The sequence below is a fragment of the Colius striatus genome, chromosome 6, assembly GCF_028858725.1.
Source record: "Colius striatus isolate bColStr4 chromosome 6, bColStr4.1.hap1, whole genome shotgun sequence".
NCBI classification, from domain to species: domain Eukaryota; kingdom Metazoa; phylum Chordata; class Aves; order Coliiformes; family Coliidae; genus Colius; species Colius striatus.
The window spans coordinates 903,223-972,477 of NC_084764.1; the positions used below are offsets into that span (position 1 = coordinate 903,223).

General features: G+C 52.3%; 2 protein-coding genes across 3 annotated transcripts in view; one reads left to right on the forward strand and one right to left on the reverse strand.

The window, feature by feature from the left end:
• The first annotated feature begins 2,275 nt into the window (after positions 1–2,275).
• Positions 2,276–58,051, forward strand: GALNT16 (polypeptide N-acetylgalactosaminyltransferase 16). Of its 2 annotated transcripts, XM_061998263.1 has the most exons (16): positions 2,276–2,538; positions 30,618–30,793; positions 31,699–31,797; positions 36,378–36,445; positions 36,981–37,046; positions 38,044–38,165; positions 39,849–39,936; positions 40,540–40,624; positions 41,503–41,606; positions 44,660–44,786; positions 45,483–45,575; positions 46,481–46,564; positions 47,278–47,419; positions 48,806–48,922; positions 54,578–54,717; positions 56,928–58,051. In XM_061998263.1, the coding sequence occupies exons 1-15, from the start codon at positions 2,353–2,355 to the stop codon at positions 54,713–54,715; spliced, it is 1,695 nt and encodes a 564-aa protein (XP_061854247.1). In that variant the 5' UTR covers positions 2,276–2,352; the 3' UTR covers positions 54,716–54,717; positions 56,928–58,051. The 2 variants fall into 2 exon arrangements, with proteins under 2 accessions (XP_061854247.1, XP_061854246.1); XM_061998262.1 differs by having other exon boundaries at positions 54,578–58,051.
• A 10,754-nt stretch (positions 58,052–68,805) lies between these two features.
• Positions 68,806–69,255, reverse strand: part of ERH (ERH mRNA splicing and mitosis factor) — a 7,553-nt gene continuing 7,103 nt past the window's right edge. The window contains exon 4 of the mRNA XM_061998000.1: positions 68,806–69,255. This exon is cut by the window's right edge and continues 63 nt beyond it. Coding sequence (XP_061853984.1) covers positions 69,216–69,255 — 40 coding nt within the window. The 3' untranslated portion in view covers positions 68,806–69,215.

The following is a 69,255-nucleotide window of genomic DNA, read 5'->3' on the forward strand; positions in this document are numbered from 1 at the left end:
GGTAAGACCCCTAATTCTGTTGTGAGGTTTGTATAAGCTTGGTTTGTTTAGTTTCTCTTAGGGCATTTATTGAGTTAGCTGATGCTTTTGCAGAGATCAGCAGTGAAGTATTATGACTTGATATTCACTGTATGTCTACATTGCAGGTTGTGTTGAGCAGAGATCTCGGTGCCAGACTGCCTCTGGTACTCTTGTTATCTCTGGTGGGGGTGGCAGGAGTATCTGCATGCAACCTCACAGCTCACAGTACAGCTATACTTGAGCAATTGATACAGGCAGGCAGCCCTGTTGAAATGCAGTTAGAAGCGGATTGTCTTTTAAAAGAAAGATGCGACTCTGGAGCAAAGCTCTGCAGCTAGAGGAGAAAGCATTGCACAACATGGGCCTTGGCTACCAATAGCTTGGATCTGACACTTAGTCATCCTGGGCTGTTCCCCTGGACATGGATTGCAGCTCAAGCCCAGCGGGGCCAGATTACTCTGCTGCCTTGCTCACGTGGCAGTGCCCTGCACCCACTTAGCGTAGGAGTTGATGGCTGCTCCAGGCAAGGGGAGGCCACGCGTGAGACACTGAGCGGTAGTGCTTGGAAACACGGGGCTCCTCCAGCCCTTGTCCTGCGCGGGGTGTAAAGTGTGAGGTGTTTCTGTCAAGAAGGTGGTATGTGCTCTGGAAAGGGGTGAGTGCTCAAAAGGACGTTATCCCTGTAAAATCTGAAGAGTTGGGGACCGGAATGGTTGGCTTTTCTGTAGTGACTGTTACGGGGCGGTGAGCAAAGACCATCCCAGGGAACTGAGAAAAGTCTGGTATGATCTGCACAGTGGTGAAAGAGAAGACAGCTGGGACTGGCTCTGCTGTCACAGGAGCATGAACAGGTCTTTCTTCTGCGTCTTTCCCGTTTCTGAATCCTGGACACAGCTCCTCCATGTCTCTCAACCCAGGCAGATGCTGGATCCAAACCCACACAGGGTTTTTTGTGTAGGGTTATGAAAGAGCCTGAACACAGTGTGAGCCCAGTATCCTGCTGAGGCAGGTGTGAACTGGGCAGCTTGCACTAATTACGTTTCTGTTGATCCCTTTGGAGGACTTTGGTTTTGCCTTGACTGTCTGCTGGCCATGAGCAGCTGGCCTGGGGAGCTGTGGGTGGTTGACCCCTCCTTGGGAAAGGTGCCCAGGAGGATGGCAGCTGCTTTGTAACCTTTCTGCATCAGGAATGGGGCATGCTTTGCAGACAGGTTGGTCTGGCCCCCGTGCTGAGCCCTGCAAGGTGGTGGTCCTAGCAATAGCTTTCTGCCCTGAGCGTTAGCACAGCCCAAGTCTGACAGATGAATTCCACACTGTGCTGTGCTCGGGAAGCAAGCGCTGTGCACGTAAACGTGACAGGGCAATTCAGCAGGGCAGGTTGTAATTACATGGAGAGGGATTTGGCCGGGAGGAGAGCCGGCAACAAGTCACCCAGGAGCCGCACTGCCACTTTCTGTACTGTAATTCAAATCCTCTAATCCCCTTGTCAGGTGCCTGGGAGGCACACACGTTCTCAAGCGCCTGCCTTCACCGGTAACTCCTCTCTTTACCTCCTCCCGCTGTCTCAAGCCCGCAGCAGCTGCCCCACAGCTCGGTTGCAGCAGCTGGACGGGCTGTTGCCTGAGCTGCCCCCGGGCTGGACTCGCTGAGCTTCACAGCGCGGCAGCTCCGGCAATGCCCTGTAACGTGGAACTGTATCATCGTGCCGTGCTTCCCTCCTGCGGGGCTCCGAGGGCCTTGTGGCTGCCGTACTCGCCCGGGCAGCCCTTGTGCCAGCTCTTGTGCCAGCCTGTGACTGCTGGGTGGCAGCAGCGAGAGCGGGGGCTTGGGCAGCTCCACAAAGCTGTTTCTGTGCACCCGCACGGCTTCAGTGCGAGACGCTTCCCGCGCTGTGTCCACCCGCCTCCGTGCTCCCAGGTCCCGGGTGCCAAGGGCTTACTCGGTGCCCACCTGCCCTGCCTGGCGCTGCCTGGCGCTGGGGCCAGCCAGGGCAGGGGCCGTGTCGCCCGCGTCCCTGCAGCTGCCCGCAGGGGCTGAGCCCCCGCATCCCCTCCCCGCTCCGGCTGGAGCTCCGGCCGCAGAGAAGCCGGCCAGGCCGGGAGGAGGAGGAGGAGGAGGAGGAGCGGAGCCCTCCACCCCCTGCGGCGGAGCGGGGAGGAGGGGGCCGGCGAGGCGTTAGGACCCGGCAGCGGCGGCTGGGCGGTGCGGGGCCGGAGCGGTGCGGGGGGAGCCGCCGCCTCCTCCTCCTCCTCCTCCTCCTCTCCCTCCTTCCTCCCGCAGCCGCCCCTGCCCGGCGCGGCGGCGCTCCCAGGCTCCCCCGGGCTTCTCGGCATGAGGAGGATCAGGGCCAATGCCATCGCCATCCTGACCGTCGCCTGGATCCTGGGCACTTTCTACTACTTATGGCAGGACACGAAGCCGCGGGCGGCGGCGGGCGGGCGGCCCGCGGGCAGCGGCGGCGTGCGGCGGGCGGGCGGCGGGACGGAGCCGCGGGAGGAACGGACCGGCCCCGGCAGCGTGAGTGACCCGCGAGCCCCGCGCCGCCGCGGGGACGGCTGCTGGCGCCGGGGCTCGGTTCGCCGTCCCTTCGCCTCGCCGGGCGTTGCTTTCAGCGGTCGCGCCCGTCACCATGGCGGCCGGTACAGGGTGGGCAAAGCTCGGGGGAGCGAGGAACGCCGCGGGCAAAGTGTGTGCGAGTTGTCTGCGCCGGCTCGCCCGGGCTCGGCTGCTCCGGCGGAGAGAGCTGCCCTTGGGCCAGGGAAGGGGGGTGATGCCGCTGGAAGGTGTTTGGTTCGCGTTCCGGGGCGCGTGTGTGCGCAGACATGTGTATGTACAGATGCGTGCACACACGCAGAGGTGCGAGCGCCAGGGCCAGAAAGCCGTTCCCGCGGCCGCTGAGTGGGGTCTGGGCGGCGCGCCACGGACACGCGAGCGGACCAGCCTCTGCCTCGGCTCCCTCCCGGATACGAACCTGGGCGCAGCCCACGAGTTTTGTCTGTTGTAAGGCAGAGACAGCACTCTGCGAGTCAGGCTCAGGCTGGGGCTAGGGCAGGGGGGGAGAGAGGGGAGCCCTCGGGGAGTAGCAGTGCCCTGATGTGCTGCTTCGAATCTGCTTTGACAGCCCCACGCTCGGCCCTCCCGGTGTATCTGTGAGCTCCCAAGGGCTAGACGACCGACCTCCTGACTTAGGGATGGTGACCCTTCTGCTGTGTCCAAGGAGGACGTCTGTCCCCCTTCAGCCTGTAAAATTGCATCATTAAAAAAACCCAGCCCCTGGAGCAAGAGTGGTCCAGCAATAGCATCCCCGGGAGTGATCCAGCTGAAGCAGATCAGGAGCTGCACTGTGTGTCACTGTTTGGCTGCAAATCCGTTTGTCAGGTGGTTACACACACGTGGAAGTGAACAAGAGCAGCAGCCTGGTCAGAGTTGGAGTCAGTCAGAGCAGGGGCCGGGCGCCGGGGCTCTGCCCTTCCCGCCGGGGCTGCCGCTGGTGTCACGGGCTCTGACTGCCTCAGTGGAAAGGAGGGAGGCAGGCGTGGGTGGTTGGGAAGCCTTGTGAATGTGTGGAAAATGCTGTCAGAGCAGCCCCAGCCTTTGGGCATAAAGGTGGAAACCCATCAGCCGAGCCACCGGTCGCATCTGCCAAAACCCAGAAGTCAAAACTGAGGCTGTCCTGCAGAGCGAGGATGGTGTTTGCTGCTCGTTAGGGCTGGGGGCTGCCAGCCGCTCAGGCTGCTCTGCTCAGCCCCTCTAGGGAGCAGGACTGTGGAAGTGCATGCAGTGCCTCCCGGGTGAGGGGCTGTTACTGCCCTACCGTGCTGGGAAACACTCTCAGGCTGGCCGGGGCTGCGCTGGACAAACGGCGGCTTTGGAGTGCTGCTGCCTGGTGGATTCCGCCTTAGTGGCAGGGGAAGCTGCCCCCGAGCCCCTGGTTTCTTGCCCTTGCTCGAACACGGTGCTCTAGTACTTTTATTTCTCCGTTCCCGGGCTTCTGCCTTCAATTTTTTAGACTGCATTTACTTTGCTCCCTCTCAGAGGGCTTGTGAGGTTACATGAATCCATATCAGCCAAGCACCTTACATTCCTCGGCAGGAGGCTGCTGTGGCGGTGCCCAGGGTTGTTGCGTTGCTGGGGAGGCAGCACACGCTCATGGCTAACCACAACACCTCTCCTTACGCGCTACAGCACCACGCAGCTGCCGCTCCTAATGCGGTCCTGCCCGCATCCCGGCTCTGCCCCGGGCCTGGAGTCCCTCAGCAGGGGAAAATAATCATCCTGTGCCTCTCCTGTGAGTGGAGTGCCAGATGTGCCAGCCCCTCCTGGCCGAGCCCAGGTCCCTCTGGCAGGAGGTGTCTGGGATGAAGGAGGGCTCTCTCCTGAGGCACCTGATGGTGGGGCATGCTGGAGACAGCACGTCCTGACCTGCCACGATCCCCTGGCATAGAGAAGGGAGATGAGAGGAGCATCTGGTGTTTGGGCTTCCCCTCGTGCATGCAGAGTGCTTTTCCTAAGGGCTTGGTGGTAAAATGCAGTAGGTGTGCTGCTGTAACCGCCTCGGTGTGGCTTGGCTGCAATGGGAGGCAGACAAGGAGCTGTCTCTGCTGCGGCCTCTGCCTGTGCTGCTGGGGCAGGAGCAGGGAAGCGGGTGCCGAGGGGGCAGAGCAGCAGGACCCTGCCCTGGGGACATCCCCCGCTCCCCCTGCAGGACCTGGCGTCCGCCTGGGCACAGAGCCCTTGGTCTCCTGTGCTGAGTTCAGCCTGTGGCCTGTTGCCCAGGGGCCATAGCTGTGCGCACCACCCTCGGCACGCATCCTTCTCTGGCTCCTGGGTGCGTGACGTGGGGCTGTGCCCACTGCCCTGACCCAGCCAGGGCGGGAAAGGCGCCGCCGCAGCCGCCCCGCTGGGGAGATGGTCAGTGTGGAGAAGCGGCAGCACAGAGCCCTCGGCCCCGAGTTCGTTCCCTGCCAAGTTAGATGGCTTGAGTTGATATATAACAGCATTGTGTAAGAGGAGGCGTGCCTGCCCTGCGCCTGCCTCTGCTGTCCCTTGGCCCTCTGCACAGCCACTCACACAGCTGCCCGTTCCCATCCAGCTTCTGGTGTGCTCTGCTCTACACGAGTGATGCTGTTGAGTTAGGTCTGGGCTCATTTGCAAACAGGGGCGACTCATGTGACTTATGGGGCGCTGGAAGATGTTTTGTCAGTTTTCTGAAGTTGGCTGCTTTTCTGTCTGTGGAAAAGGAAGGAATGTTGTCTTTTGGGCGAGTGCAGGAGTTCTGCTCTAGCATCTGTGCTGTGGCATTTCAAACCCCGGGCAAATGCAGGTGAACTGCATGGGGTTCAGAACATGAAGTGTTTCCTGGGCTTGTGGCTTTCCTCTTTATTCTCTCCCAATGCAAAGAGTAAAAAACCACCTTGGGTCAAAGCTGTAGTCGATTTCAAGTCTCAGCTTGAAACTGGTTTGTTATTTGTTAAGTATGTTTATTAGCACAACTGTAAACTTAAAGTCTGGGTGTCTGACTCCTGGCAGCAGGAGGGGAAACCCTTGAATATTAAAGTCGTTGCAGGGGGCCTGCCAGAGATCAACACCCCCAAAATAGCTTGTGCATTAATAGGGGTCCTCGAGATCCCTGCTCTGTATCCAGAAATCGTGATGTGCCAGCTCTCTGCAGTAGCCTCTCCCCAACAGGTCCTGTAGGTGCTTGAGACTGAAGTGCAGCACCTGGTAATGGGCTGGGCTGACTGGGTGACATGCTGAGCCCCTGCACGCTTCCCCTTCCACCCGCCACGGAGTGTGGAAACACCATTGGGTGCCACTCCTGGGAACGCATTGGGGTTCTCTCTGGAGCACAGCATAGTTTCATATCAGTCAGGAGGAGCCCTGGGACCTCTGGCAGCTGGTGTGTGTGTGAGGTGTTTCTGCCCTGGGCTCTCCTGTGCCCCTCCCAGGCAGGAGGTTGCCTCCTGCTCCTTGGAGATTTCCTGGAGGCAGAAGCTGTGCAATGTGTGTTGTGGAAAGGCTTTGGCATCGTTTCCACACCACATACGGGTGGCTGATCGTTCACTCGATGCTGCTCGTGTGCTTCAGCGTGGCACCAGTGGGCAGAGCCCAGGGCTCTGTTCTCCTGCCTCTAAAGATTGCGGTGTGGGAAGCTCACCCACTGGCCCTGTGTCCCACTGAGGAAAGCCAGGCCATTGCTGTCACACGAGTAAAGCTTGTTAGTCATGCTCGTAGCATGCTTTGAAAGAGGCTGTTGGCTGACTGTGAGTTCAGGATGTCAGTCAAAAGCTGGATGTGAGCCTGCCCCTGGGCTTCTCCAGCTTGATGGTAGGAAAACAGCAGCATACCCAAAAGATGGAGACGCAAGTTAGTTAAGCTCTCTCAATTGCATTAGGCTTGTGCCCAGATGCTCTTTGGAGCATGTGTGTTGTCTCTTCCCTTGGTCCTGCCAACTCTTGTCACCTGTGTAGCTCCTCTGTGACCCCACTAGAGCCTGTTTGGCAGCTGAGACCCCTTGTAATGGCCTGGGCTCAGCTCTGCCTGGCTGCTCCCAACTTCTGTGCTCAGCCATGCAAGATGAGCACCGGCGAGAAGAGATCAAGGTGTCCTTTCCCCTGTAGCAAAAGGTTCCTAAATGCTCTGCAAACTTCCTGAGTGATTTTACTCACATTTTTACACATGAGGAAAAACTTCTTTCCCTGCTGAGGGGAGGGAGCCCTGGCCCAGGCTGCCCAGGGGTGTGGAGGCTCCTTCTCGGGAGGTTTCCAAACCCACCCAGACACGTTCCCGTGTTCCTGGGGTTTTGTTGCAGCTGTTCCTGCTGTGGCCAGACCCCTGCAACACTGATTATTGCTGATCTCTGTGGGATCTCTGTTGTGGCAGATGTGACAGGTCCCTGGGAAAGGATGACTTAGGAACTGTTTCTGCAGGAGAAGGATTCAGTGACAATTTGACAGCTTAATATTTTATTTACAGTGTTTGTGTTTTAAAAGCGTGGGAATGGATGCCATTTGCTTCAGTGGCAGAAAGCATTTGCTATTTAATCTGTCCCAGTGGCCCGTGTGGTGCCTTAAAAAGGGGAAGAAAATGGAAAAGAAACTGCTCACAATAGTAGCATTAATAAAATCCAGTTGGCTGCTCTGGCCTTAATTGTTGGTCCAAGTGACAGGTCGCTGGGGCTCGGGGAGAGTGTGGGCAGCCTGGGATGGAATGTAGAGGTGTGTGTGGGGGGATATGAAAGTGCAGTGCTGCTGGAGATGACTTTTTTTCCCAGAGCCTCCCTGTTAAATAAATGGGTGAAGCAGCTGCAAGTTGTAGCGAGCTGAAGCGTTCTTTCAGCACGCAGCTGCTTCCCTGCTTAGGTTTCTCTTTGCGTATACAAAACTGGCCTAAGATTCAAAAGCTACACATTGAGCACTGAGCAGTGTTTGCTCCAAACAGAAGCCTCTGAGAGACTTCTCAGGCCACTGCTTCCCGTGGTGAAACTTGGCCCAGGCGCTTCATCCCGAGGCAGGCAGGTTGGGAGCCACTTGAAAGGCAAGGGAGGGAGATCTGGTTTTGCTTCAGGGGCACTGGACTGGCACTGCCCGTGTTGGAGTGCTGAGGTACCACTTAATTCTTGGTGTTAGGAGAAGGTGCAGCGCAGCACAAAGGCAGTGAAGTAGGCGAGTGTGCTGTGGTGGGGTTGCAGGCTCTCTGGGGCTCGCCGCGGCAGTTTCCCCAAAGCCTAAAGAGGAGATTTGATCTGCTTCAGAGGGCTTTGGGGAAACTTAGCTTGCAAGTTTTGTGAAGAGCCTGAGATGAGATAACCTGAGCAAAACATTTGGTTGAGTTGACCCTGTGAGCCAAGATGTTCATGGCAGAAATGCAGCAGGTGGGGGACGACCTGCTGGAAGAGGCAGATGTTGGAGGTGCAGCACGGGCTGCTCTGTGCGCTGAGCAACAGGGTTTATGAGGAAAGGCTGCTTTGCACTGCGGTTTCAGAAGCCTGTATTCTTGCAGCTAATGATACAGGACAGGAGGTGGACTGTCCTCATCGGATTCTCAGGTCCCAGTTGTGCTTGTGGGGACAGCGAGGTACACAGGAGTACATCTGAAAACAAAGTGAGAACCAAAAGATGAAGCAATACAAGGGCTGACTTCGCAGTTCAGGCTCCAAGGCTGCTGTGGCCAGGCTGGGGTGTGCTCTACCTTCTGGCTCTGTCAGAGCACGGCCACTGACGGCATTTGGCTACAGCTGCACAAAATCATCTGCTTTAACCTCTTTGTTTTCATTCCTCCACGTTCCAAATGTTTTCATCTTGTAAGCTGAAGCGTGGTCCCTGTGAGGAGACTTTGTTTTATAGCAGGGAGAGAAAAAGCAGCAGTGCTGAAACCTGCAGCAGCTATTCTGGGGGCCTCGGAAGGACAAAAGGAGTAGTTTTCTTGCCCTTTAATTTTGGATAAGCTGAATCCTGAAACAGCCAGATCTTGGCTGGAAAAGTGCTCCTGCCCAATGAAGGTGTCTTCAGAGGTTCTCTGAAAAACAACAGGGTTGGAAACCACTGACGGTGTTTGGTGCCAGAGAGGGCCATGCTCACTGATGCCATGCTGTGCTGCTGTGCCTTTTGGTATCTCTGCTGAAAGGACAAAAAAAAAGAAACAATAGGAGGCATGTTCATTATTCACATCTCTAACCTCTGGTTATTAACTCAGATTAAAGTGCTAGTGAAGCCAGAACAGCTTGGGGGTTAGCTGTGTACCAACATCAATTCAGAGAGCTTGGTACTGGATTTCAGCTACTACCTAGGGACGATTAAAACTCCGTTTGTGTGTGTGGCAGCGGCTGTTGTAACTGGCCGTGTCTCGTTCTTGTTAGGGCTTCACACCGTGCCGTGGTAGTTTATTTGAACCACCTCCCCACCCCCTGTAATTCCTGTGGGCACTGATGAGTTGGCCACCAAAATTCGCTTTTACATTTGGCAGAATAAGTTCGTCTCATGACTCGGGAGGGTGTTGGGAAACTCTCCCCCCAGTTACCCCAAGTGGCAGCTCAGGTTTTGCTGTGTGTGTCTTTCTGTGTGCTCCTGGGAGAGAAAAACCAGCGCTTGAGGATAAGCCTCTGGGAGCAGGAGCGGGGAGACGGGTTAGGAAAAGTATCTGAGTGATTCTGTGTGTGCAAATGTTAATCATTAAACCTGTTATCACTTAGCAGCATGACTTCTCACTGTGATAAGCTGCCTCTCCAGCTGAACAGAAATAAAGCTCAGGGTCTCTGCTGAGCTTTGGCCGCTCGACTTGAGCCTTTGTGGCCTCAGTCCCGTACTGAGCGGTGACTGAACGCTCCGGAGTGGGCCGTGGTGCTGACCTGCCTGGCAGAGGGGCTTCCTGGGGCTCCTGCTCGGTCTCAACTCTGCCTTTGGACGGTTAAGTTCTCGATCTGATTAGAGTGAGGTTCCCCATTTAATGTTGCTTTTAACGCCAAGTGACGTCTATAGCCAGCACCTGGATTCTGGTTCTGTGCTCAGACCTGTGCCATTTGCTCTTCTGGGGGAAAAAATGCACTGTAGGCACTTTAATCGTTCTCTCTGCAGGGAAAAAAGTGTTTTCATCTGGGAGTATGCTCCTGGCATTTGCAGTATGTAGCCTTTTGTGTCTGCTGCTGAGTTCATTAAGCAGATAAGGGAACAGCAACACGAGTGCCTGCGTGCAGGAGCACGCTCGGCACGTGGCGTGGGTCGTACCAGGCAACGCCACCCGACTGGCCACATGGCTTTTCAGCCACAAGCTAGTGACAGTCAAATGCAGCCCAAGCAGCAGTGTCTGCTGTTGCAGGAGCAGGATTTTACAGGGACAAGCTCGTCTGGTTGTGCTCGTTTCCCCACAAACAGGAGCCTGAAGGTAGGGCATCGTGTGCAGCTGCTGCGTGCCCCAGCTCTGCCTTGGGGAGGGGTACTGCGCTGGTGCAGCCTCTGGCAGGCCAGGCAACATCAGCTAGGTGATGAAGAGTTACAAGTAGATAACAAGACCGTTACCCCCGTGGATTCTGTGGGTGATATGGGGTAGTATTTGTCCCTGGTAACTCTGTAATGCAGGCAGGGGAAACTCAGTGGCCTGAGGCGTGAGGACCTGGGGTGTAGCCCTGATGTGGGCTGGGTAACCTGCTCTGCCAGGCACGCTCGGGGCCATCTCCTGACCAGAGAGGTGAGGAGCAGTGTTTCTGGGCCAGCAGCAATAGGCCACCTCAAGAAAGCTCCTAACAGCTGACAGAAACGGAGCCCGTCCTGTTTGACACCAACTTGTTCTTGCTTCTGGCAAGGAGGAAGGCGTGTGTGCTGTGGTGATGCTGACCTACAGGATCTCGTCACTGTGCACTCCTCAAAATATGGCAGTTTGGTGCTTCTTTTAAAAATAATGTCCTAGCTTTTAATGAAACGGATTTGGTGCATTTCTGAGAGGGGGAATGGGACTGGCAGTGTGCCCCTTGGTTTGCTGGACTAGCTCATGGGAACTTGGAGCAGCTTCCGTGGTGCTCCCCGTGGATGAGAGGTGAACGAAGAAGACCTTTGCCTTTAACATGTGCTCCTGGCCTAGGGCAGGTGGGAAAGTATGGGAATGTATTGACAAGGTTTGAAATGTGGGCTCTTATTACTACCTCATCACTTCAGCCATTTGAGTTGATGAGGGGAGAAGCAGCGTTGGTTTTGGTTTGTGTTTTCTCCTTGCACAGATGGTGTTGGTTGCATCAGTCACAGACAGTGGAGGTGCTGAAATAACTGTACCATCCAGGCAGCCTCGCTGCAGACGCCGACTGCCTCCCCAAGTAAGGACCCACAGCGTCTCCTGGAGCCTCTTGCTCCTTGGGAGAGGTGCAGAAACCTTCCTTCCCTCTGTGCCCTTGAACAGGCTGACAGTACAACATGCAGGATGCACGGTGCTGTGGTTTTAGTCTGTAATGAGCCAGAGTGAATGCTCAAGGTCCGAAACAAGGCAAAAAGCTTTCTCTCAGGATGCTGGGGTTACAGAGTAGGATTCAGTGGTGCTGGCTGGCTGGAGCTGGCTGCTCCATGCTGCAGAAGGAGCTCAGCCTCAACCCCTTCTTCGAAGGTACATGATTTGACTCAGCTGATTTAACAGCCTGCCTCCCATTCAGGCACCCAGAGGCTCTTGGTGGCATTCTTCCTGTTGTATTAAATGACCTGGCTCTGTGTTGTGGCCAAATGGCATCACTGCAGAGGGCAACAGAGAGAGGATGCTGTCCCTCGAATGTTTCCCTTGCTGTGTGGGAAAGGGGCTGCTCCCACCTGATGCAGCTGCTAGGCAGCCAGATTTCTCTCTGCTGGTCGATGAACAGAAGCTGCTGTTCTGTGCACCAGGGACTAGGGTACTGGCTGCTGTAGAGTTATGACTTAATTTCTGGTGTCAGATTAGTTAGGACTTAACCGTTGCACCAAGCCAAGGATCTGTCTTCTGAAGGTGTACAGGCTGAAAGTGAACCTATATCTCTACATTAAACAGATTTGTAGCAGCATCTGTTCTGCCCAGTGGTTTTTAAAGGAGAAACAGTCCAGGGACAGTAAGATTGAGACACTTCAGTTGGTACTTTTGGTAATAAACATCTCTGGCATTAGCATGTCTGACACACTTGACTCTGCAGAAATGTGGTAAGTGCTTAAGCAGCTTCTTTTACAGATCAAGAGTCTGAGGGAGGCTCAGAAAGGTTAAAGTCTTGATTTACACCAGTTGCTCAGGCTCCATCGACTTTCTCGTTGAATATCTTTCCCACTGGGCACTTGACTGACATCCCCTTCCCTAGAGCTTCAGTGATGTGCCAACTCTTTTGCAGGGAGGGGAAGTGCCCTGAGGAAAAGGGAGGTGAATATACCCACAGAGGCACAGTGCCAGCATGCTTTTTCCCCCAGAGACGGTGCTTCTCCTCTTGGGGGTCTTTGGGAAGCAGCACTGAGGATGCCCAGGTCTCTGCTTGCACGTGTCGCATCTCGCAGTGCTGCAAGGTGAAATAATTACCAGTGCTGCTGGTAATGAGTGGCTGGAATGAGGCAAACAGTAATGAGTTATCCAGGGATGGTTCATTGGCTCCTGCCTAGCAGAAATAAGTGTCACTGTGAGATGTCCTTGCTTAGCTGTGCAACTGAGCTCTACCCTTGAACTGAGTTGCTGGTTTAGGCAAAATTGCTTGGGTGAGACACTTGCCATTTGTACAGGGTTCTTAATTAGAAGAATTCATCATAAACACAGGCATCTTCCTCTCATTAATATGGCAGGGGATAGAGATTCATCACATCAGCAGAGATGTGTCTGTTGGTGTTCACTGTATGAAATGTGACAGTCCTTGCTGTCTGCAGACCAAGATGAGGTTCCATGTGATATTGCTGTGCTGCTGCTGTTGTAGATATGCAGTGAGCTGCTGGCTTTTGAGTTGAGGTAGCTCTGCAAGGCTTGCTGTTTGCTGATCAGGAGATGCCTAACACTTGCATAGTCCAAAATTCCCAGCTCTGCAGTGATAAAGGGGGAAATCATGTCCTGTTTGAATTTTTAATAGCGTCTCTCTTTGAACATACCTGTGCTGTCCTCTCCCATGCAGCACCAGCAGAGGAAGGGACAGGGTGCAAGGAGACCATTTACTATGATCATTTCAAAATTAACAGCTTAGTTGGAGGCATAGGTAGATTTTGCATCCTCTGTCCTCTCTCAGCTGGCTCAGGGCTGCCTGCAGAAGAGGAAATCCCTTGGCTGTGCAGAGCTCAAGAAGCCGAGATTAAAATTGCTTATCGACTTCTTTGGTGTGAAACCAAGCTTCCAGCACAGAGGATTAATTGCTTGCATTCAGGTTTCCAAGGGGTCTGTGGCTTTCACGGACAGTAATGCAAGAACATGTTGCCGTCTGAGAAGCAAGTCAGCATTCTGTGGCGTGCAGCAGGGCTCTCCTCTGAGGCCAGCAGCAACAATGAGGCCGCTGGAGAGTTGGTTTGGGTGGGTTTTTTATAGCAAATAATCCCCCTCTGCCTCCTCAGGGCCATTTTCTTTTAGCTGGGTGGTGTCGTTTCTTCCTGTGCAGATGGGTAAGGCAGCTGTGGCAGCGTGAGCAGATTGCTGGGGAGAGCTGCAGGGGAGGCGAGGGGACGCAGGCTGGCGGACGGGACGCGTGCTGAGCCCGCTGCTAGCGTGGCAGGGGTTCTGCTGTCACCCAGGAGCCTTGGGGAGCAACACCAGGGGTAGGGAGCGAAGCCCACGTAGGTGGCTCGCAGGAGGGACGGACAAGCTGTGTTTTGAGGAGATCAGTGTTGTATCAGCTGGGCACACGAATACTGTGCTGGGGCAAATCCCACTCCGGCTCTCACAGTCCGGGCACGGTGGGATCTTCAGCTGCCTCTGCCCCCTAAGCACAAAAGCCCTGTGATGTTACTGGAGAGGAGACAAGTGTTTGTCCATGTTTAAGACCTGCTCTTCAGTGAGGGCTTTGCTGCAGATGCTCTCTGCACACTGCTCGCGCCTCTCTGCCGGGATTAAAGTGTTAAACCTTCTCTATCCCTTTCTCTTCGGCGCTCTCATGGCATGGGCTGGGATGAAAGTGCCTCCTCTGCCAAAGATGATCTAATGGAAGGTCTTGCCTGGAAGATTTATTTATTTGAGTATGAGGTTTTTCAAGTTTAAGTGGACATGAAGTTGGAATTTAAAGAAGTATCTCAGAAGGAGGGTGTTTGGAACAAGCATTTCTGCCTGTCCTTGTGCTCGAGCGTGCTGTGCCTGTTACTGTCGGAAGGAGAACACATGGTTGTGGGGTTGTTAAGATGCTTGAAGAGTCTCTGACCTGTGAGCTGTGGTGCCTTCTCTGCCCAGAAAAAAGCCCCTCAGAGTCACTCTGTGCAGTTTAAGTTCTGTCCAGCTGGCAGTTGGGGTTCCAGACGTGAGTGATTTTACGATGTCACGTGTCTGACCAAAGAGTTACAGACCCTTAGAAAATGTACGAATTCAGGTAAAATAGACAAGAATTTACTGTCAATCCCTAGCTTACTGGATTGCTCCCTGGAAAATCTCATGTACAGCACCAGAGATTGATTGATTAGACTCCTGTCTGAAAAAGGTTATTCTTTAAGGTGTGGTTAATGTGAAATTGCCTTACTTGTCCAAAACAGCATTTGAAGTGGCTGTTGCTGGGCAGGGAATACTGTTACCTGCTTTTCATTATAGGACAGTGTTGTCCTTTAAAATCCCCAACCAAAGCCCCCCAAAAAGGTGAGTCCAAGTCATTTGTATCCTTGGGGTGAACGGCAGCAGTTCATTACACATTCTGGGGTTGAGATTTGCAAGACGTTTCAGATGAGGGACTTGGACCCAGGAGCAGGTATTTTATGAAGCTCTTTCCTGACTGCAGTTCTTCCTCTGAGGTGAGATGGGAAAGAGGTATTAATCACTTCTCAAGGGCTATGTGAGACACTGAGGACGGGTGTTCTCTGAATGCTTTTTCTACTTGCTGCTTCCCTCCAAAATCAGTCATTTGGAAGCTGGTTGTGGCATATCTCTGTGTTGTAACAGGATGGGTCTGTCAGAGGCAGATCTGATGGGTGGGCGAGTCCTTGTGTGAGCTCTCCTGTTACCACCTCAAAGATGGTTGTTTGCCGGGGTGGCTGCTGCACCCCCAGCCCCGCATCAGCACCGAGTGGCAGCACTGGATGCCCTTTGGACTGTCACCCCTCAGTTCAGCTCCAAGAGCTGCTGGAGCAGCCTCACTGGAAATATCCTTGCAGCCTCAGCCGCTGTAAACGCTGTCTCCATAACCCACAGAGTGAGTGGTAACCTGGAGATAGCCTCTCACAGCCTCTGCCTCGGTGCATCTAAGTGACATGGAATGAGGAGGGCTTGCAGGGAGCCAGGCAGGATGGATAAAGAAGTTGAGAAGTACCTTGCAACATGGCAGGACAGGGCTCACTTTGTTTCCTTGCACTTTTTTCTGCTGTAGACTGCAGCAAACAGCAGCTATTTAAACATCCCTGTACACTTGCTTCCCTCAGTTGCAGACAAGGAAAGGAAGGGACAGCAGTTTTTTAGGAAGCCTGAGGTGCAGTTTCTGAGCTGGGTTGTCTGGGAGACGTGTGTGTGCTGTTTGCGTGGGTGTGTGTGGACGGCCTTGAGGTTCCTGGTGCAGCCCAGCTAGGAGTGGATGCTGTCATGATGTTTCAGTTGTCACAACTTCTGGAGACTGCCTTTGTTTGTGGGTTGTTTTTTTCTTTCAGTACAAAGGAATTTCATGGTCTTTGTCTTTATTTTCCTGCTTTGTTTAAAGTAGTCCTTCAGATTGAGTGTTTCTCCCCCTGCTCGGAGTGGTACAAAGGAAATGAAGGCAAGCCACTTGATCTCCTGAGCAAAACCATTGGAGGTCAGAGGGATGCCTCTCTGCATACCAAGGGAACTGATGGACCTGCCTAATAAGAGACCAGTTTGGCTGGTGTACTTGTGTCCCCACCAAGCAGGGGTCCATCATGGACACCTTTAGCATAAAAGCCCCAGAGCCATCCAGCAGAAAGGGCTGGTGGCCAGCAGCTCCAGGACCCAGCTGCATGTTTGCTGCTCGAGTTTCTCTTGGCTGGGGCATCCTTAAGCAGCTGTTTGGGCATCCAAGAGCTGGGGGCAAGCCAGATTACCATCCTCTCCTGTGTGAGGGTGGGCTTACCCAGGACAGGCAAGCAGTAATTTGCAGCAAGTGGAGGTGATCTCTGAGCCTTTCGTTGGAGGTGACCTCTGAGCCTGTCATTGGGGGTGATCTCTGAGCCTGTCATTGGGGGTGATCACTGAGCCTGTCATTGGGGGTGATCTCTGAGCCTGTCATTGGGGGTGATCACTGAGCCTGTCATTGGGGGTGATCTCTGAGTCTGTCATTGGGGGTGATCACTGAGCCTGTCATTGGGGGTGATCACTGAGCCTGTCATTGGGAGTGATCTCTGAGCCTGTCATTGGGGGTGATCACTGAGCCTGTCATTGGGAGTGATCTCTGAGCCTGTCATTGGGGGTGATCACTGAGCCTGTCATTGGGAGTGATCTCTGAGCCTGTCATTGGGGGTGATCACTGAGCCTGTCATTGGGGGTGATCACTGAGCCTGTCATTGGGAGTGATCTCTGAGCCTGTCATTGGGGGTGATCACTGAGCCTGTCATTGGGGGTGATCTCTGAGCCTGTCATTGGGGGTGATCACTGAGCCTGTCATTGGGGGTGATCTCTGAGTCTGTCATTGGGGGTGATCACTGAGCCTGTCATTGGGAGTGATCTCTGAGCCTGTCATTGGGGGTGATCACTGAGCCTGTCATTGGGGGTGATCTCTGAGCCTGTCATTGGGGGTGATCACTGAGCCTGTCATTGGGGGTGATCTCTGAGCCTGTCATTGGGGGTGATCACTGAGCCTGTCATTGGGGGTGATCTCTGAGCCTGTCATTGGGGGTGATCACTGAGCCTGTCATTGGGGGTGATCTCTGAGTCTGTCATTGGGAGTGATCACTGAGCCTGTCATTGGGGGTGATCTCTGAGCCTGTCATTGGGGGTGATCTCTGAGCCTTTCATTGGGGGTGATCTCTGAGCCTCACAAACGAGAGTTTGCTTTTGATGGCGAAGTGAAGTTGTAGCACCTCAACCCATGAGACATTGTTGGGTGTTTCAGTGTTCCTGAGTTCATGAGCCTCCTTGAGAGAGGTCTGTTTTTGTCTCTGTCCCCTGTTGTCATGTTTCAGACCTGGCACAGCAGGATTCGCGCTGTGACCCTGGTTAGTGCAGAGCTGTGAACTGCTGTAGCATCAGCCTCGCCACGCTGCGTGGCCGGTGTCAGTTGTCTCTCGCTGAGGCAGCCAAGCAGTCAATCACATGTACAGTAAGATCAGTTGCATTTCTGCAGAGAGAAACATGATTTCTCTCTAATCTATGATTCAAGATCAGTGGACTTTTGAAAGATACCTTTCTACTAACAAAATCATTCATTCTGTAGTTGTGCATGGCTGACAGATGTGTGTCAGCTCCAGGCTTCAGCATTGCAGCACAGAGCTCTGCTGCCTGCATTCAAAGGTGGGTTGTTCATTTGCAGGAACAGCACCAGGCAGTTATCCTCTGTCAGCTGGCATCTAGTGGTGGGCAGTGTGCAGTCCTAGCAAATCAGGAGCATAGGTGTGCAAAGACTGTGTGATTCAAGTACCTTACAAAGGTTTAATGCTGTGAGAGTCTCTGTTGTTTGACTTACCTGTGAGCTCCTACTGAAGAGAACGCTCCTAAGCTCTTCTCCTAGCTGGGGCACTGGTTGCTGAAGGGTCAGCCTTCCCCAGTTACCCAGATGTACCAAGTGTGCATTTGGGTACACCTCTGGCAAAAGGATACCTTGGAAAAGCTTCTGGCAAAGGGATGCTGTTCTTTCTGCTTCTGGAAGGCTTCTCCCTCGGGTGCCCTTGACCCAGAACGTGACTACAGGTAGTTAGTTATATTTGGCAGGGGTAGATGTCTGTGCATCACCTTGTTTCGTCTCTTTCAGATCCTTTGCAGCAGCCCGTTGATGACGTGCTGCAAACCAAACTGCTGACCACTGTAGCTTGATATGGCAGGTCTGACAACACCCTTGTGCTAGTTGTGTGAAGGCTTCTGTCCGTCATTCCAGACCCTGGAGGAAGACTCTAGCATTAAAGAAGTTGTCTTCCCATTATTTGTGCTGGTCTTGTGAGCTGCTGTGGGGAGAAGCTGACAGTGAGTGCTCATACCAATCTGATGGTTGTTCTGGGATGAGTTAATCACAAGAGCTGCCTGAGGAGGCAGGGAGGCACAGCAGCGTGGTGCTCAGCAGCAGGGGTAGGCAGCAACACCGTGCTGGCTGCAGGCATCAGGACTGGCCTTGGAGAGCCCTGCAGTCATAGTGGGGGGTGAGCATCTTCTCCAAGCACCTTGCTCCTCGGTAGGACCCTGCCACATCAGCAGCATGCTGTGGGTGTTACTTTCCTTCTCACATAGCTCAGAATGGTCTCTGTTTGCACTGGATAAGAACCTGGCTTAAAAAACCCAAAAGCAACAAAACAAACAAACAAATTACTATGGTATTGCTATGGTAACAAACATCGAGAGACAGGCACATCTCTGTATCAGCTGCAGGCTTGGGCTTTATGGTTTGTGCCCTGATGGTTGCATGTGCAATCGGAGGCAGAGATGATGCTGTAAAGGGGAAGCAGCAGCGTGTTTATGATACCTTGGGACCTTTCCAAACATAAGATCTACTGCTCCCTCTGCTTGAGGCAGGCTGGGAGCAGTTGCAGGCTGCTGGTGCATATCGCTGCCTGCTCGTTACCCACCCAGGCAGTGAGAGATGAGGCACCCAATGCACTTCACAGCACTGTTATGGCTGAGCAGAAATGGCTGATTATGGCTTTGGTGCTGGAACAGCCTGTGGTTTGAATCCACAAACACCTTGGCCTCTCATTGCGTTTTGGCAGGACTTTGGCTGGTTGGAGAAGACAAGCTCATCTTGCATGTAGTGCAGCATTTGCAGCTTCCAGCAGCATGTTCAACAGGCCTGGAAGAGGGGAGGCCAGCCCCTTCCCTGGCTCGGTGTTCAGTTGTGTGTGCAGTGCGTTTAACCTTTGCATTTAACCTTTAGCTCACCACTGCAACCTCCAGCTTAGAAACTTACTCATTGTTTATCTGCTGGGTAATGAATGGTGTTTAACCACCTATCAGGGAAAATGGTGTCTAAACACAAGCCATCTTCCAGGGTGGATAACTGTTTGGAAGGAGGGGAAGTTCAGCTTGTTAAGCAGCTTGATTTTTCCAGTAGATGGAAATAAAACCGTGAGTGTGAAGGACTGACAGGTAGTGCAAAACCGGGGCTGCTGACTGCTGTGTGTGTGTTTGTTTCTCTGTGTTTGTGTTTTTGTTGTGGCTGAAACCCCGTCCTGCTGATGTCACTGGGAATTTTGCCACCGGGTATCACCAGTAATTTACAGCACACTCAGGCTTTTACATTGTGTTCCTCTGAACACAAACAAAGCCTCTGTGCTTCGCCATGCTCTCTGCCGGGAGCAGAAAGCCGCTGACTTCACGGAGCAGAGCTGGCCCTTGTGAGCAGCCCTGTGGTCTTCACAGAGATGGGACAGGACTGAAAGGATCTTGCCTTATTTTTCATTCCTGTTTGGGAAGGCTACTGAAAGCCCAGTGAGGATTCTTTGACCATCACAGCACCGGTGTCTTTTTGAAAGCTGTTCTCTCTCTTTGGTGAAATCAACCTGTGTGGTGAAAAAGGTTGCTCCTTGGCAGTGGGAGGTACTGGGGCCGTTATATTGCCCAGAGACGTGAGTGGAGGTCGCTCAGTCCTGCTCATACTCAGCTGCCATACATGGGAAGAGGAGAACCTCAAAGCACGCAGTGCATCTTGAGAAGGGGAAGGAGTCTCCCTTGACAGCATTGGTTGTACTCACACAGCACTCATCTGGAAAGCCAGAGGTTAGGATCACAGCCCCAGCCACCAGAAACAGACACCCACAGTTTTATCACCCAATGCATGAGCTTTGAGTTTGCAAACTTGCTGCTGGAGTGGGAAGTGCTGGGTTCTGAGGCAGGGAGGCTGTCAGCAGTGCAGGCTGTGCACCCTGTGAGCAACGTGGGTCTGGGCTGCACAGCTCGAGGAGCTCTGGCCCGAAACTCACCAGTTGAATATGTGGGAAAAACGTCAGATGCACCTTTATTGAATGACCTGGGGAACAGCAGCTCCCACTATCTGCCTGATCAGACTTAGGGTTTAGCCAGGCCAGAGCTCTAGCCAAGGCTTCTGTAGCGGTGTCCTTACTCACCACAAACATTCAAGCGTTGCTTCATTTGAAAAGCAAGTTGTGTGTCTTTTCACCTCCTGGGGTTTGAATTCCTAGGTATCCAGCTGCGTCTCTTGCCTGACTGTGAAGGCAGAAAGTTGTCCTTTCACAAGCACAGCTGTGAGTTCTGCTGACAACACAACCCAGGAGCTGCATCTTTACAACTGTCCCGTGAGACTCACAGCTGAGCTGTGAGAGCTGCGTGTGCACAGTCAGGTGATGGCAGCTCTTTGCATGGGATGGGCAATGGCAGGGCAATGGATTTTCAGGCTCCTCGCTGGTCATCGCAGACACTGACTCTATTTTGCTGCAGTTTGTACCTGCAGGATGAGAGCAGTGGCTGTGTAGGGACCACGGTGCTTTGTGCATGAGTAGAACTGTGTTTCCATGAGCAGTGGCTTTGGCCATACTTGTCCTGAGTGTGTTTTTGTGATGCCTGCTTCAGCGGTCCTGTGCTTCCTTTATCTGCCCAGCTCTTTCCTGGTTAACAGTGATTAAACTGCAGAGCAGAGAGGCTGTTGAAGAGGCCTCTGTTAATAATGTGATTGAAGTCAAGAATGACAGAGGCCTGCACAGCTTAACACAGGGGTTTTTCATACTTGACAGGCATGCATAAGCCCGTTGTATGACTCTTCATTGATATGCACCCTTGATTAAATTTGCTGCTGGGGAGGGGAATGCAATGCCTTTGCAAATGGAGGCCCAGGCAGGAGCAGAGCCTGACTCTGATGGCCGTGTCGCTTCAGACTGATGCCAGCTCCTGGAACCGGAGAGATGCAGTAGCTGAAAAATTAATCCATTAAAATGGGAAGTCGTTTGGCTCCCAACCAAAACGCCAAGGGCCTGATGGGCCCGAGGCTTTGCTGCCAAATAGGCAGTGAGGTTTGCCACCGCGAGAAAACAACGGTGCAGCCGCAGGGCTGGATGCAGAGAACGCATCTGGCTGAGCAAGGGCTTGTGCAGAAGGGCTCGTTCTGGTAATAAATTATGGATGCATATGCACCACCATTAGTGTCAATACAGAAGGAGTACCAGTACAGTCCCTGGGGGCAGATCTTACAGCTTTGAACCGCTGGGATACAAGTCTGCATGGTGAGGAACTTCCCTAAGAAACCAGGGCACGATTCCACAGCAGCATGAAGAGTTACAGCGAGTCACTCTGTTGAACATGAGTTTGGTTGTTGGTTTGCAGGCAAGTTTCATTTTCATATTGGGCCTGGCTGACTCCCAAGCAACGGATCCTGCCAGCAGCCTCTCTGTGTGATATTTGGGGGCTAACGTGAGGAAGGGCTGTGGGGAGCGCTGTGGTAAATTACCTGACTTGTCAAGATCATGTCACACCCAGGTCTTATTTCCTGGGAAAAAGAGCTCCATGCAGACTAGGTACCAGCATGATACCCCAGTGTGCACACAGGCTGGAGTGTGGCTGCTGGAGGCCAGTCCATGGGAGGCTGTAACAGGACCTGCCTGGTGGGTAATGTGGGGAGAGAGTCTCTGCAGATTCGGATAATGTCCAAAATCACGACCCTCTGAGCAACACCCAGTGAGAAAATCACATTAGGGAAAAATCTTTCCCTGCTGGAAGGTGGGGAGAAGTTCCCAGCTCCTGCTGAGGGACGGGGTTTGTCCCTGGGGAGGGTGTGAAATGTCCCCTTGCCTTCCTGGCTTAGCTGTGTTTCTGCAGAGCCTGAATGTTGGCTGGTTGCAAACCCACACGATTTCATTCTTAATCTTCTAATCTCCATTTAAAGCTCTAACTCTGGAGGATGGATGATTAAAAAGGTACTAGGACTTCCATTCTCTAGCCTTAGCAAAAGGCTCTTACAGCTTGATCTTTAAGGCAAAAAAATGAGCCCCAAGCCTTATATAATTAAATATTTGAATGCTTTGGGTGAGCAATGCCCACTGCTCAGCACTAGCTGACCTCTACTCATCTCTTAGGTAACTGGTTCACTGATGACTACTTTAGCAGCTTATGAGGTCTATAGTTGCTTTCTCCTTCCCTGGGAAGATAACTGTGGCAGCATCTGTCACTGCAGACAGTTGTGATTGACTGGGAGAGGAAGGCTGAATGTAGGTCATTTGAGTTCAAACGGAACAGATGAGTGGGTCAGCACAGGAGGCACACACACACACACACACACACACACGTTGGCTCTGTCAGACAGCGTGGCTGGAGGAGTGGGCATGGAGGGGCACAATTTGTGTGACTTGTTTAATGACAGCAGCGACCACCCTTATCTGAACTGGCATATTGGCTTCCCAGGGGCTGCCAGCTAGTCACAAGGGCATCATCTGTCTCGATACAGAATGTCATATGTCAGTCATGCACAGATGCTATAAATCAGAGTCAGGTGATGCCTAAATGGCCACTGAGCATCTGCCCCTAAAAAGACAAACAACAAAGCATTCTTGCTTTTTTTGCTTTGTTTTGATAACTCAAAACCTCTTGGAAAGCAGCAGCATTTTGTACACATTGACATGTCTATGAAGATCCAGACATCTTTCCAAAGAAAACCACGCAGCTTCCTATAGTGCCTTTCTTACTGTGGTGGCCCTCCAAACACACCCTTACTAACTGTGTGTACATAACCTGTAGCACCTGTAGTCCTGTGTAAAGCAGTGAGAAAACCCCACAGAGCTCACTCACACTGCTCTCTCATGCTGGTACGTTTGGGGACCAAACAGGGAACAAATGGCTTGAGGTGGAGGTTGAAGCAGCGTGGAAGCCAGAGACACGTGTGTCTGGATGTGTGGCTGTTGGTGCAAAATCAGTGTGTGTGAGTGAATGACCTGCAACGTGGCTTTTGGGTGTTGCATAAGGACATCTGTGTGTGCCACATTTCACACTGAAGGAAGAAATAGGCCTTGGCAAGTGCTTCACCTCATCTGGGGTCTGGGTTTCTGTGTTCTGAGCAGCCTTATTGTCCTCAGAGCTTGTTTCCTCGGGCATCTATCTTTGAAGCTCTTTTGGCTTCCACTGCTTTTCTTTATTCAACACTCCCAAAAACAAAACTCTAGAGGAATGCCCCAGGGCATCATCTCTTCTCCCTCCAGTTATGGGCAATGGCAGCTGGGCCAGAAAGCTTTGTAGGATCCTGCCCTTGCTAACTGCTCCGTGTCTGTTCAGGATTACATGGCTGAGGCAGAGCTGGACATAGTGTGCACAAGTTATCTCCTGCTGTATGCTACATCTGTATGGGCTGTGTCTGCCGTGGCCAGCAGTGGGACATGACAACTGAGACTGTCAGGCACCTGTCCCAGGAGAGGTTATGTGTTGAATTCCAGCTTCTCAGGGTGTCCTTCTGCAGTGAGTACACACCAGGCCTGTGCTCAGAGGGGAATCCGAGCTGGCAGGATGTGTGCATGGACTGCTAATCCCCATGGGGGCGGAGAGGGGTTAGTTCATGCCGGAGCCAGTCGCTGAATGAGGAGGAGACTTGTTTGGCTGCAGTGAGATGCTGAGCTCATATAACCACCATGGCAGCGAGTGCCCCACGCTCTTGGGCTGGTGCCTGCAAAATAGATGACTGATGTGTGGTGCAGCTCTGGCTTGGGCACTGCCTGATGAGACTGATGTGTGGTGCAGCTCTGGCTTGGGCACTGCCTGATGAGGCTGATGTGTGGTGCAGCTCTGGCTTGGGCACTGCCTGATGAGACTGATGTGTGGTGCAGCTCTGGCTTGGGCACTGCCTGATGAGACTGATGTGTGGTGCAGCTCTGGCTTGGGCACTGCTTGATGAGGCTGATGTGTGGTGCAGCGCTGGCTTGGGCACTGCCTGATGAGACTGATGTGTGGTGCAGCTCTGGCTTGGGCACTGCTTGATGAGGCTGATGTGTGGTGCAGCGCTGGCTTGGGCACTGCCTGATGAGACTGATGTGTGGTGCAGTGCTGGCTTGGGCACTGCCTGATGAGACTGATGTGTGGTGCAGCTCTGGCTTGGGCACTGCTTGATGAGGCTGATGTGTGGTGCAGCGCTGGCTTGGGCACTGCCTGATGAGACTGATGTGTGGTGCAGTGCTGGCTTGGACACTGCCTGATGAGACTGATGTGTGGTGCAGCTCTGGCTTGGGCACTGCCTGATGAGGCTGATGTGTGGTGCAGTGCTGGCTTGGGCACTGCCTGATGAGGCTGATGTGTGGTGCAGCTCTGGCTTGGGCACTGCCTGATGAGACTGATGTGTGGTGCAGTGCTGGCTTGGACACTGCCTGATGAGACTGATGTGTGGTGCAGTGCTGGCTTGGGCACTGCCTGATGAGGCTGATGTGTGGTGCAGCTCTGGCTTGGGCACTGCCTGATGAGGCTGATGTGTGGTGCAGCTCTGGCTTGGGCACTGCCTGATGAGACTGATGTGTGGTGCAGCTCTGGCTTGGGCACTGCCTGATGAGACTGATGTGTGGTGCAGCTCTGGCTTGGGCACTGCTTGATGAGGCTGATGTGTGGTGCAGCGCTGGCTTGGGCACTGCCTGATGAGACTGATGTGTGGTGCAGTGCTGGCTTGGACACTGCCTGATGAGACTGATGTGTGGTGCAGCTCTGGCTTGGGCACTGCCTGATGAGACTGATGTGTGGTGCAGTGCTGGCTTGGGCACTGCCTGATGAGGCTGATGTGTGGTGCAGCTCTGGCTTGGGCACTGCTTGATGAGGCTGATGTGTGGTGCAGCTCTGGCTTGGGCACTGCCTGATGAGGCTGATGTGTGGTGCAGCTCTGGCTTGGGCACTGCCTGATGAGACTGATGTGTGGTGCAGTGCTGGCTTGGACACTGCCTGATGAGACTGATGTGTGGTGCAGCTCTGGCTTGGGCACTGCCTGATGAGGCTGATGTGTGGTGCAGCTCTGGCTTGGGCACTGCCTGATGAGACTGATGTGTGGTGCAGCGCTGGCTTGGGCACTGCCTGATGAGACTGATGTGTGGTGCAGCTCTGGCTTGGGCACTGCTTGATGAGGCTGATGTGTGGTGCAGCGCTGGCTTGGGCACTGCCTGATGAGACTGATGTGTGGTGCAGTGCTGGCTTGGACACTGCCTGATGAGACTGATGTGTGGTGCAGCTCTGGCTTGGGCACTGCCTGATGAGACTGATGTGTGGTGCAGTGCTGGCTTGGGCACTGCCTGATGAGACTGATGTGTGGTGCAGTGCTGGCTTGGGCACTGCCTGATGAGGCTGATGTGTGGTGCAGCTCTGGCTTGGGCACTGCCTGATGAGACTGATGTGTGGTGCAGTGCTGGCTTGGGCACTGCCTGATGAGGCTGATGTGTGGTGCAGCTCTGGCTTGGGCACTGCCTGATGAGGCTGATGTGTGGTGCAGCTCTGGCTTGGGCACTGCCTGATGAGACTGATGTGTGGTGCAGCTCTGGCTTGGGCACTGCCTGATGAGACTGATGTGTGGTGCAGTGCTGGCTTGGGCACTGCCTGTTACTTTTGGTTGTCAAACCATGCTGCTTTGCATACCTTTGAGACCTGGGCAAAGTGATCCACATGTGCTTCCTGGAAGCATCTCTTCCCTTCTGTAGAGAAGGACACACAGGACCAGGGTATGAGGAATGCCTGTCCACCAAGTCACTAAAGAGATGGCTAAGGAGGATCATTAGGCAGAGGCCACGTGGCTGCCTTAGAAGCAAGATTGTGAGTTCTTAGACATCAAAGCAAGGGGTTGGGGCTGTGGTAGAATAGACACCACCTTTCCAGGTGCTGAGAAGTTGGATGAGGGCAGTGGTGTGTGAAGCTGTCAGAGAACCACTGCTCCTGATAGACACGAGTACTAACTTAATTGCTTTTGGGGTATTTTTTTGCTGTTCCCCCTCTAAACTTCCCCTGCACAGTTTACCTCTCATGTGTTGCCTACTTTCTTCCCCAAAACTGCCCAAAAGACCAGCTTGTCAAACCTTGACAAGTCTGCTTGAAAGGTAGTGGACAAGCTTTGTCAACACAGCATTGTGGCCTGTGAGTCAGTTAACATCCCATTTCTAACCCGTTCACACCAAGAACCCATGTCAGCCTGTGACAGACCTCATAGGAGAGTGTGATGGTCACCTCATCCAGCCTGTAGGCAATAACATGGAAAGCACTGTGCCACCTGCTGTGGCTCTTGGAGGAGGCCCTGAAAGGAGCATCCAAAAATGGATGGGTGTGGGGAGAACCAAACACAAAGAACTGCTTCTCCTCTCTTGCCTTATGCAGAGCTTCCACCTTTTTAGGCCAGATGCTTGAGGACACTTTCCTTGTCAACAGCTCAATGTCTGGCAAAACTGGAGAAGAAAAAAACCCAGAAAGTACTTGGTGGGATCTCACGACTTCCTAGCCATGAGGTGGAGATGGAGAGAAAGGGTTTCTCAGGGCACTGGGAAAGAATAGGGAGGCAAGAGGCACCTTGGGCAAGCAATGGTGCTGGAAGGCAAGCCCCTGCACGCTTGTCCTGCTTCTCCCTCTCAACAACCCTTGTCAGCTAAAGCTCTGACCCCTGTGAGCTGGCAACCATAGCCTCTTCTCAGAAGGCACTGAAAATAGCCTCTGCTGGGGGCCCACCACTGATCTCTCCAGCCCAGTTGGAGCTGGCAGCAGAGCTCAAGGTTGTCCAGTGCAGATATCGGTAGGAAGTCTCTTGAGAGCAATTAGCTGCCGTGGGAGCTGATCAATTCAAGTAGCTTTACTGCTTCCCTTGTGCTGCTCCAGTTTGTGCAAGCTACAAACAAAGCCCTCACATGGGTCTCTGAGCTCCCCTGTCAGCACTTGCACTTCTTGAAGCACAGAGATGCTTCTGTTTAGCTGGGGTAATTTCTATTAACATTTATAACAGAAGTGCCATGAGAGCACGGCTCCTAAACCACATTTGAAATGCTTTACACAGTTAAACACAACATGAGTAAAACAGTCCCTGTGCTGTCAGGCACAGCCTTTCCTCCTAAAGTCTTTTGAGCAAGTTTTCAGGGACGTATGGGGACGGTTTCATGAGGCATAACAAGAGCCACGCACTCGCTGGGATTCCTGAACCCACCTGCAAATGCAACACACCCTCCAAAATCAACGCTTTTGGCAAGAGGCACTCAGGAGATGCTGTCTTGCAGGCTCAGCCCATCAGGAGCGGCTTGCTGTCTGGGGAGCTGCTGCAGGGCTGTGCTCCGTGCTGTTCACAGCTCATCCATGTGCCAGCACGTGGGGCAGAGCCCAGCAGCACCTGGCTCTGCGGCAGCCCCAAGCACTGCTGTGCTCCCCAGCATCTCGTGGCTGCTGGAGGTGCTGCACTGTCCTCTCTGGGGCTCGCTTCAGGCTGCTGGGACAGCACGTGGATCAGGTGGAGAGGGCCCACGGAGAAAACGGTCACACAGTGTGAGGCTCAGGAGCTCCGCTGTGCTTCACAGGGGTGATGTGGCTCTGGGGAAGATTTGCTCAGCTAGCAAGGTCGTGTCTCAGTCCAGTGGGTTGAAGCTGGCCTTAAACCAGTTCAGAGGGGAAACCTCTGCTGAGGGGGGTTGGAGCTGCAGGGCTGGTGCCAGGGCTGGAGGTTGTGGCAGTGGCAGCGTGTGAGGTTGCAGCAGAGCGATAAATTGAAGAGAGGCCTCGAGAGGAGGGAAGATGCAGTGAGTTTGTTAGTCCTTGGCTTGCTTTGTGCCCATCTTCATCAATTAGACCTTCCTGGTGAGTGAATTCTTCCAGGGAAGGGCTTGCTGGAGATTGCTAGTGCAGAAATGAGGCTCCCAAGCTCGTGTAGATTTCCACTCATTCACTGTTTTCTTTAATCCATTGTTTACAAACTTCACTACTTCAGTAGTTTCTGGTCTATTGAACTGTGTCAAAACACAAATAAGAATGTGCTTTCAACAGTGTAGGAGCATCTCAGCCCATTCTGTCACTTGGAGTGAGAAGCATGGGTGAAAATAAATGGTGAAATGAGATTAGAAGGTTTCCAGTGCTTCCTAAACATGGATTGTGTTGGAGGCCTCAGCAATGCTTGGGACCTTATGCAAACCACTTGGTTAATCTCTAGTCTAGACACTCACATATCCTGTGCCTGGTCATCTCTGTTTCTGCTTTCATGCAGCATTTTTTCTTGCTCTATCACAGAGCATTAGTCAGAAGCAACTGTGCTCTTTTGCTGCTGGAGCTCCCATCTGTAGTTCCAGCCTCAAGCACGGGGTTACAGGGCGTGTAACTCCATAAAGGACATCTTCGGTCTCTGACTTTGCAGGTGTGTGGTTTGTAATGAGCTGCTGTGTCCAGGGCTTTTCTGAGCAGCTGTTACCGTGCTGTGGTTTGGATCAGCACAGACCTGATGAACTGCAGAGGTCTGAGGTGCCCTCATTCGATTGCATTTATTGCTTCCAGACTTTGTTTTTCCCCTGTGTGATAATTTTGAACTCAAATCCCGGTTCCCAAAGTGTCTGACATTTTTGCTGGATTTGCTGTGGATTCGACTCACTCTCTGTCTCAATATCCAAGCTCCTTATGGAAATCCTAATTAGCACTGGACCTGTAACAAGCCCCTAAGTCCTGCTCCTCCCACAGCCCCTCTGCTGGGCCAGTGAACAGCTAATCATTCTGCTCTGACAGTGGCTTTCCAACTAGTTGCACCCATTGTGCAGTAGTTCCATCCAGAAGATGCTTTCTCTAGCTTGCTAATGACTGTGTCTCACCGGCCCCTAGCAGAAGCCTTACAAAAGCCATGATGTGTCTGTCTGCCGCCTCTCCACACCCTTGAGGCTGATTACTGCAGCCACAGGAGAGAATTAGGTTGGTCTGACAGGATGAGGTCCTGGCAAATCTCGGTTGGCTCTTGTTTATTACCTTGTTATCTTCTTGGTGCTCACACACCAGGGGTTTGATTACTTGTTGATTAGCTGAAGCTGGGCCCTGTGAGCTGGCCCCTGAATCCTTCCTTCTCCCTATTTGAAGAGAGCACAAAGAGGTAGTGTCTGAGATAAAAATGAGGAATGTTGTTAGCTGCCAATTAATTCCTGGTGCTCTCTTACCACCTTATAAGTGTGATGTGTAGGTAAGAGGGCCCTGGTATCCAGAGGAATTACTCCTAATAGTTCAAGCGACTCCCCATGCAGCAGCTTGGTTGTGCAGTGGCTCAGTAAGCTGCTGTGTGTTGAAAATAGCAGTGTTGTTTTGTGCCCCACAAGAAGATGTTTCCTGCGTTCTGTGTGGTACGAAAGGGAAATCTGAGCGTCAGGCTGACCTTGGCTGCATGAGGCATCATTTTGTGGGTCCCCTTGCTTCACTCGTCCTCTCTCTGAGCAGAACCACCCTGACCTTTCCTTCCTCTTCGTCCTCCAGCGGCTTCCTTCTGGAGACGGGTTTGACAAAGCGCTGTGGGCAGAGCTGCTGAGCTGCCGCTGGTTTCGTGCTGCCGCTGGTTTCGTGCTGCCGCTGGTTTCGTGCGCCGTGTCCCGTGGGCTCCGGTTCCTGTGCCCCGGCTCTGCGGCGTTTCTCGTCTCGGTGTCTGGTGAGCCGCCGCGGGACGCTCGGGGCTGTGGTCTCGGTGGACACGGTTCCTTTGAAATGCATCAGTGTGCATCGGTAGTGCAATTTGTTTCTTGTGATGTTCATTATCTTGCGCTTGTCTGTGCCGAATTCCATTTGCCATCTTTAATCCCCCTGTCTGGTTTTCCCAGGGCTGTCTGCTCTGCAGGGTAGCCTCTCTGAGAAGGTGCAGGCATGTCTCTCCTCCTCAGCCCTCTGCTGCTTAAGGAGTTTGCCATGGTGCTGCCTTTCTTGTTTCCCAGCCCTCTAAGAGGGTTCATCCAAAATGCTGTGCGATTTCTGGGGACCAGTTTCTGGCCTCTCACCCCCTAAAAGGAGCCTTATACCAGAGGAAGAAACAGGATCAAGCCTGGTATTAGAGAGTATCCGAACTGTTTGAAACTGAAGGGTCTGGAGATTGTCCAGTGCTTTGGCTGAGATGCGTATGTGCCAGAATCTGCCTTTCCCAGCAGTTTCAGGGAGCTCCAGCGCTCCTTTGTACAAGGCTGGAAGCATTTTATGGCACCTTTACAGTTTGGTCCATTGAACAGCTACCACAGATGGTTGTTGAGCTACTGTAGAAACAGTCCTGATTGCTTTATAAGCTGATATTTTACAGTTTCTGTGTTGCTTCCAACAAAAATCTTGTATCTGAGCGTTCAGCATGGGCTAGAACTGTGCCTGTCCTCCCTTCTTTGTGGCCTTAGTGAGTGGTCTGCGGGTGCCAGCGTTGCACTGACTCTGTGGTCTAGGAAAGCTAGAGGAAAGTGAGGAGAGGGGTGGCCTAGGTGTTTTAGCTCTGACTGGGGACAGTCACGTGCAGCCTCCAACTTTATCACAGACTTCTGTGAGACTGGGCAAGGCACAGCAGGGAACCTGTTCCCTCAGCTGCTGTTTGTGTGTGATAGCCATGGCTAAGAGCTGAAACTGGTTTTCCTCAAAATACTGGAGGCTGCCTGCAAGCCCACCTTGCCTGGAAGGGATTCCAAATGCCTGCAGTCTCACACCTCCTGTGAAACAAGTGCTGAAGGGAATTTGCCTGTGCTATCAGGAACAGCAGCTTTCACCCCAAGCTCAGTAAGGCCAGCGAGCACGGCAGCTTTCCTCGGGGAGGGCAGTTGTAACCCCTGTGTGTGAGGATTTCTTGCTTTCCATTCCAAGGTCTTTGCTGTTCTGCCTTCCCTCACACCTGAGACGCTTCCAGATGTGTGGCAAACAGCCTGCCTTCGTGTCCGTGTGACTGAACTCACTACCTGTGTCTGAACACGAGCTGGCTGCTCTCGCTGATGCTCCGATGCTTGTCTGTGCTCTAGATGACAAAGGCTCCCCAGGGAGAGAAGAGCAGCCGGAAGGGGTTTGATGAGAAGAGTTACTTGTCCTCCAAGCTGCTGAAGGCTGGAGAAGATCCCTACCGCCAGCACGCCTTCAATCAGCTGGAGAGCGACAAGCTCAGCAGCGACCGGCCCATCCGCGACACCAGGCACTACAGGTACAGCCCTTGCTCCGAGCCCTGCCTGCCGCCTGCTCTGAGGAGGCCACTGCCCTCCTGTGCTCCTGGCAGGGATGGCTTGGGCTTTGCTCTGAGGAGGCCACTGCCCTCCCGTGCCCTTGGCAGGGATGGCTTGGGCTTTGCTCCGAGGAGGCCACTGCCCTCCCGTGCTCTTGGCAGGGATGGCTTGGGCTTTGCTTCACCAGCATCAATCTGAGTGGCTGCTGTTTGATGCTGGCTGGGAGTTAAGGCAGCAGACACTCTGGACGAGCACATCAGCCCAATCCTGGTGTCTCCCAGCACTGGATCCAGGATTCACATGTGAGATGATCTCCTCCAAGAAGCCTTGTTCTCCACAGGACATGAGCAGCCCTGCTGCAAGCTGACCCTGAGTTAATCCTTGCTTCTGAGTGTGAGAATGAGTATGTGTGCCTGAAGGTACAAAGTCAGAGGAGAAACTGGGAGGAAATGTTTTCCGTTGCCAGCTGAGGTGTTAGTGTTGAACCTCAGCAGCTCCCCAGTGTGAGCCACAGCACTGGCTGGTGCTTTCCTCTCTGTGAACCTCAACATCCAAAGCATTGCAGGTGCTTTATACAAGGGCGCCTGGGTGTGCCAGCTCCCTGCATCCTTAGCATGTGCTTGTGCTATACAGGAGTAAACAAGATGGTACAGGAATCCCAGGGGAATCCAGTGACTAGAGTCCATGATGTTGAAACTAACAGGAGCAGTTCTTTTTAAACCCTGCCAGCTGTGGTGCTGGTGCTGCTGGGGTTCCCCTTGCTGCAGCTCAGCTCTGCTGGTTCTGATTCGAGCCTATTCTTCTCCTTCAGAAATTCCAGGTACATTGCTGCAGTGGCTGCTGCTGGGTGATGTTTGGCTTACCCTTGTGCTCTCCCATGTTGCAGGTGCACTTCTGTACACTATGACACAGACTTGCCAGCTACCAGCCTCATCATCACCTTCCACAATGAGGCCCGCTCTACCCTGCTGCGCACCGTCAAGAGGTGAGTTCAGCCAGGGGGCTGTGCCCAGCGCTGGAGGGGTGCTGCTGAAGGGCTGGCGTGGCAGGGACCGTGCTCCATAAACAGGAATAAGCAGCCAGCTCTCTGCTAGGGCATGTGTTACAGGAGCTGAGGCTGTCTCAGTGCGGGCAGGGGGCACAGCTGCCAAATCTTCCAAGCAGAAGCTGCTGAGCTCGGTCTTGTGCAGACTGAGGCCTCCTGGTCTCAGCAGGTGCTCAGAGTCACTTGCTGGTAAACAGTTGCTGAGCCCAGCAGACCACCAGATCCTCCCTGGGGCTTTGCATGTGGACCCTGCTGCACTTGCAGGACACTCGCTGTCTTTTACCAGTGTCTCCTCGCATCTAGGTATCAGCAGTGGCCAAATCTGACCAAGTGAGTAGGTGGCTTGGAGCCTGTCAGCATCCCCAGGCAGACAGAGGCATGCAGTTGTGTACCACAAGGCAGTGTTCTAGCTGCTCCTTCACCCTCCCTTCCATCACCCCTGCAGAACCCAGGAAGCCTCATTTCCCTTTAGTTTTCACACAGAAAATGCCCTTTGCCCTCTCTGACCAACCGAGTGATTCCTGCAAACAGGCCCAGGAGCAGCCTGTGGAGGCTGAAGGAAGAGGTGAATTGTCAGGGTAGAAGGTTGAGCTGATGGTATCACTAACAGGAATGCATTATTAATGATCACATCTTCCCCTGACAGATCCTGTGAGCTTAGAGAAATGTGCTTTGTGAATAAATAACAGGGGTTTCCAAGCTGACCCCACGGCTAGAAGGTTGGGTTTCTGTCTGCCAGCTTTGGTGCTGCTGTGTTTTCAGAGCCCTGTGTGCATTGTATTAACACCCTTTGCCTTTTTGCCACTATCATTTCTTTTTCATGTGAACCATAAAATGAGTTGTACAGAGCCACTGCTCAGCAAATGAGCAGATTTGTGTGGGCCCACGGTGCTGCTGGCACAGCAGGAGGAGATCTCTGCCAGTTACGTCACGGGTCACAGAATAAATGGGCAAGCACTCAGAAACCATGAGAGCAGCATCCTTAAGAAAACCTCCAGCCAGGCATTCAGGCAGCCAGATGCCATGGTAGTTAAGAGAAGATAACATTCAGAACAGCAGTAATGCATAGCAAGAGAAATTGCCATCCAGATGCTGTGGAGGTGATGTGTACTGATGAGCAGGGGAGTGTTGCTGATCCGTTAACAGGCCAGGCTTGCTCAAAGCAAGCTCAGCTAGAGTGAGTTGCTCAGGGTTGTGTCTGGGCAGTTTTTAGTATCTCTAAGGATGGAAACTCTGCAGCTTCTCTGGGCATTCTCCTCTCAAGGCTAAACAGCCCCAGCTCTTTCAACCTCACCTCACATCTGGTGCTCCAGTCCCTTGATAATCTTAGTGGTCCTTCACCGAAGCATCTTCAGCACAACCCCTTGTTCTTGTCCTGGGAAGCCCAGAACTGGGCACAGCGCTCCAGGTATGGCATTACCAGTCTCTCAGATGTGGTTTCCTGCAACCCAAAGTCCCCAGCAAAGACCTTGACAAATGGGTGATGGATGTGTTCAGCTTGGTCCCTGCAGTCCTGCTGCCCTGCCACTGGAGCAGTGCTGTTGTGAGGAGCTGGCTGCACTGCTGTGAGTGCTGGGGTGAAGGGCATTTCCTCCCAGACCTCTGGCCACAGCTGGAGTCTTCATTGCCAGATGGTTTACACCCAGTGCATGTGATTGATTTACTCCTTGCTTACATCAAATGTCAGAAGTGTCCAAGGTTTATCCCTGTCCTGAAGGCTGAGCTCTGCTTGGGCTCTACATCATTTGCAGTGTCACACAACCAAGCCTTGGCTAGCAGCTTTGAGGCACGGGAGGTCTGACAACCTTACTCAGAGCTGAAGGCTCGGGTCATGCCTGCAGTGTTAGAGCTACATCCCACTTGCAGGTTGACACTGATGTTATAGAGGGAGTTGGAGATTTCATGGTGCTCTTCAGGATCTCTTCTGTAACTCCAGAGTCCTGTCTTTCAGCACAAGGCATGTGGATGTTACTGCTGTGGCTGTAATTGCTGCTCAATTTGCATACAACTACAGTGCACCAAAGGCTGTGTCATTGCTTTGCAGCACTTTGGGATAACAGGACTGTTCTGTTCTGTTTGGTTTATGACCTGGCTGTGAATCTGCAGAGGACCACAGTTTTATTAAGCAACAAGAGGCATGAAATTGCTTTGCCTGCTCTCCTGCTGACTAGTCAGGCTTGCAGCCTGTCGGTATTTCTATATCCATAAGAGCTTTCTCAAGCCAGGTAGAGCATTAATGGAATTAGCCATTGGAGATGCACCTGGTGAAGGTTAAACATGATTCCACCGTGATTATGGGCTTTCCCCCAAGTTTAGTTATCATACTTACACGATGGGGATGCTGTAAGAGAGGTGGGGGTGGGAGAGGACAACTGGTGGAAGTGATCAGCACCAAGAACAACAGTTTCTGTGCTTGGAAACTTTAACTCTTAGAGGCCCAGCCATTAGAGGTGAGTAGAATATGTACATCCCTGGGTTCTCACACGTGAGATCTGTGCAAGCCTGGCTGCTGAGACACTCAGAAGTCATCAGGAAGCCTGGGAAATTCTAGGGAGGAGTACATGAAGGGGTACTGGGATTAAACTGAAATTAAAACTAAAGGGAACCTAAATGTGTTCCTCTGAGAAGCACCTTGGGAAATGGTCACTTGGCAGTTGAAAGGGCTCGTTGCTGGCAGCCTCGTTCTGCAGGAGACGTGCGTCAGTCGCGAACTGCCTGCCTGCCTGATGGCTCTTCCTCAGCAGGACCTATCTGTCACTCCCAAACCAGTTCCTTGCCTGGCATCTTGTTCTAGTTCAGAAACAGCTGTCACTGAGAAGGCATTTAGTGTGATTGATCCCTGTGCCCAGTTAGTCTGTCAGTGATACCGTCGCTCCTGCTGCAGTGACCGCTCCTGCGGAAGGGAAAAGCAGCTGCTTTGTGCTCTGGGCCCTTTCTTTCTCTCTCCGACTTCAGTCAGTACTGCAGGGACTGTTGGGTTTTGGTGCAAAAGTAAAGGTGAATAGTCAGGTTTGGATTACTAGACCTGAACAGCTGTCAGTGGTTCAGTGCCTGTATGCAGAGAGCCTGTGTGACTCCTGGTTAAAGGGCTGCTGTTGTAATGCTGGAGCGTTGGTGGTGGCAGCTCATCACAATGAACGTTCAAATGATGGCAAAAGAGGAGATTATTTCTGAGCAAAGGGAGGAAAAAAGATGCTTCTCTGTTAACATCCAGAATAAATGGGATTATCTGTGAGCTGGTGAGGGAAGGACGTGTCAGCAGAGGAGAGAAACTCGTTGGCAATGCTGGTGTGTCACGGGACAGAGAAGGATTGAAAGAAAACACTGAAAGAAGAAGGAGGCTGTGAGAAAAGACAGAGGAAGTAGGGAATCTGTGAGATGAGGGGACAACAGTCTGTGTTCCTGCTGTAAATGGCAACTGTCATTGGATTTTGGAACCCTAATAACACATTTGGTGCCTAAAAGTAATTGTTTGTCATGCCAGTCTCTGCACCTCAGGGAAGGGAAATATTAGGGTTACCATGTTCATTGTTAAAAAGACAGGGGAGACAAAGTGGATCCCAAAGATCCACAGCAAGGAGTTGCAGAGCTGAGAGATGAGCTGGGCATTGAGCAATGGGCTGTGAGCTCCTTGAGCAGTGTTTTCTCTCTACTGGGGAATCTGTGCACAGGTGAGGAAGAAAGAACAAAGTGTGTGGGGTTTTCTTCCCAGTGATGTTGAGTTGGAAGACCTGAAACTTGTGGAGAAAATGTGAGCATTTCTGGTGGTCAGGCTGGTGGGAGAAGGTGCAGAGTGCTGTTGTACAGCCATGGCACTGCGGGACGCAGCCTGGCTGGAGCGGCCGTGTTTTGTATTGAGCTTGCACAGACAAGACTCTCAGTGTAGGGAAACCTTGTCTGTAAAATATGCAGATGATGGCTGTGCTGGGAAAGCTGCATTTACAAATGCAGAGAGGAACATCCCCCACCTCCCTCCCCACCACGCTACAGCATCTAGAGAGGAACGAGCCAAGAGAAGCAAACGAGATTCAGCCTTGAAAAATGCAAGCTCAGTCATCTAGGGACGTGTGAGCTCAAGACACAAATGCTCTCAGAGACATGTGAAACAGCACAAATCTGCAGCAGAGTGGGGTGTGATAGTGAGCAGCAGAGCAGTTGGGGTTTTGCTGTGTGTGAGACAGCAGAAAACTCTCCTGAGCCGAGGGAGCTTTGGCATCTCAGGGCAGGTGGTCCTCTCCTCTTTGCCTCTCTGTTTAGCAGCAGAGAGCGTGCTGCAGCATCCTTTGCTAGCTGTGCCCAGGCAGGTCTGCAGTCAGCTTCGTGACTGTGCTCCTTACACAGCCTGAGATGCCATGGCTCTGGGATACTCCTGCTTGCAGTTTGGTTCCTGCCAATGAAGCCTGCTACAAGGGCAAGGTTCTCTCTTCCCGTTACTGGAGTACACTTGTGCCAGTCCTACCGTGGTTGTTACGATGGCAGCTCACAATGGTTGCCTTTTTCTCCTCCCTGGGTGCCTGCAGTGTCCTGAACCGTACCCCTCCCAGCCTCATCCAGGAGATCATTTTGGTAGATGACTTCAGCTCCGATCGTAAGTATGGACCTGTTTCCCTTGCACTTCGTTCTTCCCTCCTGTTTGCCCTCTCTTTGTTTGCTCTGTTCAATCCCCCTCCCTCACAGAGATTCCCTCTTGGCTGTGTGCAAGGGAAAAGAAAGGGAGGACATTTTTCTGTGTTCAGTTTCTATCCAGAGCTTCCTCCTTGTTTTTCGTTGCCATTGGCTCATCCCTTTCTATCAGCTCGGCGGTTTTGGCCAGCTTGCCAGAGATCTCTGTCTGGTTTCATTATGCACCATTCTGTGAGCTGTGCCCTGTTGTTCTTTTGAAGAAGGCCTGGCTGCTGAGAGCATCAGGGAAAGCAGGCTCAGCTGCCCAAGGAGGACAGGGAGCAAGCAGTGCTCTTCTGTGTACTCTTTTAGACAGCAGGATTAAGGCCATCAGGCTGATAAATGTGATGTTAAGTGAAAGCAGAATTGCCCTTCCCATGGAGAAGCAGCAGAACAGTTAATTGGAGTTGTCTGTTGAAGCCAAATAAGCTGTGCATTTGTGCCTGTTTGCCTCTCCTCAGCTGAGGACTGTCAGCTCCTTACCAGGATCCCCAAGGTCAAGTGTCTGCGAAACGCCCGGCGAGAAGGTGAGTGTGGAGAACTCTGCAGGCACAAAGGTTTTGCAGCCCTGTTTGCCTGACAACTGCTTACATGTTGCTCCTTATAGTTACAGCTTCCTTTTTCAGGATAAGGCTTTGGTATCCTAGTTTGGAGGCTCTGTGGAGGGAGAACCTGGCTTATCAACTCCCGGGCTCCAGGGCTCTCGTTTCATACTCGGATAAGGAGAAGTGTTGGCCAGAGGCCCTGCAGGAGAACTAGAACCACGCTTTCAGTTCATTGTGAACATAGATGTTAAGTCTCATCCTTTTGAACTCAGAGTGCAAGGTAACAAGCCATCTAGGAGATGCAGGAAAAGGAAAGAAATGAAGCGAAGGGAAGTGATTCCTCGCGTGGCTCCTGTGCACAGGAGTGGCAGCACTGGCTTCCCAGCTGCTCCTTAGCTCCACTCACGCCTGCTGTCTTCCTTCTAAAGCTGTCAGTGCATGGCAGGCCTGGAGCAAGGCTCTGGAAGGCAGATGGGAATTGCTGCTTAGTTCGTGAGGAGCATCCCAGGTAGCAGGATGGTGTGTAAGAAGGTGAGGGGACATCCGAGAGCCAGGATGATATCTGACTGCAGGGCAGAATAGAGGACAAGTGGAAATAAAGCAGAGAAGCAGCAAGAAAGGCAAGAGGCAGAGCAGAGTGGAAGCTGCCTGTGGAAGTGGTGAGAGGCAGCAGGGTGCTGTAATGAGAGGGACACTCAGCTGGCAGCAGCAAGGTGAGGAGGGCTGGAAGGGGGATGTCATCGCAGCAGGAGGCAGATGAAAGCTGAGTGGCACAGGCAGAAGCACAGGAGGGGTGATTCTTTGTGTGCTGGAGGGCTCGGTGACAGTGTGCTGGGGATGCCCTGCTATGTGGCTCTGCTCCTGAGGGAGGTGTGATGGAGGACAACTGCCCACTTGGTGGCCACACAGAGTGCATTTTGTGAAGGAGGCTCAGCTGTTTCCCGTGCTAACCTCCCTCTCTGCTGTCCCCTCGCTGCAGGGCTGATCCGCTCCCGGGTGCGGGGCGCTGACGTGGCTGTGGCTGACATCCTCACCTTCCTGGACAGCCACTGTGAGGTCAACAGCGAGTGGCTGCAGCCCATGCTGCAGAGAGTGAAAGAGGTGAGCACCCTGTGCCCCTCAGGGCTGGCTGGGGCTGGCCTGTCTTGGGCTGCTGGCTCCAGTACTGGCGAGGACAGCGGCCGCCCAGGTGCTCCTCAGGCAGGCTGTTCTCTGCAAGGAGAGGTAAACCCTGAGCTAGATGGGCAAGAGATCCCTGATAACTTGTACATTCCCCTGCCAGTGTGGCAGGGCAGGAGGTGCAGTGGTGTGTGCTTGAACCACCAACTTGTAACTCATGTCTCCTGCAGTTGCTGTGCTTCCCGGTCCCAGCCACCCCTCCATAGGACAGCTGCTTCGGCAGCACACACTGTGCAACACTTCCATGGTTGCTGTCTCCTGTATTGCTGCTGGACCCTCCCCTCTGCCCTGTCACTGCCAACATTTTCCTTCTGTTACTGCTTCTGCTGGGCTGCCAGCACACACCACCTGCATGCAGGCAGCTTCCAAGCACAGAGGAGCTGCCCGTGGGCACGGGGATGTCCCTTTGCGGGGTCACTTTGGCAAAGGACTGACGTGGGGCTGGAAGAGTGCAAAAGAGACAGGAATATTAGCAGCTGTCACCCTGACTGCTCTGTAGGGCTGGAGGGGGGAGACGTACAGCTCTGCCCTAGGAGCACACTGGGGAGGGGTGATGGGAGAAGTCACAACCGTACCGGTAAGTAGCTGGGATTGATCTCCTCTGAAAGGAGGATGCTGTGGAGTAATGGGCCTGGGAGGAGGCACAGAGGCTCTGATGCTGCCTGGTACCTGTGTCTGCTTGGCTCAGGATGAAGGAGCAGAGGGAGGTGGAATTTCAGGATTGATGACTTAGAAGCTTCTGCTTTTTATTCCTGCTCAATAAACCCTCTCAGGAGCCCATAAATGTTTACTTTACTGCTGCCTTTTGAGTCGAGCTGCAGCAGCAGCAGCAGCATAGGGTCCCTAGGCAGAAATTACCTCACTGGTTTCTTCAGGGAAGGATCGAAGTTGCAAAAAGCCCATGAATGATAACACTTCCCTAGGATCTGCAGCCAAGTGCACTACAGCAGGAGGAAGTGTTGGGAGGCACAGATGAAGGTGGAGAGGAAAGGCATGGAGGCTGGCAGCTGGCCCGTGGCAAGGTGCTGGCTGTGGCATTGTCACCTCTCTTGTTTCATCATATATTCCAGCTATCACAAGACCTTTAATGCATCTTTAATGCTGTCTTGTGATGTTCAAAAATTGTCACTGTCTCAATTTCTACTTACTAAAAGGATTGTAAAGGAAACCTCTAACTGTCTACACCCCTTAATGTCAACAGAGCACCCTCAATGGCTTCATATGATAAGGTATTCAGCTTGCTTAGGGCATTGAACATTTCTAGGCTGATGCTAGTGAGTTAATTCAAGGAGGGCTGAGTAGAAGGTATGCTGTCAGATATCAAAAGCAAGCACAAAGCCCTTGGGGCAGTGGCTCACAGTGCCCTGTGACTTGGGCACAGCAGCACTCCTGTGTGCTGGGATTCTGGGCTGCATCCCTCACATCTGTGGCACATCCCACTTGTTTGGACTGGCAGCCACGGCTCCCTTGCTCAGCTACCAGAACCACACTGGAGAAGCCAGACAAAGGTCTGCTTGTGCACCTTTGTGTTTTCTGATGTCTGGCAGCTTTGCCATTCAAGAAAAGCCTGACTCTCTTTTTTCCCTTCCCCTTTCTCTCCCTCAGGATTATACCCGTGTGGTGAGTCCAATCATTGATGTTATCAGCCTGGATAATTTTGCCTACTTAGCAGCATCAGCAGATCTGAGGGGAGGTGGGTATAATGAATGGCTTGTGCAAGTTAGGCCTGAGGGATGGTGCATGGCAGATAACTGATGTTCTCCTCAGCTTTCCAAGGAAGCAGAGCACTGATCTTTCCTGATGGGCTCTCTGTCCTCTTTTTCCTGCAACTTGCAAAGTCAGATCTTCTGCAGAGTTCAAACAAAACCTAACAAGAGTTTTCCTCACGAGCTGGCATCACTATCACAGCATTTTGCAGTTTCAGGGCTTGGTGAACTGGTTAAATACATCACCATGCTCTCCCTGCACACTGGAGTCTGACAGGCACGTCCTTCCAGGTGCTGCTCCGATCTGCCAGATTCTTCTGAACACCATTTGTACCTCTCCTGGCAGTTGAACCTCCTGCAGCTGTTGCTGTGGTCACCCACAGAGCCTGGCGCTCCTCTTCCTCACCTCTGGCTGGGATTGGCCTCCACGCTGCTGGTGGCTCTGCAATAGGATAGACTCAGCATTTTGGGTAGACTGTGGGGGAGGCCAGGGGAAGAAAGCAAAGGTGGCCTGTGCTGTCGAGGTAGAGGCTGAAGCTAGTAGGAAAGCAGTACCAAAACCTGTTTGATACATTTTTTTTCTTCCTCAGGGTTTGACTGGAGCCTTCACTTCAAGTGGGAGCAGATTCCTATAGAGCAGAAGATGTCCAGAACAGACCCAACTCAGTCCATCAGGTAACTGTCTCTGATGACTGTGCACAGTCCTCGAATTGCCCTTCCTGAGCCTTCACCTGGATGGTGAGGAGTGCACAGGGACCGCTTGCTGGAGGACAGAGCGCCACAGTATTTGCCACTGGAGTCTATACCCTGATCTGAGAGTGTTACTCTTTGAATGTTGTCAAGAACAGTGATGACATAGTGTCATAGGTTTTCAGGCATGCCACCTCTACAGGCCACCTCCTCTTCTGTATGTTTGCCTCCCTCCCTTAACTCTGAATGCCTCAGAAACCCCTGTGAGCTTTTAACTTATCTTCATCTTCCATGTGAAGAATTAAAGAGCTAAGCAGCTAAAAAGTTACCCACCAAGAGTAAAGGAAACCAGGGAACTGAATCTTGCCTAGTGATTTGAGCACAGAATTGTGCCCCCCTCGTAAATCCGTCTGTCCATGGACAGAGCCGACCCTTGGCTGAGACAGCTCTCGCTGCTGGCTCTGAGGAGTGTAGGATGTGACAAATGCTGATATAAAGAGTCCCAGGACCTGTCTGTAAAGACAGACAGCTCCTTGTTCATAGCATACGAGTATCCATGATTCCTCTGTGTCATTTGTGAGCCTGTTTTGGATCCAGAAGCAGGCAGCTTGCTGGCAGCAGAGCACTCCATGTAGCAGTGTCTCTCACACGTGTCCAGTTGGTGCACAGTCACCAGACAGTGCCCCTTCACTCTGTGCATGTTTGTATGGGTGCAGAAGACACAGCATTACTCAGGTAGTGCCTGCAGGACCGTCCAACAGAGGCAGGAGGATGAGCCAGGGAGGGAGACCTGTCAGGAGCCTGCTGCAGGCTCATCTCCTAGCTCCGTTTCTCTTTGCATGGGCTTGTGTTTCCTTTCCCAGAACCCCTGTCATAGCAGGAGGCATCTTTGTGATCGACAAGTCCTGGTTTAACCACCTGGGGAAGTATGACACTCAAATGGACATCTGGGGAGGAGAAAACTTCGGTAAGTTTGTGTTTCAGGGGAGCAAGGCCCTGGTGATGCAGAAGTCTCCTTTTGAAGGAGCTGATCGGTGCCAGTGCAAGGTGTGGGACGTGGGCAGGCTGTCAGCTCTGTCCAAAGTAGATGGAGGCTCTCTGCAATCAGGGCTGTCACTCTCTTACAGGCACGTGCACTGTTACACAGATGTTCACAGCACAAGAAAGAGGAACTCCCTGATATTTAATTGCTTTTTTGAGGCTATTCCTCCAGAACGTTCCTCCACACACATGGCAGCCTGTGTTGCCCCAGCTCTGGAGTGGACAGCCAGTCCCACGCTCTCTTCTTGTACCTGTTCCTCTTGCCCTGACAACTCTGACTTGTTCTCCCAGCTGGATGGGTCAGATGCACGTTTTGCCTGGTAAAACAAGCTTCTTTGTAAAGTGGCATTTGGGTACAGATAGATTCAGAATGCCAACATTTAGAAGCAGACTAGGGCATCACAGGCAGCTGAGGAGTTCAGAGGCCAGGGCAGTCTGTTCACTCAGGTGCTGTTACAGGGCCTGATGCTTAAACCTATCTCCTGGCACTTCACAGTGGCACAGGTATTCCACCCATCTGTGAGAAGAGATGCTGCAGTGCCACCTGCTTTTACTGACAAAAGGCCCTGTCCTGCATTGAAAGGAGGTTCAAGAGACCTCAACCATTTGGGGCATTCATTTAGAAATGTGCAGGTGGAGCTGAAGAGGTAAAAGCCATTTAGCTCTGTTCTGCAGTCAGCTCAAGCAGACTTTTCTGTAGCTAACACTGCCAACAAATCATTCTGTTTCTCCCATGAGTGTCACAGATTTGTAAATAAAACCCTTTAAGGAAGAATTCAAATGGTGTTTTCTAGCACCTGGATGACCAAACATAAAGAAAGAAATAGGAAACCTTTGTGTCTCTGGACACAGCTGGGGGAGCTTCTGCAATGCTTTCCCATGCCAGGAAATAATAGTTTTGGCTCCTAACAGATTGTCAAGGTGCCACTTTTTAAGAGCAAACTACCTGCTAGTGAGGGCTCGTGTCCTCTGTTCCCTGAGGCCTCGCTTCACTTGTGTGTTGGTCATGGTATTAAATAGGAGTATAAACGGGGTGGCATTGGGGTGGTGGCATCAGCTGGGCACTGTAGGCAGAACTAACAGACAGCCTTCACCCAGGAGTGAAGATCCCCTGTCCTGTGTCCCTCAAGCTCCTCTGCACAGCCAAATTCAGCTCCTTGCTGTCAGTAGCCCTTCTGCAGCTGCAGGTACACGGATCAGGTACACAGAAAAGATCAGGCAGAGATTTCCAGCTGCCTAATTGTCCTTCCAGCTGCATGGAAGCTGGTACCCCCCACCCCCCACCCCTTTTTTTCCACTGTGATGAGGAAAAGCCCCAGTGATTAAGTAACTTAAACCACATGTGGACTTAGGTCATGTCTGGAAAGAGTGCACAGCACAGAGTCCTCCCGTGCTTTCCAGCAGAGGATGGATGAAAGGCCTCAAGAAGCTGCGTTTCATCCCCATTTTCTCTTCTGTGCCCAAACTCTGAGTTCTTTTGCCCTTTGTTTAAAGAGTTCTGTCACTTACAAACCTGGCTGTGCTGTCTGTCTGCATGCTTAAGATACCAACGTGGCCTGAGGAATCCTGTCTTGGGAATGGACTTCACTCAGTTACTCAGGCTGGAGCTGGATGGAGAGCTTTGGTTTTGTTACAGGCTGGTGTGAGTCAGAACCTCAGCCCAGGGGAGCAAATGCCAGCTGGACACAGCACCAGGCACAAACTTATGTCTTGGCCCTTTGTTTTTGGGGGTTTTTTAGAGTCCTTCCTCTCTTTGAAGCTGGAACTCCCCCTTGAAAAGAGACTGAGAACAATTAAACTGTAGGAAACGGAGAGACAAGAGCTGGTAAGAAATGCCACAGGATACAGGCTAATACAATGGGGGGGTACTTAGGAGCTAGATTAAATACACCATCTCCCCCCCCAGCCCCTAGCACACTGTTTGAACACGTTTCCCAGGAGCTGGAGGGGAAAGCTGTGGAGAAAGATGAGGGCTGGGAAGCTGTTAGTGTGTGCACACGCCTGGAAAGAGCCCTTGGATCTGGATACCCGATTCCTCTGAGCCCCTGGCTCAGGCATTGCTGCAGGGACATCACAACCCAGTGAAGTTTTTGAAGTAATCAGCCTGCACAGTCTGAAGCCCCTTTGTTAAGGACTGCCAAACCACACAGCTCATTCTCCTTCATGGAAACCCCTCGGTGTGAGGACAGACCCCCAGGACCCAGCAGGTCACGGCTCTGCTGCGATGCAAATAAGCAGCTGCAGATCAAAGCTCTTCTAATCCTCGAACGAAAGGCTGGGCTGAGCTTCAGGATGGGCTGGGTTTCTCCCAGTGGCAGGGTGCTCTCTGTATGGTTGCAGTCACAGTGTTAGACTGCTTTCAGCTGGCAGCAGCTCCAGCAGCAGAGGCAAGTGGGTGAGAAGTTCTAACCCAGTTATCCACGTTCTGTGGTGTTTTGTTGTGTTGTTAATGAAGAGCAGAACAGCAGCAGCACACAGCTGGAGGATGGGAAGGTGTGAGGGAGAGGACTCAGCACACTGGCTCGCTTCCTACACCCTCATCTGGTTTCCTTCTTTCTCCTTATCTCCTCACCTCCCTCGTGGTTTGCTTTACACGGTGAATTCTTGTTTTCCTCCCACCCAGCGCAGGGCTGGAGAGCTGCAGAAGCCCAGGACAAGGTGGGACTGAGGGGGACCTCGGTGTGTTACCAGATGCCCTCCCGAGGGTCTGACTGCAACCACGAGGATCTGGTGGAAGGGACGGGCTGCCACAGAGAGGAGTGGCACTGGAGAAGGCTGGCACTGGAGAAGGCTGGCACTGGAGAAGGCTGGCACGCCTCTGAGCCACGGGGGTTGCCCCAGTTTTAACAAAGGGAGGATGGGTTTTGCTCTCTGGCCGGCACATGGCTGCCCTGGGTTTGCAGAGGGGCAGAGCCTGGAGGGCCGTGGCGCAGGTGGAGCTGGAGCCTGCTGCAGCCCGTGGGGCCGTGTCTCTTGCAGAGCTCTCGTTCCGCGCGTGGATGTGCGGCGGCAGCCTGGAGATCGTCCCCTGCAGCCGCGTGGGACACGTCTTCAGGAAGCGCCATCCCTACGACTTCCCCGAGGGCAACGCGCTCACCTACATCAGGCAGGTGTGGGCTGGGTGCTGCGGGTGCCAGCTCGCCCCCGTGCTCAGCGTCTGGAGGGGGTGCTGCCCTGCCCCTCGCCTGGGGACCCTGGGAGCAGCTTGTGGCGTCTGTCCTGGAGGGACGGAGGAGTTGCTGCTGGCTGTGAGCGAAGCCCCTTCCCTTCTCTGTTGTTCGTGTCGGTGTTTTGTTCCTCGGTCTGCAATGGCAGGGGGCAGCAGTAGCCCAGAGAGAGAGACCCTGGCCCTCTGTGGGTACTGCCCTGTGACCTGTGCCTGTGTAGCAGCAGGCAGCCCTTGGTCTTTTCTCTTGCCTCTGAGCTGCTTTTGAGTCTGGAGATCCAGCTGAGCTGTGCTGTGCTCTGAGAGGGGCCCTAAGGACAGCTGCCACTGCAGGAGAGGTGGGAGGGGAAGAAAGATGAGAGGAAGCGCTTCACACAGCGAGAGAGGTTAAAGCACTGTCACAGGGCCCTGGAGAGCTGCTGAGTCTCCATCCTTGGAGGTTTCAAAACTCAACCAGACAATACCCTGAGCAACATGCCCCCACCTGGAGCTGCTCTGCTTTGGGGAGGAGGTTGGACCAGGTGCTTCCCAAGCACCGTGGAATTACCCCATGGTGTCATTCAGCTCTGGGGCTAGTAAAGCAGGGCAGTGGCTGTCCAGCGGCACTCAGCAGAGCGTCTCCTCGTGCCCGTGCAGGAACACCAAGCGCACAGCAGAGGTGTGGATGGATGAGTACAAGCAGTACTACTATGAGGCCCGGCCCTCTGCCATTGGGAAGTCGTTTGGAAGGTAAGCTGCTCCCACACCTCAGCAGGGGGGCTCTGGTAAGCCCCTTGCTAGCAAGAAGTAGTTTGGGATCTTCTGTGGGGAACAGAGATGCTCTGAATGGTTCCCTTGCCAGAGAGGTTGCAGCCTGAGTGTCTGCTTAACGAGGTTTGCTTCCCATTCACTTCATTTTCCCCTCAGTAACCCTGCATAAATCACTTGTTAGCAGAAGGCCAGAGGGATCTGTAATGAAATTAAAAGGCCAGACATTTTAAGTGGATGGATCAGAATATTTCCTAACAGAGCATGCAGCTGCTGTGAAACGTGAGCTGTGCACGTACTAGAGCTTGATCCAAAGGTCCTGTGTGGGTGCAGAGTGCTGGGGCAGGCAGGGCTAGCTGGCACAGCATCCCTGTCAACTGAGCCTCAGATGGAGCCTCTTCCCCCACAGCTTGGTGGTGGATGTGGGATCTAAGTACATCCTGCTGAGGTACAGGCAGTAGAGTGTCTGTGTGAGGATGGCGAGGAGCACGGGTGCAGTTGTGTTCCTGACACACAGATGCCTGGTACAGCTTGGAGAGGAGAGTTCCCAGGGCCACTGCTTGGGGAAGTCCTCTCCCTCAGCCAGACAAAGCCCAGCAGGTTGGGAGGACTGCTGCAGCACTTGCTGACATGTTGAGTTTATTTCCCCAGCAATGATGTCCTTTAGGTCTGAAATGCAACCTGAACCCAAAGCTGCTGCCGTGAGCTCGAGGTTTGTTGTAACACAGGTTCACTGTGTATACCTGTGCTCTGAACTCACCAGCAGCTGCGTGGGAGAATGACTGACAGGAAAAACCTGTGTAGTGTCCCTCAGACCTCTTGGCCAGGCTCCCTTGTTCCCCTGCCTCCCCTTCCCCCTCATCCTCAACCACTGCCTGTGTTTCCAGCATTGCAGAGCGAGTGGAGCAGCGGCGCAAACTGAACTGCAAATCCTTCCAGTGGTATCTGCAGAACGTCTACCCTGAGCTCAAGTGAGTCAGCTCTCTGCTTGGAGAAGTCTCTGGGAGGTGGGTCTCCATGAGCAGCTGAGCCTTGGCAGCAGCAGGCACAACAGAGACTTGTGCTTGGAGGAATATTTACCTCTGTTCTTTTTGGTGAGAGACCTCCTGTGATTTCCTGGCTTGTGTTGTCACAGCAGCCCTGCAAAAGGTTTGTCGCCCTTGCCTGTGGGAGCCCTCTGCTCTGCCCTCACAGCTGTCCCTCACAAAGGTGCAACAGTGCTGGTTTGGAGCTGTGGGGTGTGGGCAAGTGCCAGAGCCCTACATCCCTCCCAGTTACGGCTTGGTCTGTGCCCGCTGGGTGCTCTGTAGTCTGGCCTTGACAGATCTTTCATGGACTGCTGCCAGTGAGGCTGCCAGCCCTGGGGGAAGGACTGGAGAGGATAAATCCACGTGGATATGGCTTCGTACTGGCAATGGCCTCTTTCACAGGAGACATCCCACCAAACTGCTTGGGGTATCCCTAAAGGTCCTGGTGTGCCTCTGAAACGAGTGCCAGCCCTCTGACCAAATTCTCCCTTGAGCTCCTCCAGACATTGCCAGGGCACAGGGTGACATTGGCCCTGCTCTGTGTCAAATAAAGGGGACTGTGTTCCAGTCAGGGGACACTTACAGCCCTGCAAAGGTGAAAGTGCTTTGGACATTTCTGTGTTTGAAGTGCCACACAACTGTCCTTTTCCTTCAAGGATTCCTGAAAAAGAGTTCATCCCAGGAATAATTAAACAAGGAGAGAGCTGCCTGGAGTCTTGGGCACAGGATTCCACAGGGAATACATTGGCTGGCGTGGGGACCTGCAAAGGGACAGTGAACAATCCACCTGTCACTCAGGTAAGGGGCAGGTTTGGTGCTTAGCTCCTGCTCCTGCCCTTTTTGTCACCCAAGAATGCAAAGGCAGCTCTGGCCGTGGGGGCTGCCCACAGAGGTGAAAAAGTGAAGATTTTGACCCTGTTAAACAGAGTCAAACAGCCCTGGTCCTTTCCTGCTTAGCAGTAAGCAGAAAAAGCAGCTGTGCCCATCTCTCAGGGATCCGTGGGTTCCACAGACCCAGCAGGCAGGCACAGAGCAGGAAGCTTTTCATCACTCAGAGGCAACAGGTAGTGTTTGGATGCTCAGGGGTGCGACCAGGCTGTGCATGGGGCATGTTGGAGCCAGGTGTCTGTTCCCATACAGACCCTTGCTGGGGTGTGCTCTGCTTCACCATCAAACCCATGAGAAGCCGCTCCTGGGGGGTGCTTGGCTACTCTCCTGGCACCTGGGTAAGAGCTTTTCCCAGGATCAGCAGTGCTCCTGCTTGGGCCAGCTCAGCTCTAGCTGCAGGTGGCTTGCATTGAGCTGTTTTACAGAGGTGTTGCAGTAAAGAGCCCAAATAGAGTGTAAATAGGCAAGCCCCCAGATGCAGTGATTTGGTGCAGCTCTCCTAACTGCCCTGGAGCTGTGCTGGCTGAGGTCAGCTGAAAACTGCACTCAGCCTCTTCTTCTGGTGACTGAAAGCAGCAGGGCAGCAGCTTGAGAGGGTTAAGGGTCACAGCAGGATGTTTTGTGCTAGAAAATACATATTCACATCTGGTAACTGTTGGAAAGCAGTGTGCAGCCAGCATTCAACTTGCCATTTAATGTGACTCATTGTTCCATGTCATTACCATCTGAAATCTCTGAAACTCACTGCATGTGGTGTTTCTTCCTCAGGGACAGTACAATAATGGTTGATGGGGTTGGTATCCACCTAGTGAGAGGAAGGAAAAATGAAGTGGCACATGCTGCATGTGTGCTGGTGATGTATGTTAGCCCATGGGATGTGCTTGCATGTGTTTTCCTTTGCTTGCCAGTCTGTAGCTCCCAGATACCTCTTACAGAACGTGTCTGCTGTGGAACACATGCAGAAGCAGTTGCACATCCTGTAAATGAGGGCTCAGGATCCTCCCTGCTCTGTAGGGCCGAATGTGCAAAGCTGCAGGGCAGGGATTGGCACTGGGTCCAAGGTTACCCAGAGAGCTCAGATGGTCAGGGATAGCAGCTGACATGGCCCTGATGCACCAAGCCCGAGCATCAGCTTGTGATCAGGTAAAGACTGCTGCCACAAGTCTTCCTGGGAGCCTTTGGTGAGAGCTGGACAAAGGGATACAGCTTTTGACATATGTGACAGAAAACCCTCTTTCTCCCTCAGCTGATCCCTGTTACAGTCCTAACAGAACCTTTCTTCTTCTTGTGCCAAAGGAGTGGGTATACAGTGACCGGTCAATTAGACAGCAGGACAAGTGTCTTTCCTTTACCTCCTTCTCTGCTGGTGCTCAGACCACACTGGAAGCCTGCAATCAAAAAGATGGCAGACAGGTGGGTAACTGCACCTGGGTTTAGTCCCTTCATTGCCACACACTGGTGTTCCTCCACCAGTGCAGCCTGCAAGGGCCAACCTGGTCCTGGCAAAGTGTGTAAGAGCCCCTTCCATCTTCTGCATCTCCCTCTTGGGCGTGTTCCCTAAACCCAGGCTGTGTGTGTGAGGTTGCCTGCAAGCCCAGCAGCAGCACAGGCCACAGAGCTGTGTGGATGTCTGCTGGGGCTGGGCCCTGGGCAGCGGGTGCCTCCAGCTCAGCAGCACCCTCACCGTGTGCCTGAGCTGAGCGTGGATGGGGCACAGAGGGGCAGCAAATGCTTTGGGAGACCCAAGGGAAGGGCAATGTGTGCTGTCATGAGTTTGCTTGTTTAGAAGTGAGAGAACTGTGTTCTTTGTGCTGTCTTTGGGCATCTGAACAGACCTTTAAAGCTGAGTGTGTGCCAGCCCTAGCTGACATAAAGCACTGTGTGTTCCACCCACACTGCTCCCTGAGGAAAAACACTCAGCAGCAGCCTTCCCAGCAAGATGCAGTTCTGGGACCTGTGCAGTTTCCAAGATGTCAGGACACATCAGTCACTTTGCCTTGCAGCACTAGGTCAGAGGTGGCCCCTGTGATGTGAGGTGCCCTCACAGAGGTGATGGGCCCTTAATGAGAACACAACAAGTGACAATGCAGCATTGGCAGGTGGTTGGGCTGGGCTTGTTTCATCCTTCTGCTCCTCTACCCCAAAAGAGAACAAATTTTCTGTCACCTAAGGCTCTGCTGACTCTGTCTTCTGCCACATGCGTTCTTCTGACAGCCCCAGAGCAGGAGAGGGCTCAGCTTGCAGCCAGTCCTCAGCAGCATCCTCTTTTGTCAGTGCTTTTTAATGCTGTAGGAATCTCTGACTTCAGTTCTTCCTGAAGGAAAGCACTGACACCCAGCCTTGCCCAGCTGTGGAAGCCTGTGCGGGTTTTCCCTGGGGGGCTGGTTAGTGCAGAAGTGTCTTGAAGAGTTGTCACCGTGAATAGATGGAGAAAACTGAGTTTCAGATGAGCCTTGCAAGGATATGCCAGGTGGGTGTGCGTTCTGCCCCTTTGTCTGTGGGTAACCACTCACCCCCTTGCACTGTAATTGGGTCACTCAGCTTCCTCTTAGGTGCCTTGCAGCGTTTTCCTCCTTGGCAGCAGGGAGGACTCTGGCAGCTGCCAAAAATCAGCTCTTTCCCCACCTCCCTTTTCATGGAAGGGCAGTGTTCCCCAGGAGGGGGGTGGAAGCCAAGCCCTGTTAGCCAGAAGAGAGATGAATCCCCACCAAGACAGGCAGCCTCATTCTGCTGATGGAGGGGGATTTATTGAGCCTCAATACGTTGATGATCTCCAGGCTTGTTATGAAGACATGCACACACGCTTAAGGACGTGAGCTGTTGTTTTCCATCACCTTATGTGAGCAAACTGCACTTAAATCAAGGACTTGCCCTAGCAGATGATTTAGCCAACTGACTGAGCAAGGATTTTGTTTAAGCATTTCAGATAATTAGAGCTGATTTGAGTCCCAGCTGCCATCCCAAAGCAGCTGTGGCTGAAGGGGTGAGGTGGCTGAAGTGCATTTGAAGTTTCAATCTAATTTGGGCTGAAATGCTCTAAATTGTTGGTGAGAGGGGGTTTTTTGGAAGAGGCAAACTCCCATTTTGGATTCACAGACAGTTCTCTTGTAATGCTCCAGTCAGCTGGGGAACGTTGTTGTGGTCCCTTCCTTGCATCAACACAACGGTAAGGGGTGGTAATACTGACACTGGATTTAATTAGCTAGAAGTCAGTCAGCTTTTCCAGCTGTCTCATTCTCTCCCCTCTTGATATTTGGGAGGTTGAGTTTCTACTGCTGTAGAAGCTTTGTGAACTGAAGGAGCAAAGCTGGAGAGGACAAACCCCCCCAGCTGCCCCAAGTGTGGGGGCTACAGGGAGAGCAGCATTTTCCAACGACACGTAGGTGTGGCTGCTCCTGGGTTCCTGTGGGCTGCTCAGAAAGTCAGAGGAGCTGAGTGGGAGTGGAGGAAGGGGAGTTGAGCTACCTGGTGTTAGGCAGAGTCAGATCCATAGGACAGCACTGTGTCCCTCATGCAAACACAGCGAGGCTGTGCCCGTCCCAGCCAGCTGCTGTGAGAGCAGCCTCAGCTCAACTCAGCACACTGGCTGGTATTGCTGAGGGCTGACAACGGGCCATCCTCTACAGTCTTGTGAGCTCTGTCTAGAGCATTGCCTCAGAGCAAGTCAATGACTTTGCAAGGAGGAGAATACACCAGTCCAAATGTAGATGGGTTTTGGTTCTGTTGGACTTCTCTCCCTTGGGCTGAAAGGAACCAGGAGCAAAAGCTGTTTGGCACCGTGATCCCATTGATCATTCCACAGAAACAGCTGGCACTGCTAGCACAAGTCCAGCCAGAAGCTATTCTGCATAATCAGAGCTGGATTTCAAACCAGATGGAAGATATCCACAGTGTTGTTTGGAGGACAGTGTTTGTGAGTTGAGTGCACAGTAAATTATTGCCTTTAGCTTTGGGTCTGGCTCTGGCTGACGGGGGGGTGACGTTTTAATCTGTGTAATAGTGAGGACAAATAGAAGGCAAAGTGAGAGTCAGGCACTAAAACAAGGGAATGAAAATGAGAAACACTGGCATAGTGTTTCCCAACAGAACAAGCAGCGTGCTGAGGAATCCCACTGAACAGCCACACTTGGTTACAGTGGGCTGAAGGAACGTGACCCCAGCCTGACAATGAGGACACCAAGTTTCCTGGTGAGACAAAGGGTATTTGAAGTCCTGTGTGCCTTTGGATGTGACTGGGGAGTCTTCCCCACCTCGCCTCTCAGTGTATCTGCACCTGAAGTGCAGACCAGTGCAGCTCTGTGTAGACTGGCAGAGAAGGAGTGAAAACCTGCCTGCTCTGGAAGCACTTGACTCGGTGCCTTCGTGGTATTAAGTAGGTAAAACAATGCTGGCAGTCTGCTGGAGCTGGAGGGCAGCTCTCAGGAGATGGGAGTTTCTCTCAGGTATGACTCTTGCTGTTACAAACTGAAGTGCTCAAAGGGAGCCAGTGCTTGCTGGATGCTGCTGGGAGCTTTTCCATCGTGCTCTGGCCACTCATCTGTTTAAAATGCAGGGTTCATCATCTTCAGCACCAGCTGCAGGCTGCCCGTGGCTCTGTAAGTACAGCCAGTGACAGCCTGCAGGCTCTGAATACAGTCAATTACAACCTGCAGCATCCTCAGCTATTCCAGTCACCAGCTCTCTGTACAATTCTGTCAAAGCATCTCAGTCCCAGTCAACAAAATCTGCTCTTCTCAGCTGTGTTTCCTGACCTTGGCCAACTCCGCTGAGTTTTGGGGCTTACAAGGCCATTGTTAGGATCTTGGGAGAAGCCCTGCACTGATTGGATTGCTGGGGGCTAGAAGAAAACCAGATTAGTCTGAGAAATGACAGCAGTGTGAACAGCTTCAGCTCTTGTGCATACTGGGTAGGAGAGCACTGGCTATTTCTGACTTTCCTCTTCGGAAGAGAACAGCACGTGGAGTGCTTCTGTGCAGCCACCTCAGGGCACTTGTGCAGTGACAGGTAACAAAGATGGAGAGAGAGCTTCACAAAGCAGTGGGATGTCTGTGGGGAAGAGATTCAGGACACAGGATTTCAAAGCAAATAGGATTTTTACCTTTCTTTCTCCAGAGCTGCTGTGCCCAATAAACTCTGTTATCTCCATCCGAGTACAGGCCAGTGGTGCTGGCTGGGGGTAGGACAGGAGAGGACTCCCTGGAGGGGAGGGCTGTGAGAGCTTTAGGTGAAGTCAGGGGGGTTGCTCTGGTATCTGATGGAGGGCAGCAAGGCAGAGGTTCTGACCAGAAAGGGCTGAATCAATGACAGTCTCAAGATGCCACTTGCATGTGAGATGAGGAGCCCTCCTTTGGGTTTTCCTGCCCCACACGTGGCACCGCCCTGCAGCCTGGGTGAGCCTTATGTTCAACTCTGGCACCTTCTCGGTGTCCCTCCTCCCCCTTCCCCATCCTTGCACCACTTTGAGTGTAGGGTTCTGGGGTGAAGTCCTGGGCTTTGCAGTGCCATGATTCACTGAGGTGGCTGATTTGGTGTGGCTCGTTAGCAGCAGAAAATGTTCTCTGGTGAGTGTCTGCTGGTGCCCTGCTGTGTCTGTTGCTGTAGACTCTCTCTGCAGACACCAGAGTGGGTACCTGCTCAGCAGGGAGAGATGACATGGCAGCAGGTCTCTGATCTGGAGGAATAACATCAGCCATCTTCCCCATGGTGCTAGTTTTCTCCTCAACAACTAGCAGGGAGAAGAAAAGCAGCATCTCTTGTAATTGCCCTCGTCCTCCCTCTCAGATCTCCTGAGAGCATACTCCTTTACAGCAGGGTGAGCCATGGGGTGTGTGGGAGAGGGGGCACACACAGGGGAGCAGAGGAAGGAGGAGGCCAGGGATTCACAGGCACAGAGAGGCAGGGGCAGGTTCCTTTGGAGAAGGTCAAGAGGCTCTTCCCTGAGGGGTCTGTGAGCCTGGGAAGCAGGCAGGGAGGCTGTGGTGCCAGCTAGGCTCAGGGTGCTGCTTTCCAGGACCTCCTGCTTTCCTCTCCAGCAGTACAGCTCCTGTTTTATGAGACTAACATTTCCTCTGCAGTTTGTAGTGAGACTTCAGCCAGATGAGAGCCAGGCAGCCCTGGGACCTGTGTGGGCAGTGCACTGCAGCAGCTGGTGAGGGGCATTGCAGTGCACAGGCTGCACTGTACCTCCCTCTCCAGCATCACGACATTCCTCTGCCCCTTTGCCTCATAAGGCCAGCTCCTTCCTGCTGCCCAGACAGCTCTGTGTCTGTAGCAGTGCTGGCAAAGTGATACTGCCTCTGGGATTTAGCCTTGAAGGAGTAAGTGATGCTGGAGTAACACATTACTCAGGGTTTGCAGCTGCACTGCCTCCCAGCAACAAAACCAGCACACAGAGCTGGAGGGGAGCTGCCAGCAGCATGTGAACACAACTGGATGTCGCAGATCCCTTTGTGGATGTGGTCTGAGGGGAGCAGGGGCACAGAGCAGCGTGTGCTGAGAAGCTGTCAAAAGGACACTCACAATCTGAAATGCTGGCAGGGCAGATAAGATGATGAAGAAGAGGCAGCTGAGAAGGATGCAGAGCCATGGAGAGCTTTCAGTGTAAGTGCTGACAAAAATCTTGAGCTGGGTGAGAGGAGGGCTGAGGGGATGTGGAAGAGGGGTGGAGAGCATCTAGTCAAGCAGCAAGAAGTGGGAGCCTTGCTTTGTGTGTATGTATTGCTTTCCTCATTGGGAGAGCTTTTAGTGCTTTGCCTTCTATGCATTGGAAAGAAACCATCGAAGGGATTCAGGTTTTGGCAGGTGTCTGGGTGCCTGAGATGCAGCACAAAGAATGGAGCTTTTGAAAACACCACTATCTGCTGACTTGTGTGTTGTTTGCCTTCTGAATATTCCCTGTTCTGCTAAACTCAAGCTGTTGTTAATGCAGGAAAGCAGTGGACATGCTGCCCACCCCAGATTCTCAGTCTCCCCAGTTGCTGAGGTTTGAGTTTTGTGCTCACCCTCTCCTGCAGCTGGGAGGCACATGTGGAATGGAAGTAACAGCACGTTTCTTCTGCCCTCTCACAGAAGTGGAAGATGAAAGGTGGCCTCATTCAACACTTTGTCAGCGGTCTCTGCCTGGAGAACCAGAGTGGGAGAGTGGTGACCAGCCCTTGCCAAGCAGGTTCACCTGCCCAACAGTGGGAGCTGCTGCAAGCAACATGATGGTAGCACAGAGATCTCCTCCTTTCTTTGTGCATGAGACTCTGGGAACAGAGGGGGATGGGAAGGGAAGATGGGTTTGTGTGTTTGACCTTCAGTGTTTTCATTGTGCCCATCAGCAAGGCCCCATTCCAGCTGAGGTTTTTAGGGAAGCAGCTGGGGGTCAGAGAGTGAGGAGTTGTTGAAATCTTCTCATCTGTTGTCTCAAGTTCTCTGTTGTAGCTCCTGTCCATGCACAGCTGTACCAGAGAGGGGGGGAGGACCCAGCCCAGCACTGAGTGACCTTGCAGCTCTCCCCATCTGTTCCTTTCTCTGCATCCAGAACCCTGGATTGCTCAGGCGATGCTTGTACAAACACTGGTAGCTCTTTGGCTTCCCTGGCTTTTTGTTCTGACATTGGGCATCATTTATGCTGCTGCTTCTGTCAGAGAGCACTGGCCAAGGAGAAGAGTCATCACAATGAGTGGAGGGGCTGGGAAGGAAGGAGCAGACCCTGGGGCAGGTTTGGGACCTCTTGCTGGTGGGCCTGATTCTTTCTCTGCCTGCAGCAGCTGCCCTGCAGCCAGATGGCCTGAGGTTGGCACAGTGCTGACAAGAGAGCTGGAAAAGGGACAGTGTGTTTTAGCAGCACAACCAGGGCTTGTTTTGGGGACTACTCCCTGTTGAATTCTTGCTTCTAGTTTTGTAGGGGTGGAAGGTCAGCCTTGCCTCCATGGGTGCTGCAGCCCAGCTGGACCTGGCATCTGGGTACCACAGTCCTGCAGAGCAGAGCTGCTTGGAGGCAGGTGCTGCTGCTTTGGGATGCTGGGGAAGCTGGGACCATTCTCTGGCTCCAGTTCCTGGTGCTCCCAGCCACTGGCAGCTGCAGGAGGCAGCCCCTCAGTCATCACAGGCTTCCTGCTGCTGGCTGAGCAGGAGCACAGTCCCTGTGCTGGCTCTGCAGCTCTGTGTGGCCCTAGTGACCAACAGCCCAGTGTGAGGAGCCACCCAGCCCCTCTGCCCAGTTGCTTTCTCTCTGTATCACTACAAGGAGGTGGAAAAGCCACTTTGGATGCCCAGCTCTCCTCTCTGTGAGCACCCTGAGGAGGTGAGGTGGTGAAGCTGAAACTGCCCCTGCCCAACCACTGCCACAGCACAGGGAGATCTCTCCTTTGTGTTCTGGAAATACCAAATCCAACTGGTGTCTGCAGCCACCATCCCAGTCCTGCTGCAGGTACCAGTCAGCTGTGGCTCGAGTGTGGGTTTTCAGACCTGCCAGGAGGAGCTTACCTATTCAACTACAACCTCCTCTTTTGCTATTAGATGGGTTAAATTTTCCTCTTGGAGCTAGGTTTTGCAAACCAGCCCTCCTCCCCAAGAGCCTGGCGGGGGAACCAGATGATGGGCCCAGCCTGGGTAGGCAGTGGCTTGCCTGGATCCTTTGTGATCTGGTGTAGAAGGAACAGGCTGTTCATTTGGGTTCTGAACAGCTGGCTGCCTTTGGTCATGTTTGTATCCTTTTTTCATTCTTTCTCCCAGCTTGTACTAGCTGGAGGAGCTGACAAAAGAACAGAACAGCTCTTTGTAGGTTGCACGTGCTCAGAAGTGCTTGTGTGAGAAATGGGGGGTTTTGCTGTTCTCAGTTCTTTTACTTAAGAGAAATGAAATCAGTCAGGTGGCTGCAGCTCTTTTCCTCTTCCCCCCTTCACCACCTCGGCACTGATTAACCAGAGGAACAGCCTGCCTGTGCCATGAAAACTCAGGAGCAGTTCCCTTTGGTGCCCAGCTTACGGCACAGTGCAGCCACACTCCGTGTGGGGACAGGGACGCTGGCTCTGCAGAGGCTCCTCTTTCCCTGTGTGCTTTGGGCCTGAACTTCTGAGGCCAGGAGCCTGCAGAGAAGGAAAGAAAACAGGCATGGAAGGAGGGCAGGGCAGGCACTCGTGACAGGGAGAGATGCCATCCCACTAGCAATTGCTTTTAAAGAGGAGTGCAGGAGATGCTGCCAACAGAACAGCTCCATTAGCTGCAGCAGTCAAGTGCTCACACACCTGCCTTGGGAAACATCATGCAAAGACAGGGGAAGGGCCAGTGGGCAGGTGCAGTACATAAGCCCTGTATGCAAGGGAGTGCTAAAGGATCAGGTATTCTCATCAAGAGGGCCATCTGAGCTTCTCCCATTTCACTGGCCAGCAGCTTAAGGGTCCCAGCTAACAGCATGTTCACTCCTCCCCAGGTCCCGCTTCCTCCTCCTTGCTCCCACTCTGTGTGCAGCTTTCTTGCAGCTCTTTCTTCATAACCCTACCGGGACTAGGACCCAGCTCCTCTACAAATGATTCTCCTGACTGCTGCAGACCACAGAAGCTCTTGCTTCTATAGAGTCTCCAAGCTCTGGGCCAGCCCTGGTTCAAAGGGCTCTGGTCAGCACGCTGGCCACTGCCCTCGCCTTTGGGCTCGGCTGCAGGGTTGGAGGCTGCTGAGGTACCTGGACTAGCTGTGTTGGTTTGTGCCTCTCTTCCTGCTGCTCAGTACCTGGCAGAGCTCTGTGAACTGGCATCCAGCTGGGGCAGCTGAAGGTCAGACACTCTCCTTCTTCAGGTGCCCTGGCCTGGGGGAGAAAAGGGAAAGGTGGGCAGATGCCCCAGTGTAAACTGCCCCTGGCGTTGGGGGCTACCAGAGCCCTAACTACCTGCTCCTGGATGCGTTCTCCTGGGGTCACCTCCCCACTGCTTACTCTGCTGTCAGCTACAGCACTGCTCACAGTGCAGACCTCCTCCCACGTCAGCTTCTGGAAGCCAGTGGTCTCCAGTGGATTTTAGCAGTTGCTGAAGAGGTGCATTACAAAAAGCTGCTTTCAAGCATGAGCAAACTGAACTTCTCCTCAGAGTGAACAAAGCCTTGTCCAGACTCATCATTACCACCCCTCCTGTCTCCCTTGTGCTGAAGGGAAGGAGGAATGAAGTTACCAGTGCTTTTCCCCCAAGGTCCACACAGTGCCATGGTTTGGAACAGGACTCTCCTGGTTCTGAAAGCAAACGGACTGACCCCTTGAACTTGCCCCAGGGGTTTGTTTCTTTAAGTCAGAACAAGCAGCTGCTCGTCCTTGTTCTCCTGTTCACTTTAAGCAGCCCCCTAGACTGTGGGGACAGAGCATGTGCATTGGTGACAGCTTTTAGGAGAGCTGTCGTTGCAGCAGTGTGAGCCCATGGGGGTTATTGAAGAGGAGCTGAAACTGCTGTCATACAGAAATCGATTTCAAGAGGTTTATTTCCCCACTCACTTGTAAGTTGCTCTTTGCCAGATGTAATTTATGTGGAACCCAGATCTGTTTTCCTGAAGAAAGCATGTGCCAGAATCTGTTTAATGCCTGGAATAAAATCCACTTTGAAACAAGTGTTTTAGCCTGCATTCTCCCTCCTGCCTTCCCAGCAGGACAGCCCCCCTCCTTTCCTGCCTGGCCCCTGCCTCTCACGGGCTTTGTTCCTCCAGACACCCATACCCCAGTTCTTCACATGGCTTCTAGAATCACTGCAGGAGAGGCAGGGAAATTTCTGGGATACAGTGGCACATCAGTAGAAACTGAGAAGCAGCTCTCCTCAGCTGCCTGGAGAGAGGAGGATCCTGTCTAGCAAAAAGCAGTTCATGGACTGGCCTTTACCTGCTGAAGGAAATAGCTGGGGGTGGGGGAATTAACTTTTCCTGTTACTCTCTCACTGATCTTTTCCTCAGGCTAACAGCCTCCCAAAGGTCTTCCTTCTGCCTCTAGCTCGAGGGCAGGGAAGCATCACCACCCATAGATGCCTCCTGGCTGAGTTGCAGACCCTGCAGCACTGTGGCTCCCCAGGTAGACTGACAGACTTTCCTCTTCTCACCTTGGTGGGCTGGTTTTTATAACAAGGCTTAGCCAGCAATGTCAACTTGGAGGTTTTGAGCTTAAAATCAAGGCTGAACTGCTTGCTGCTTCACCCACAGAGGCTTTTACCAGCTAGGATCAGCTGGGTCTGCCTCTCCAGAAAGCAGCTGTGCCACAGCCTCTGGCTAGGGAAAGAGGGGGAAGGTGTGCTGGAGTTAGCTGCTGGGGGAAGCTGGTGCTTGTCTGTGCTGCCTGGTGGTGCAGCTGGTGTCTGGGTGCGGTGGGACTCGGTAAAAAGGAGAAGGGTTGCAGCTTTCTTAGTGCTGCTAAATCCCTGGAGCCCTTGTGCACACCTGAGCAATGGCCACCAAGGTGCCCGAGGAAACCAGGGCTGAAAGGATGGCTGGGAATACTTTAATTAGTCCTGTCCAGGAAAGTGAAATAGTGGTCTTATGAAGAGACAAACTGCAGGGGAAGGAGAAACGAGTGAGGGATGGGTTTCATTCTGAGGAGGATGGAGTTGAAGGTGCTGTCATTTGTCATGTAGAGGTAGAGTCTGGAGCAGAAACAGTTGCATTGAAGGAGACTAGAACCAAGTGTGGGTGAAACTACAGGGGAGTAATTTCCTTGCAGGAGGTTAAAAACATAGAAGCACCACATTGCCAGTGGCCACATGGTTGGGTCAAACACAGTAAATGTCTCACAAGGCAAATGAAGCATTTGGGTCTGTTGGGGGAGGTTTAAACACTCAGAGTTCATTTTAGCACTCAGGAGTAGGTTGTTTTCTTGGAAACACATATTCTCCAGGCTGTGTTCAGCATGAAAGTCAGGTGCTAGCAGACCTCCTTGTTCTGCAGTCTGTTAACAGGAATGTGCTCGACAGCTTATGTGAGGGTCTCATTGTCAAACCCCTCTGCTGTTGAGCTGCAGGGTTTGTTGTGGTGGCTACCTCTGTCTGTCTAATCAGGCCTCTTCACTTTAGAAATACACACTGCAGAAGCACCTGGAAAAGCTGCCTGCTGCTCCCTCCTCAAACACACCAACACCCTCCTGCATCCTTTCTGTTGCCTTCCCTTTGAGGGGCTGAGATCCATTCCTTCCTTGTGAGGATTTTAAGCAGAAGCAAAGAAGCCTCAGGGAACTGCAAATGTTGAAATGAGATGTTTAGATCTACCTGAAACAAACCTTGTTTTCAGTGTGTCTGTTTTGCTGCTATGGTAGCAAAAAAGTCATCAGGGCACTGCTCTGGGGAAATAAAGGAGGTGTTTGCAGCAGGCTGGGCCTCTGGCCCAGGGCAGAGCTCTGTGCCCACGGGTGGGCAGGAGGCATTGCCCCTCTGCCACTCTACCAGCTTGGGTGCAAGGCAGCATTGCTGCCACCCACATGCCTAGGGCTTTGTCTCTCTGAGGTGTTTTGCAAAGAGCTGTGATCAGTCCAGAGCTGTGTGAGAAACGTCTCTGTGCTGCAGCGGCTGCAAAGGTGCCGCTGGCGACGGGAGGGAACAGCCTCTTGCTCTCTTGGCTGATGTGCATCTGTTTGAGAAACACTGGCTGACTGGTAAGTAGAGCCAGGCTGTAGCCAGGTGGGATTCCCGTGCTGGAGTGACAGTGGGGAGGTGCTGAGAGCTGAGTGAGGGCCATGCCACCCGCGTGGGAAGAGCGGCTCCAGTGTGACAGCCGGGTGAGGCTTTGCAGATGGAGCAGTTAGGATACAGGCAGCTGTGGCTGCACTGCAGGGGCAAAGGAGAAAAGAGAGTGGGAGGGAAGACAACAAAATAATCCACTCAGGACAAAATCCTGGTTTAATGGAGGAAACCAGCTTCTCCGGATTTGATCTCCATGGAAACCAGTCCAGCAGCGCTGCCTGCTGCTCAGCACTGCACTGGCTGACGAGCTGGCCAGTGCCCGGGGGATGCTCAAATTCATGAGCATCAGCTGAACCAAATGAGTCACTGACCCAAAAAGCCACCCATGGGTCCTTCTGCACCTCCTCATCTGTCTCAAATTGCCTTTCCCAAGGCCTCCTCTCCCTGAATTGTGTGGCCAGAGCCCAGGGCTGCTTTGCCTTCCCTGTGCAGCTCAGTGTTGCCCTCCCTGGAGCAGCCTGTGCTCCCTGTGAGTGTGGTGGCTGCTGACCTGGGGTGGTCAGCTTAGTGACAGCTGCTGTGTAGATGTGGGCTGTATAATACCATCTGGACTGCCTCTGCTGCTCAGCATGCTGCAAGGAGAGAAGCATGTAAGTGGTGTGGAGGGCCCCTTCTGAGGCAAAAGTCTTCTTTTCTGTGTCGTTTTGCAGGTTTGTGAGGAAAAGTAGGGAAGTGTAGCAGAGGCTGAATTCTGAATGGCTGTATTTGCTCAGCCTGCTGTATCAGACCTGCAGGCTGCCTTGTGCTTCTGGCCAGCTCCAAACAGCTTCAGACCATCCCCTGGATGAGGCAGGGGTCAGCATGGTGCAGCCTGACCTGGGGCTGAGAGCTTGGGCTGCCTCGGCAGAGCTCAGTTCCTGCCTCAGCCGTTGCTCTTACCTCCTGCCATACCAGGGGCTGTCAGAGGTGCCTTCACCTCTGAGAGTTTTGTTTAGTCTGTGAGAGCTGATGATGCTGCAGCCATAAATATGTTGATGAAAAGGGGCATTAGAAATGCAACAGATGCAGCCAAGTCTGAAGGCACAGCAAAGGGTCTCTGCTGGGGTTAATTCACCGAGTGCAAATGTTCAGACTGGTTCTTTTGGCTCAGTCCTCTCCTTTAGTCTTCTGTGCTTCAACTCTCTTAAACACTATTGTGTGAGATGTGTTGTCTGTGTTTTTTTATCTAGAGGCTAGGCTTTATCATGCTGTTGACAAGGACAACCAAATGATGTCAAAGTCCCTCTAATTATCCCAAGCTGAAGTGTCACCTCTGCTTTCTGTCTGAGTAGATGAAAGCAATGTTCAAAGACACCTACTTAATACTGGAGCATTTTTCGAGGCAATCAACTTCTCCAAGCTCTTTTCCCCCTAAGCAATCTAAATGCTAAACAGATCTTTAAAATAATTACTGTATGAGAGAGGAACCATCTTCCCCTGCAAACACCTGATGCTCATTAGCAATATTTAAGTGTCACAGCCACCTCTGTTTACTCTCAGCTTTTTTGGCAGGAGTTTGGCAGGTGCTGAGACTTTGCTGAAGAGCTTGGGGAAGCCTCTGGAGCACAAATCCTTTGTCCCAGAGAGAAGAGGTCTGGATTTCTGCAAACCTCTTCCCTTTTCCCCCACTTCCAGCTTCGTTTCATGTTATTAACAACATATAGCATCAGTGAACACCAACCTGGCAGCCTGAGCTGGGCCCCCAAATCAGAGATGAGCTTGGCACCAAGGAACAGAGAAGCTGGTTTTCCCCTGTCTTTGCAGCTCCTCTTTCTGAGTCAGAAGAGGACACAGCTGGGTCGGTGGTGCCTGCCTGTAGCATGCCAGAGCCCTTGGCAGGGCCAGCAGCTGCCAGCAGGCCGTAGCCCCTTTGCCCAGGAGCATCTGTAGCACCTGCTGCCCTGTGAAGCTGTCAGGCTGCCCCAGGGCTGTTACAGTGGCTTTCCCAGGACAAGCAAAGCCTCCTGATAGGGGATATCCATAGGAGGGGGCTGCTTGCTGCACCCAAAAGAGCCTTTGGAAGGGTGCCTGCAAGGCAGGACCTTGCTGCCATGCCAATGCCCCAGCTGCAGCTAGAAAACTGCAATTACTTCCCCTGTGGTGCAAAAAAACCTCATCTGCCATGTTGAGATGTTTTAAAAACCACTCAGTGCCATGCAGTAGATGTTTCAACTCATTTGCTCCGAGGGGGCTTTACCAAACCAAGGGAAACAGGGCAACAGCTTGGATAGGAGTTCCCTTGGCGCTTACTGCGAGGCGTGGGCTGCACACAGCTGAGAATGAAGTGCTTCTGGGTATGGGGTGGAGCAGATCCTGGCTTGTGAAGCCTGATATGTTCATTTGAGGTGAATCCAGCCAAACCCAGCTCTCTGGATTCCAGTGTGAAATGTAACAGCTCAGATCCCACCCGTGCCCTTTGGCTCTGGGCTTCTGGACACTGCACATCATCCAGGGCAGTCTGGAAATGACAAATCATCTGACCTTGAGGCCTGTGTTTGGGCTGGGAGGGCACACATCCCTCTTAAGCAGGCCTCTCAAAGTTGCTTTGCAAATGCCTCATTGGAATGATGTGTGCTTCACTGACACAGGGGCTCTCCATCCTGCAACACACTGCACACAAGGCACAGCCCTGGAGCTAGTGGTGCTGAGCCCCTTGCCCGGACGTGCTGTGCATGGCCATGCTGGCAGCTGTGACCTCTGTGCACTCACAACCTCCAGACACCCTGTCCATTAGTAGCACATTACAGCATCTCAGAGGGCTTGTGTTGCTGTTGCTCAGAGGAACGGCAAGTGCTGCTCTAGAAATTTCCTCTGAGTTAGCTCTTAATAAAACCTGAGCCAGAGGACTGCAGCGTGTGTAAGAAGGGTTACGTGGGGGCTCGCTCCCACCATCTGATCTGTTCAATCACCTCTTCATCTGACCATAATCCCAAGGAAGCCAATGAAGGGCAATGGGCAGCTGGCTCAGTAGCTGCTGCAGCGATGAGTGACTGAGCAGACCCTAAAAGCTGGGAAAGGTTTTAAGGGGATCAATATTCCTTGTACTCTCATTTCTAATTGGGATTTATTGCAGGGCTCTGATTCATGTAGTTCATTAAATGGACTCAGATGGAGTTTCTATAACTGAGTTTATACTCCTAGGGCATAGGATCAAAATAGCAGCAGCAAGCAATTGCTAAGGCCCCTAGAACTCATCTGGAGCAGTAACTGTGAGAGTGCTGAAGCATTAGACTTCAAAGCAGCGTGGATGTGGCTAAATCAGTATTATTAATTGCATTTAAGTTTACAAAAGAAGTCTCTGCCACGTTAAGAGATGTTTAAAAAAACCACTCAGTGCCAGGCAGTAGATATTTCAACTAATTTGCAGTGCCACTTGCATTCTGAGGCAAGTACTTCCCGAGTCTCCATGCAGCCCTTGAGTAAACAGCTCTTGATCAGCAACTGTGTCAGCTACACGAGCGGGTTCCTCATCTCCATTTCTCTCATTGCCATGCCACCGTGCCCAAAACTTGCCCAAAACCCACCAAACTTGTGGCAACAATGAGGAAAAGATGTGGAAAATGCATGGCAAAGACATGACCTATCTCAACCCCTTACCTACCTTAGCTCTGCACAGACCCATCTTCCCTGCAACCTCCCCCTGGAAAACGTTACTCATGAAGAACCCCAAGGTGAGAACCCACCACAGAGTGCTGATGTGTGTCTGAGCAGATGAACGCTCCAGCTCAGCCATCAGCCCGTTTCTGTCACTGATCCACAGCCAGTGTCTCGGGGAAAATGTCAGAGCAGGGCAGTTGCATGGTGCTGCTGTCCCAAAGCACTCTCAGGACCCTCAGTAACGTCTGATGCATTGACATCCTGAGCCAGGGCTGCCGTCCCTACCTATAACAAACATTGGTGGCTTTCTCTTTACAGGGCTTGTCAAAGTAAATAGGAAGAGGGGTGTGCTTCAGTTCTCAGAGGCTCTTCTGCATTAACTAGTTAGCCCTGCTTAGTGCTAGTTAGGGTGTCAGGTTTTGCTGAGACATCAGTCAGAGTGATGATTGTATGAAGAGGAAAGGGAGGGGAGTGTGAGCAAAGGGCTCAGCTGCTATTGGGCTGCGACCTCCATTTTACTCTCAGATTACTCCAGAAGCCAGGAGAGCCTGGGCAAGTCACACAGGTAGCCTTTTCACTCTGAATTACATGTCAAACATCTCTGAGACTGGTCTCCATTCTCCCTGCAACTAGGCTGGAGTGATGCCTAACTTCTAATGACAGCATGCCTGGAGGTGGTCATGAATTTTCTGTAGAAACAGTTTAAATGGATTTATGGAGCTTAAAATGTTTGATTTGAGCTGTCTTGGGGGACAGGAGGAGGTTGATAAAAATTCTACTGGCTGCTGTTCCCCCAGAGGAGGAATCTGGGGCTCCAAGTGAGAGGCTTAGGCTGCCTGTAGCCAGGGAGAAGGGGGTGTGAGGAGTAAGACAGAGACCAGCCTGCTGAGCACAGAGCTGCCTAGGTTATGCAATATGCTAACGAGATGATTAGCCCATTAATTCTAAGATGGAGGGAGCTGGCTGTTTTCCCTTGGGATCCTGTGAAGGGAAATGCTTCCTGGAGCTATGACTGACCTGATTCGAGTGCCTTTTTGCCAAGAGACAGAGCAACTCAGTTTTGGGGTGAATGTAGCCCTGCCTCTACTCACTCCAGCTGGGTTTTTGAGTTCTCTGGAATATCTCAGGTGAGTGTTTTCATCAAGATTAAATGCTTGGTTATTCTCACACATCTTTCTCTCAGGCTTTCTAGCTGAACTGGCTTTGTTTTGTCTAAATAATAAGTGCTTTTACCTGGAGATGACAGAGGAAAGGGACAGAGGCTGCACTGAGCAATCACTGAACAGTTCAGTGTGTTGTAAACATGGAAACAACATGTGCAAGGTTAGGAAGTGTTACGAGACTAAGGAAATATCATTACAACAGAGTGAAAGATTGGTAAACTTTCCAAGAATGGCAACTGTGTTCTACCAAACCTAGACAGGAGCAGCTGCAGGGAACTGCCAGGATGAGCAGGAGACAAAGCAACTTCTGACTGGTGGTTTCGTCTCAGACAAGGTACTAATTTAGTCCCACAGAGGTGGGGAGGTGGGGGGAGAAGTACTGGGAGAAAGAATATGAAAAGAGGCTACTAGCACAAAGCAGACAGGAATTGATATTGAACTCACTTGGCCCAGAATCTAGAAGGGGACTCGTGAGCTGAGAAGCGTGCTCTGGAAGGGTGTTACATGCCAGGCAGGGAAAGCTGTGTTGGTTGAGTTGGCACTGGCTAAACTTTTGGAGATGGTGAGGATGGAAAAGAAACAACTCTGGGTTTCTGAAATGCATCTCTTCAAAGAAGAGAACACTTGAATGCTGACTCTGCTGCTACACTCTGGTTATGCCCCTGTGCTCCTGCTACATTCCAGTGTTACAAGGGAATAGATGTACAGGCTGAGAGTTCCCTCAGAGATCAAGTTAATGTACCGAGAGATTTTTGGCTTGTTTTTGTTTGGGATTTTTTCCTCCCCTTCCCTTTCCTCCCTGCTCAGAACCAGGCAGTAGGCACAGCTTAGATGGAATGTGGAGCAAGGCTTATTTGTAGCTCTAGTAGTGTTTATGTTCCTTTCCCCTTGCAAGTCCAGCCCTGGGTACTGCATGAGGATGCCTTTGCCTCCCAGTGCGATGAGCAGGGGGTGTTGGGGTGGAGGCAGGGGCATGGATGTGACTGCTTTTCTTTCTGTTGCCATGTGTGGCCTGTTTCTTACCTTCCCCAGGCATTCTGCAATGTCCCTGAGCTTTCCCTATTGCAACATCACAGATTTCTGGGGCCTTTTATCTTAAACAGACTTTTTTACTTTGTTGAGGACTGGAAAGTGTTGTGGGGTGTGAGTGCCTGACAGGGATGGAGGCAGGGTTGCATCTGGGTGGTGGCCTGGTGACCTCTCAGGGCCCAACCTCTATGACAAAGCATTATTCCCAGTGTCCCACATGAACCTCCATCTGCTCAAAGGGACTATCAGAACATGCTCAAATCTGACTGCCCTGCACCCTGTCTTGGTCCCTGAGGATTAATATTCACTGGGCTGCAGGAAGTGCAGCTGCTGTTGTGCCACACGAGTACTTTGATAGTTTGCCACTTGCAGCACTGTCCTGTGGAGAACACAAAGTTCAAATGCCTGCCTGAAATTGGTCAGAGCAGGGACTTGAAGCTCAGGCTTCCCACTTTTCGTGATATGGGATGTTCCAGTGAAAGTGGAGTCCAGCAGAATGATGAAAGAGAGCTTGAAGACATCCTGAGCCATCCTGCTCAGCACAGGTCTAATCAGATGAGGTTGCTTAGTACTGTGTGCAGTCGGGTCACAAACATCTCCAAGGACAGATACTCCCCAGCCTCTCAGGACAAGAGGTTTGTGTTGGGATTGTGTGAAACCAAATCCCCATAGTAACTAAGAAGGTAATAATTCAAACTTGGGAGCCTGCTTCCTGCAGAGTCAATGGAGTGAAACAGCAGCTGTCTGAACAGGCATTACATACAGTAGGTGGAAGCACTGGTGAACTGGAGATCTTGGTCACACAAGTCTTGTGTTTAGCCTTATCCAGATAAACTACTCAGCCTATAGCAATGAGAAGACCATTGAGACCATTGTCTAGAGTCTGACATTTCCCTGTAACAAATGCAATTGAGTTTCAGTGGCATTCCCCTGCCATTCCAGGGAATGGTACATGACATTCAGCCCACACCAGGTAACGTTACAGCACACACACAGTGCAGAAAACCTGAAAGGATTGGCTAATGTGGCAAAGCTCTAACCCAGTTCTGTTTCAGCACGTTTTCTCCTGCAGTCTGTGCATCTCTAGTACCAGCTCTTTATTATTTTGAGACAAATATTAACGTTGACTTCAAGAGCAGCAGCTGAGGCAGGGGGCTCAGACGCTCGGTGAGGCTGAGACTCACTCAGACTTGGTTACCAGCCTTGTCCATACCCTTTCCTGCTGGAGAAGTGCTAAATTATGCCCCTACAAATACTCCCCCCATGATAAGAGTAAGACAGAATTTATAATCTATCTGTCTCAGTGCTCTCCAGGGTCTAACAGACACTCAGCAGTTTCACAGCAGTTGAAAACCAGGAGCCTGAAGTTGCTTTGTGCTCATAACCCAGCTCCCCCTGATTTTTTTCCTCTGTTTATTAGCTTTCTTGATGGATTGTTTGAGTTTCCAACGTAGCTGAGTTTCAGCACAATCAGGCTGTTAGTGGGAATTGCAAATGTACATGACTGTTTATGTGCTCTAAAGCAAAGCAGCTGGAGCACTGCCCTGCTCCCTCTGAGGGGAAGTCACCTCCAAGCAGCACAGCCTACACCACTGCACAGCAATGAGATCACCACCAGCAACTCCCTCACCTTCCTCTAATGCAAGTCAAATGTCTGCTGCTCCCTCCAACCAAACAAATACAAGTGGTCACATTCCTCTCTTGCTGCAAGCAGTATCTTCTACAGCACATCAACATGTTACTAGCAGAGCTAACAGGGTGATCTTGGCTACTGCCTCCCCTTTTTTCCCCGCTGTGACAGTGGTGTTAGTGATGAGAAGAGTGGTGGAATGATGAGCATGCTGCTTTCCTGCTGGGCTGATGATGTGTTGTGATGAACGTCATTATTTCAGCCTCTTTTAAAAGAATATGAGGCTAGATGAACCTGTAGACAAGTATTTTAACTACCTAGCTTATTTCACCCTGGAAGAAGGAACACAAGCTCCACTTGGCTCCTCACAACCCCCCTTTCAGCATACTGAAGGAGCCTGCAGTGGGACTCCTGGTGTTATGGTGGAGTCATATACAACCCCAATTCTAAATGTGAGAGGCTGTGTGAGGATTTGCCTACTCCATAATGAGCAAAGATGCAGCACGGCTGACAGCTTTTTTCACCTGGCCTGGCCTGCCAGAGCAGATCACACTACTAGAGTGCCACTCCACCAGCACATTAGATGTGAAGTGAGAAGGGATGTTCATTTGGCTTCACTTAAAAGACTGCAAAACTGCATCCTACTTGGCACCACGAATGATCCCAAAGCACAAAACACTAGGCCAGTCTTGCTTTTCTACCTGCTCTGTTTTTTGGCCTGATGTGTCCTCCAATCCCAACTTTTTCAGTACAGCAAAATGATGAAGCCATCAGCACTCAAGCTCTCCAGGGCAGGTGACTGTCTGCACGTGCTTCTGTAAAATTCTAAGTCCTTACTCTTTGTAAAGAGAAAAGATCCCCATCAAAGCAATTTGCCTGTTCTTTTCTCGGTGAAATCTGGAAGCAGACCAATTCACCTTCAACCTGCTCTTACCCATCATCGACCCCAGAGCAGACACACTTCCCTGGATAGAAATGCCTTGTAGAAAGATGAAGTTTAGAGTGCAAGAGAGTTGGTGTGTTTCCCACAGATCCCCAGGAGAGACAGTAGTTGAGACCAGGGCAGAGAAGTTAACTTGGCAGGCCAGGAGCTGAGCCAGTCTGTGACCCGTCGAACAACTCCCAGTTCAGTCCACGTGAGCTCTCGAGCCCGTTTCCTTGGCAAACGAGCAAAGAGGATTTGTTGTCTGGCAAAACCCACAAAATCCAGCACTCGAGTTTAACTAAAGGGTAGCTTTTTATTCCCCATCAAGACCGCCTCGAGGACATAACGAAACGCTGGCAACCCCACGGCAGGGCGCGTACAGTGAATGTGGCGAAGGACAATGTGGACAGCCCCAGGGGTTCAAACAAGGTAGGACCATTAGTCAACCAGAGGAACAAAAAAGACCAAATGAGAACTCTGCTGAAAATGTCACCCTTTCTTCTCCATTTACACTGAAAAAAACCCCCCAAACCAAAAGCCAAATCCGAGGAAACCCTTGCATCTCTACCAATAGTTCAGTCCTGGCTACAGAGTTTAACAAGATGGCAACAGGATGACTATGATACAAAACGTTCACTACTACACTCTGTACACACCTGTTGTCCAAGCCCTCCCCCAGCCCCACGGGAGGCTGCTGCCCCCATTATTTGCTTGCTTGCTGGGCCTGCCTGCGGAGCAGGACG

Excerpts from the sequence above, each read along its gene's own strand:
- GALNT16 (XM_061998262.1), top strand. The coding sequence starts at position 2,353 with ATGAGGAGGATCAGGGCCAATGCCATCGCCATCCTGACCGTCGCCTGG. Across the intron at positions 30,794-31,698 it reads CGCGACACCAGGCACTACAG|GTGCACTTCTGTACACTATG; the intron begins GTACAGCCCTTG and ends CCCATGTTGCAG. Across the intron at positions 36,446-36,980 it reads AGATGACTTCAGCTCCGATC|CTGAGGACTGTCAGCTCCTT; the intron begins GTAAGTATGGAC and ends GCCTCTCCTCAG.